At 52.6% G+C, this 55,699-nt stretch overlaps 3 protein-coding genes across 4 annotated transcripts; 1 reads left to right on the top strand and 2 right to left on the bottom strand.

The window, feature by feature from the left end:
- Positions 1 to 354: 354 nt before the first annotated feature.
- On the bottom strand, positions 355 to 10,432 carry GAS2L2 (growth arrest specific 2 like 2). 2 transcript variants are annotated; one of them, XM_047757217.1, is made up of 6 exons: positions 8,671 to 10,432; positions 6,741 to 6,982; positions 5,545 to 5,652; positions 3,911 to 4,007; positions 3,044 to 3,296; positions 355 to 2,222 (listed from the first exon to the last, which is right to left on the bottom strand). In XM_047757217.1, exons 1-6 carry the CDS (start codon positions 9,053 to 9,055, stop codon positions 677 to 679), a joined length of 2,631 nt encoding a protein of 876 aa, XP_047613173.1. In that variant the 5' UTR covers positions 9,056 to 10,432; the 3' UTR covers positions 355 to 676. The 2 variants fall into 2 exon arrangements, with proteins under 2 accessions (XP_047613173.1, XP_047613174.1); XM_047757218.1 differs by lacking the exon at positions 8,671 to 10,432 and adding an exon at positions 7,370 to 7,421.
- Positions 10,433 to 12,972: 2,540 nt separating this feature from the next.
- C14H17orf50 (chromosome 14 C17orf50 homolog) lies at positions 12,973 to 15,307 on the top strand. The gene is made up of 3 exons (XM_047756805.1): positions 12,973 to 12,985; positions 14,150 to 14,534; positions 14,636 to 15,307. The coding sequence occupies exons 1-3, from the start codon at positions 12,973 to 12,975 to the stop codon at positions 14,844 to 14,846; spliced, it is 609 nt and encodes a 202-aa protein (XP_047612761.1). The 3' UTR covers positions 14,847 to 15,307.
- Positions 15,308 to 17,018: 1,711 nt separating this feature from the next.
- Positions 17,019 to 43,041, bottom strand: MMP28 (matrix metallopeptidase 28). Its single transcript, XM_047757219.1, has 8 exons — positions 42,704 to 43,041; positions 30,014 to 30,096; positions 29,608 to 29,795; positions 23,438 to 23,662; positions 21,333 to 21,578; positions 19,871 to 20,020; positions 19,410 to 19,577; positions 17,019 to 17,554 (listed from the first exon to the last, which is right to left on the bottom strand). The coding sequence occupies exons 1-8, from the start codon at positions 42,812 to 42,814 to the stop codon at positions 17,160 to 17,162; spliced, it is 1,566 nt and encodes a 521-aa protein (XP_047613175.1). The 5' UTR covers positions 42,815 to 43,041; the 3' UTR covers positions 17,019 to 17,159.
- Between the last annotated feature and the right edge of the window lie 12,658 nt (positions 43,042 to 55,699).

Below are 55,699 nucleotides of genomic sequence, written 5' to 3'. Positions count from 1 at the left end.
TCTTTTCTCCCACTCTGCAGCCGCACCCCTGCCCCCTGGTCGTAACTCCTTGGGTGCAGAGGTGTTAAAGAACCATCCCTCTTTCCTCAGTGATGCCATTTCCCAACCTGCAAAGCAAAGTTTTTTAAAGTCCTGACAGAAGGAGCCTGTGCTGGGTGGCCTTGTCCCTGTCCATGGTGCTGATGTAACAGCTGCTTCCAGGAGAGAAGGGCTCCCTGGCCAGGTCAGCTGAGCCTGGAGTGGGGGATCCTCTCACCCCCACTCGCTCCCCTATCCCCTTCTTCCCCAGCGGGAAGGTGTCTGCACACACCTTCCTGCACCACACAGTTGGAAAGGACTCATGGCGCTGAGGGCTCAGGAACAGACCCACTGGTGTTTAATAAGTTAGAAGAGCTGCGGAAACAGTGGGCATGGCCAGAGGATAGAGTTCAGGAGTTTGGGGAGCTGCTCTGGGAGAGGGTACCCCACCACCCTGGAGCTGGAGTGGGACCGATGGGTCGCCCTTCTGCTCAGTTAAGCAGATTGAGTCTGTATTTGTCTCCGGGCCAAGGCCCTGTATTGAGGTGAGGGACCTTCCCTTCTGTTCCTGCCAATGGACGTGCGAGGGACGCGTACGTGAGCGTCTTCTCACGACCCTCCTCCCTACACCCACAGGCTTGCGAGCAGAAGCGCCTTCTCAGACCCAAGACTCCTCTTCAGGTGAGAGGGGGACTTGAAGCCGCTGCTTCCCCTGGCCTTCCAGGGGCTGGGGGCTGCTCTCCAGTGGGGCGGCTGGCTCGCTCCCCTGCTTTCCTTCTTCCTCCTCCCCTGCCAAGGCTCCCTTCCCCGGGGTTGCCACCCCTCCCTTGCTGCCCAGAGCTGCTGTCGCCAGCCTGCCCCCGGGGGGTGCCCTGGTTGGGCCCAGGCAGAAGTAGGTCAGCGGCTTAGGGATTCGAGACGGCCGCTTCTCAGGCCTGTGGTCTCTCCGGGGCCGAAGCCTGGGCCTCAGCTTCAGCTTGTAGATGGATGGGACTCGCTGGGGCTTCCGGAGTATTCTCTTGCCCTTGGCTGCCCATGACTCGCCTTTCTCAGAACTGGGGTTGGAGAGTGAAGGTGTGGGGGCCTCTGGGCTGGCAGGCACAGCAGGGGCTGAGCAGTCCTGCCCTCCTTGAGCTGAGACCGTCCTTGTCCTGGTGCCCTTGGCACTCAGGCTTGCCTTTGTCCTCAACCTGCTCTCTTCCGGGTTCCCTCTTGGGCTTCCTGAGCCTGCAGTTAGAGCCGCCTTAGGGGAGCCTCCAGGGGCGGAGTTCCAGGCTCCCAGGTCCACTCTAAGAAGGGGTGGGGGGCCCTGAGCCAGTTCCTGGATGACTTTGTCATAAGGACCCCCAGGCTCAGGCCACCGCCCACCCAGGCTGGGAACGTAGACCCCACTTCGGGGAATGACCCCAGCCCCTGTGCCGTGGGGGCGGGCACCCCCCACCTCCAGCAGCTTCATGTTGGCCGAAAGTTCCTCCTCCAGGCTGTGGTTGATGGCTTGCTCCTTGGCCCCACCCAAGGGCAGGGGCGCGTACCTCCCCTCCCGACGCTGGGGGCCCAGGCCCCAGGGCTCTCCAGCCTCTGCTGTCACCTGGACTTCCAGTTTATGGTCCTCTTGCCGCTCTTCCACAGAGCAGCCCTCATGTCTGGACCCAGACAGGTCCCCAGTGATGGCCCTTAATGGACTGGGGCCCCTCCCCAGTTCTGTCCTGGGACCTCCACCTGCAGTACCTGGAAAGCTTCTTCCTGGAGTGGGGGGGCGAGCTGGGGGCAACCGGACCGGGATCTTGGTGGGTCCTTTAGCAGGGGATGGAGGACAGACAGATGCTGGCTCCCTGAGCTGGGAGGAAGCACCCTCGGCTTCACCCTGGGGTGGTGGCCTGGGGCCCGCGGGCTTGGCTGGGCTGGAGGAACGAGGCAGGGGAGATGGTCGTCTTGCTGGTGTCCCTCTGACGGTGGCCTCGGGGGCTCGGCATCTCTGGGGGGTGGAAGTCCTGGCATGAGTTCCCCGGCTGTCTGTCTCTTCACGAACCCAAGATGTAGGAGTCCTTCCCCTGGGGAGTTCAGGGGGGTGTCTGACCCCTCTCTTCCCTGAGGAGGTGAGCTGTGGGTCTTGCTCCCAAGGGGTGGGTGACAATTGGTGGCTGGGTGCAGTGTCCCCGGCTGGCAGCTGCCTCTGAGATGGGGTGTGCGATTTCTCCTGGCACCTGACAGGGAGAATCACAGGCTGGCAGGGTCATTTAATCCAGTCCCCTGGCTCTAGAAAGGGATGGCCTTTCCCCAGCCAGAACCCTAGGGGACAGAGTTCGTGTTGAATGAAGCAGATGCTCCTTCTCCCCCTGGGCCTGCCAGAGACTCTTACAGCGGATACGGTTTAAGTCTATCCCCCCCCCCCATTCCTTGTATAGCCGATTAGAAAGCAGCCCAGAAGTTCCCACTGTGGTTCAGTGGTAATGAACCTGACTAGTACTCATGAGGATGCGGGTTCAATCCCTGGCCCCCCTCAGTGGGTTAAGGATACGGCGTTGCCATGAGCTGTAGTGTAAGTCACAGATGCAGCTCAGATCTGGTGTTGCTGTGGCTGTGATGTAGGCCGGCAGCTGCAGCTCCAGTTTGACCCCCAGCCTGGGAACTTCCATATGCTGCACTGGCCCTAAAAAGAAAAAAGGGGAAGAAAGAAAGCAGCCTGGTCTGGACCCCAGGTTGCTTCTGATCCCACAGCTGCAGGTCACGAGCCATGGGTGGGCAGCATCTTAGTTTCTGCTCTACCATGAAATGGCAGAAGGACCTTGGGAAGTCTGTTTCCTTTATGGGCCTCAGCCTCCTCATCTGTGAAATGGGAGGACATATGAAGTCGCTAGATGATTGTAATGGTACCTGGCGCTTTTTTGGTTCTGAGCATCTGAGGTCTTTCTGCGGTAGGGAAACTGCTGGGAGACCTGCTCCCCTTATCTTGGAATGGGCTGGCCTCTGAGAACGTGGACTCCAAAGCAGAAAGAGGCCCTGCCCTGTCCCTGCTCCCTTGTACCTCACGAATGGTGCTGTCTTTCGGACGATCCCCTCCCCTGCTCTCTGTTCACAGCGGGGTCTGGGGGAGGAGGCGGCGGGGGGCCTCAGCTTTCCACCCAAAGAGGTATATGTCTTCCAGTCCACAGGAGGCGGGGGGCTCTGGGAGCGGCTGATGGTCATTGTAGGCTGAGGCTGGGAGGGCCCATCCTGCACCCTCACTTCATGCTGCACCGGTGAGGCAGGGGGCTTCAGGAAGTCACCCGCCTTGTGTGCTACCAACACAGCCCCCAGAGGAAAGGAGAGGAGGGAAGGGTTACATTCCTGCTGATAGGGTCCATTGCTCCCTCCCCCAGCTGTCCCACACCCTGAATCCCCTATTAGAGACAGTGGGACCTACTGTGACAGGGACCAGAATGTCCTGATAAGAGGAGTTTAGGGGATGAAATCTGGTCAGAGGACCCAACTGGGGGACTTAATTTAAAGCTGCATTTGTATTGCAAGTCCACATCTTTTACTTAGATTTCATGCTTATTTGGGGTGGCTTGAGGTGCTGGTGGAAATTACAAGAAGACTAAAGACCCTTCCACATTATGCTGGGTGCCACCACTGTGGACATTAGAGCCAGACCTAAGCCCTGCCAATATGCACCTTGACCAAATGCTGAGTCTGTGTTTGGCGCCATCCTGTGGCTGAAAGTGGTACCGCACCATGGCGGCCCAGCTTTCCTCCCAGAGCTGAGAGGCCACACACACCTACCTGTACCTTCTATATCTTCCCTCCTCCAACCCTTGCGCACGTCTTGTCCCTAGAGACTAGGCCTACCACCCACCTCTGCTTCCAGCCTCCCAGCCCAGAGTCACAGGGAAGGGACTCTCAGAGGACTCACAGAGGGATGTGCACCGGCAGGGATCATGTTTGTCCAGATAGTGACCCAGCGTGTCCCAGCCGCCCCCGACACGCACCATCACGTGGTCCCGGAGGATCTGCAGGGGGCAGTGATGGGGAGCAGAGTGAGGATGTCCCCTCTCTCAGAACCAGCCTGTGGGCCTCCTGTGCTCGCTTCCATCCATGCACACATGCACGCAAGTGTACTTGGGAGTGCGCAGTCCCCTCTGTGACCAGCATCGGATGACACATGTGAGGGTGAAAGCTAAGCTGCCAAACCAGAAGTTGCCCCACAGCAAGACAGGATCTCATAGGCGTGTAGTCTGGCCCCAGACTCTTCTCTCCCTTCACTGTGAAGAGGCTCACACCTTGTATCAGAAACGGGGCCCTGGGGAGGGGTTCCCGTCGAGGCTCAGTGGTTAACGAATCTGACTAGGAACCATGAGGTTGCGGGTTCAACCCCTGGCCTTGCTCAGTGGGTTGAGGATCTGGCGTTGCCATGAGCTGTGGTATGGGTTGCAGACGCGGCTCAGATCTGGCGTTGCTGTGGCTCTGGCATAGGCTGGCAGCTGTAGCTGTGATTAGACCCCTAAACCGGAACCTCCATACGCCACTGGTGCAGCCCTAAAAAGCAAAAAAAAAAAAAAAAGGAAAGAAAGAAAGAAACAAGGCCCTGGCTTTGCTCTGTAATGTGTGTTAAAGACCCCACAAAGAGTTCCCATCATAGCGCAGAGGTTAACGAATCTGACTAGGAACCATGAGGTTTCAGGTTCGATCCCTGGCCTCGCTCAGTGAGTTAAGGATCCAGCATTGCTGTGGTTGTGGTGCAGGCCAGCGGCTGCAGCTCCAATTTCACCCCCAGCCTGGGAACCTCCATATGCCACAGGTGCAGTCCTAGAAAAGACAAAAAAAGACACACACACAAGACCCCACTCCCCTCCAGGTCATGTACTCTCCCCAGGACTCCACTTCCTCAGTGGAAATGTGAGGCCACGTTTCCATCCACCCTGACCTCACAGGGCTCAGGGAGCTGGCTCTGCCCTCAGGTGAGGCCTTGCCCAGGGAGAGGGCTTAGCGGTGCCCTGAGCCACCTGCCACACCCTCAGGTGCAGGCCAGCCCAGGTGAGGCCAGCCAGGTGTAGAGCAGGAGGTAGTGGGAGGCACCATTCAGGCCTGTGTCAGCAATCACTCTGCAGGATGTGCCAAGCTGGGCATGTGAGGGGTGGACTGTGGAGTTCCTTGCAGGGAATACAAACTTGGGGGTCTCAGGCCCCGGCTCTGACCAAGCCTGTGGGTGGAAAATTGGGAGTACCTTTCATCCCAACTTCTGCCTGGGGACACCCTCTAAACTATGCTAAGGTGGAGGCGGATGGCCGGGGTGTGTGTCTAGTTCTGGCTGCCCTAATGGGAGGAGGGGACATGCTTGCCAACTTTGCCAGAAATCTTCCAGAATTCATCGAGGGAAGACAAGCAAAATCCCAAGGCCTGATAACTGGGGTGGGGGTGGGGGGCCCTGAATGGTGATTTCCTGTCCTTACCTTCAGGCCTGGGCAAAGTCCCATGGAAGGAAACCCGATTCTCCTGGCCCCGGGGGGTGGGGGTGGGGGGCCCTCCACCCCATGTCCCAGGACTTACTCGGATGAAGATGAGGGTGTTGGAGTCTCCCACCTGGTACTTCCCCTCCGACACCTTGACCATGGAGAACTGCACCGGGCACGTGCAGTGGCTCACCAGGCTCTGCACCTGCAGGCAGAAGGCAATGGGCTCGGCTCTCCCCTCTGCCCAGGTACCCAAGCTCCCCTGCACGCCGGGTCAAGCCCAGTGCAGGGCCTGCCTGCCCCCAATCCCAAGGTTTCTGCTGAGTCAGGGCTGGGGGCCGAGAAGCAAGTAGAGGAGATCTTTAATGACTCAACGAGAACAAGACCTTGCAGGGTCACCTATGGCCCAGCATCCTAGTGGGTCACCTGACAGGCAGTGGAGTGTGATGGTTAAGGTGGACCTTGGAATCTGACAGGTTTGGGTTGGAGTCCTGCCTCCATGGGCCCTGGGCAAGTTAAGAAACCTCCCTGAGGAGTTCCCGTCGTGGCTCAGTGGTTGACGAGTCCAACTAGGAACCATGAGGTTGCGGGTTTGATCCCTGGCCTTGCTCAGTGGGTTAAGGATCTGGCGTTGCCGTGAGCTGTGGTGTAGGTTGCAGACGCGGCTGGGATCCCGCGTTGCTGTGGCTGTGGCGTAGACCCGCAGCTACAGCTCCGATTAGACCCCTAGCCTGGGAACCTCCATATGCTGCACATGCGGCCCTAGATAAAGACAAAAAAAAGAAACCTCCCTGATCCCAATTCCTTGGTGGTAGAAGTCAGAACTAAGCCCAACGACAGGAACCTCTCTGCAGGACACGGGCCTGAGTGCTTCATGTGCACTGGCTCATTTAATACCCACGGCGGTCGTGGAAGGCGAACACGGTTACATCCCCACAGAACAGAGAAGGGAACCGAGGCTCAGAGAGGGCAAGTAATTTGCCCAAAGTCACACAGCCGCAAAGCAGTAGAAATAAGACTTGAATCAAGCTATCAGAGAAGGTGCTGGAGTCTGGGTTCTTAACAAGCGGGCCACGGGGTTTAAATGAGCGAGGAGGAGCTTCTGGATTCATAATAAAAACGATAGGGCGAGGATCAAAGTGGACATGACTTATTAAAAGCCACACAGTGCATGTCTGGGTGGGGTCGGAGTGGAGCTCAGGAAGAGGGTGCCGCAGAGGGGGCCCGAGAGGGAGGGGGAAGGGGGCGGGGCGGAGGAAGGCGGGGCCTTGGGGGCGTGTCCGGAGCCCTCACCACGTGGTCCAGGTTGCGGAAGTGGCAGGGCCGGCGTCTAGGGGGCTCGGGCGGCGGGGGGTCGGGCGGGGGTAGGGCCATCTCCTGCCGCAGCTCCTCGTCGATCTCCTCCTCCAGCCGCACCAGGGTAGGCGCCGCGACGCCGAAGCGCCAGGCCCGGCGACCCAGCTCCAGCAGGCACAGAAGCACGTTCTTCACGTTCTTGCGCAGCACCAGGTCCTCCGTCTCGAACATCAGCACCTCTGGCCCGGGCGAGAGAGGGGAAGGGAGGCTAGGCGGCCTGAGCCCCCCGCTGACCTGCCAGGCTGCCCCAGTGCGGGGTCATCCTGGACCTGGACCCGGGTGGCAGACATGGGCGGGGCGTGGGAAGGGCAGGGGACGGGAGGTTGCATCTCATGATCTTGGAGTCTAGCCAGCCCCTGGGAGGTGTCTAGGCAGAACTGCTCTGGCAGTGCAGACAGGGTGGCCGCCTAATGGGAGAGGTGGGGGTGGGTGGGAAGAATTGGCCCAGACTGAGCGAGTGAAGGAACGAACTTACGAACCCCACCTTCCCCTCTCCCCGCTCTGTTTGTCAGGACGGGTCCAGGAGCGAGAAGCAGTTTATCCTGCTTGCCAGCCACGCCTCTCACCTGTAGTATCCACCAGGACCCCCCTGAACTCAACCCCAGCCCACGTATAACCAGGCTGGGTTGAGCACAGGCTCAGGAGCCCAACTGCCAGCGTTGGAATCCTGACACTCCGACCCAACCGGCTGGATCCCAGCCTCCATCTCCTCTTCTGTAAAATGGGAATGTAGTCTATTTCTTGGGTTGTTGTGGGGATGGTTATGTGCTTGCAGGCAGTGTCTAGCACGTGGTGTACCCTGTAAAACACCAGCTGTGATCAACCCTCCTATCCTGCTTTTTCTTGTGTTGCCACCAGCTGGTAGCTGGGGCCTGACCTTTCCCTCTGCCTCACCCCCACTGCCTTTGGCCTGGAGGACGATGGGCCATCTGGCTTCCTCCCCACTGCTGGGTCCAAGGCCTGGGAATTGAAGGAGGGATCCGGATATGTCACTCCCTGAGTCCTGAAAGCCCCCCAGCATGACTGTCCCCTCCCTAATGTCCACTTGCTTCCCCTGGCCCCTCCCCACCTCACTGTAGCCCAAACACACACACACACACACACACACACCTTCTTTCTGCCTCTGTCTGTGCTGTCACCCTGCCTAGAACTCCCTTTCCTCCCCAGCTTCTGTTTATTCCCCAAGACTCAGCTCAAATCTCTCGCCTCTATTTAGTCTTTCTCATCACGTGACCATTTCCTCCAGTCTCCCCAGCACAGATGCCTCACTTGAACTTCTATCTCATTGGGCTGTAATTTAGGCATCTTCTCAGCCATCTCTCTTCCTGGCCTGCGAACTCCTGGGCACTGGTTCTCAGTCCTCCCAACCCGCAGTGCCCAGCATATGGTGCTCAGCCCAATGGAGATAGGTGGTCATTGCTTAATCAATACACCTTTTTCTTTTTGTCTTTTTAGGGCTGCACTCTTGGCATATGGAGGTTCCCAGGCTAGGGGTCGAATTGGAGCTACAGCTGCCGGCCTACACCACAGCCAGAGCCACAGCAACATGGGATCTGAGCCAAGTCTGCGACCTCCACCACAGCTCACGGAAACGCCAGATCCTTAACCCGCTGAGCGACGTCAGGAATGGAACTTGCATCCTCCTGGGTGCTAGTCAGATTCATTTCCACTGAGCCATGATGGGAACTCCCCAACACTTTTTTTTAAATCAGGGATTTACTACGAGATGGGGAAACCAAGGCATGAAAGGGGATGAACTGGATCCAGGCAAATCTGGAAGCAGGACCTGGTTCCTGACCCCCACTGCAGCCCTCAGCTTCAAGAGGAGATGGACGCTCCACAAGGGCGGGGGGGCCCAGGTGCTTACCTTGGATGCCCATCTCCTTGCGACACCACTGGATGAAGTTGGAGATATTGTCCCGGGCCTGGAAGGTGCCGGGCTGGGCCGCCCTGTTGCAGGAAACCCCTGCCTGGGGCAGGGGGATCTTTCGGGCTCGGGCAGGTGCCTCTGTCAGGAAGGCCAGGGCGGCCTCGGTGACAGCGTTGGCATGCCGGCACAGCACCAGGCCCGTCTCCAGCACCTGCAGGAAGTTGGCCGCGTCGATGTCCAGTCCGTAGAGATCCCGAAGCCACTCGGCCAGGTCCTCCTTCATGGCTTCCAGGTACTGTTCACTGGACTTAAAGGGCCGGATGCTGCGCACCGGAGGCCTCGGGGTCCCAGGCCTCCTCCTCCGAGTCTGGGGCTGGGACATGGCTCGAGGGGGCGGGCGCCTCCTCTCTCCCCCAGCCGTGTCTTCCCTCCTGCCACCTGCTGGGTCTTGACTGGTTCTCTCTTCCTAACTCAAGGCTTCCCTTCCAGCCTCCCAGAGCCTGGGACCGCTCTGCTACTTGCTGCTGGCTTCAGCCACCGCCACTGCTGCCACCCGGCTGGGCCAGGCTGGGCCCCCGCCCCCCCACATTCCTCAGTCCCTGCCAGAACTTTCCTACTTGGTAGCCCCGCAGCGACCTCACGCCCCAGCTGCCCAGTCTTCTCCGAGGTCACCACCTCCCAGGACGGATGGATGTTTGGGCACTCCTCTCTCCCCCCAGGGCGGGACAGGCTGCGCTGGCGGCTGCCTCCCACCCCCCACCGGCCAGCCTGGAGTCTGGCTGTCGGCCTCCAGTGCTTTCCTCTCCCTGGAGACAGCGGCTGCTACAAACACTCCTTGTTAACCCTTTCCGGCATTGCCTCCCCTGCTGAGCCTGCCCTGAAGCCCGGGGAGCAGAGGAGAGGCTGAGGCTGGTTGACCCAGGTGGGGGCTTTGGGGAAATAGGTGTGAGAAGCAGGCCAGGGGGTGTTTGCTGGATCCCCTTGGTGTTTAGTGAGCACCACCGGATGGGGATGAAATAGACACAGCAGTGGAGTCCAAACAGCTGAGTCTGGTCTTGGACCCTTTCCCGAATCCCTCTGTGCCCTTCACTACAACCTAGCTTCTGTCTGCCTTAGTTGCCTCAACTGCAAAATGGGACTGATAATATGTAGGAATAGAGGAACGATACTTTCCACTGTCAGGACTGGGTGGGTCCCAGCTCACCCTGATTCTCCCAGCAGCCCTGTCCGTGCACCGGGATCCCCACTTTCTCTCAAGAACCTGCTCCATCGCCCACTCTACCCATGTGATTCCTCCAGAGCGGGCTGTCGGTCATAGCACCTCACCCCCCAGCCACAGCAATGCAGTCATTCAACAAACATGTCCTGAGTACCTACTGCATGCCACGCACCATCATAGGCCTGAAGATGGAGCTATCAACAAGGCCCCTGACCTCATGGAGGCTGCTGACATGTTGCTGAATGATGGATGACAGATAACACATGTAAACCTATAGTAAGTCAGATGGTGGGACATACCAGGGAGAAAACTCAAGGGCTAAAGGAGATGTCGTGTTGGGGGGGAGGTATTTTTATAAGGCGGTCAGGAGTCCCCGCTGATACAGTGAAACTTGAGCAGTACCCTGAGAGAAGGGAGGAAGGAAGCCCAGCAGGTATCTGCGGGAAGGGTACTTGGGCAGAGGGAACAGCCAGTGCAAAGCCTCCAGGCAGGACGATGCTTGCCATATTCCAGGAATAGCCACGATAGGTAGGATATGAGGCAGAAAGGAAATGAGGTCTCAAATTATGCAGGGCTTTTCTTTATGTTTTAGAAGATAATTTTTTTTTCTAATTACTTTCGAAAGGCATCAATGTGATGGTTGTTGTACCCATTTTACAGACGAGGAAACAAAAAAACTGAAGCTGGCAAGAAGCCTTGGTTCCTCAGTAGATGGACCTCACCATAGGGTTGATTGAGTGTCCCCATGACATGGCAGCCGGCTTTCCCCAGGGTGAGAGAACAAGAGAGAAGCCACAGGGTGTTTTATTACCTAACCTAGAAAGTCACAGGCCACCATTTCCACAATATCCTATCAATTACCTAGATCAGCTTTATTTCACTTGGGAGCGTGAAAACCAGGAAACAGGTCACTGGGAGCTAGAGGCTGTTTGCCTCAATATAGAGGAGCTATTTCTTTTCCTTTCTGGCTAACAGAATCCTATTTTGTTCAGTATTAGGTGGAACTTTCTTGAAATTAGGGAAGAGGGCCCCAGCCCCAAAGAGAGAATCTGCCTTCCAGTTGTCAAGCCTGTCAGCCATTCTGTGAGTTCTCATTATTCTTTTTCTTTTTCTTTCTCTATTTTTTGTCTTTTTTTTTTTTTAGGGCCACACCCAGGGCATATGGAGGTTCCCAGGCTAAGGGTTGAATTGGAGCCTAGCCACTGGCCGACACCCCAGCCATAGCAACACCAGATCCCAGCCACATCCACGACCCATGCCACAACTTTTGGCAATGCTGGATCCTTTAATCCACTGAGTGAGGCAGGGATGGAACCTGTATCCTCATGGATACTAGTTGGTTTCTTAACTTCTTGAGCCACAATGGGAGCTCCTCACTATTCTTTTTCTTTAAATTAGCCAGGGCGAGACTTTGAAATTTGCAATCAAGAACCAAGGTGGCTATAAGCTCTTTTAGTAAATGAAGGAGAATGGGGTTTGGGGAGGGACAGTTCTACATGGGTCTTACCCATTTTTGCATGTTTTGCAAGCAGAGCTACCACCCTTTCCAAGGGTGTTTTTTACAGTGAACACCTTTGGAAGACATAATGTCTTTTTCTGGAGCAAAGAACATGTTTGCCTACTGCCCATTATAAAAGATTAAGGCTCCCTAAACTCAGGATTCCTCTTATAACGCAAACCACTGCATATACAGGTATATCATGGCCCCCATCCTGGTGGCAGCTATGGGACAGTGGGCCAAGAGGAAGTGACATAAATATGCTGATGCTGCTGTGTCATGAGAAATGTAGTCCTTTACCTCTGATTCAGAGCCCATGAAAATACATCAAGCTAACTTGCTAGCTTGCAAATAGGGTAAAAATTTAGACTCGTCACCATTCTTGATGGGGTTGCTCCCATGAGAGTCCTGGGGATTGGTTTTCTCTCTTTGTTCAACATCCCACTAAACTTCCTCCACCAAACTGGGAGATGCCTGAAGGAAGGGATCTCATCCCCCCCCCCTTCAGCCTTGAGGGACCATATCATGTTCCCATATCAGACTGGGATCTCCTTGACTCTAGCAACTGTAGTCCATCAGACTGAGACTCTCCAGACCTGGGTTTGCACCCTCTGCTCCTCGAATACGCCTGACTCTGCCATATACCCCACTGTCAGGCCAGGAATACAAGGAATGTCCCCAAGTTTCCAGCCCTAGCTCTCGAACACACATATAGAACATTCAGGAGCCACACCTGGCTCTTGCCTGAGGGCTACTTCCTATGGCGTTTGGCGCCATGTCCTCTGCTCCTCAAAGCTAAGGTAGTGACCTGCAAGTGGGCAGGATGAGGAGCAGGGGTAAAGAAGGATGGGCATAAAGCAGGAAGGGGAGGAGAGAAAATAGTGATGCAAATAAATGTGATGCTTTAAGTGCTTTCTGTGGGCCAGGTAAAGTCTGGTACTGCAGCACCATCTCTCTCTCTCTCTCTCTCTCTTTTTTTTTTGTCTTTTTAGGGCACAACCCACGGCATATGGAGGTTCCCAGGCTAGGGGTTGAATTGGAGCTGTAGCTCCCGGCCTGCCCCACAGCCACAGCAACATCAGATCCGAGTTGTGTCTGTGACCTACACCACAGCTCATAGCAATGCCGGATCCTTAACTCACTGAGAGAGGCCAGGGATCGAACCCGCATTGTCATGGATACTAGTTGGGTTTGTTACCGCTGAGCCACAGTGGGAATGCCCCACTGTCCCTGACTTACAGATAAAGAGACTAAGGGTCAGAGAGATAATATGCAAAAGCTCAGGGAGTTTTTATATTTATGTAGCAGGGCTAGGATTTGATCCCAGGCTCTTAGGGTCCAAAGTCACCTCTATCCCTTTTAATACCCTGCCAAGAGAGTAGGCAGAATTTTGGGTGCCTTTAGAAGCTCTAGAAAAGGCAGCTATTCTGGGATGGAATCCTATGGGCAGGTGAGGTTCTACCCCCGCCCCCTTGAAACCCAACAGAGGCCCTGGAGACCAGGCCAAGTTTTATGGGGTCTGGGAAATTCCTCTCATCACAGTGCCTGATCAGGCGAAGAGGGCAGCATAGCTTTTGGAAGAATGGATAAACACAGTGAGTGGGGCTGGAGGCAGGGCAGGGCTGGCTGGTCTCTTGACTCCATGGTGGACCAACCACCCATCACCATGGCAACCCCAGAGGAGAAGTCCAGCCTTTTCTTAATTTCCCATCCAAGTACAAGCCCTCTCCTCTTTCCCAAACTTCTTTTTTTTTTTTTTTACATATTGGCCACACCTGAAGCATGTGGAAGTTCCTAAGCCAGGGATCAAACCCCTACCACAGCAGTGACCAGAGCCACAGCAGTGACAATTTCAGGTCCTTAATCTGCTGGGTCACAGAGGAACTTCTGAAACAACTTTTCTTGAAAGGTTTCAAAAGTCTTGGATGAGGAGTTCCCAGGTGGCCCAGTGGGTTAAGGACCTGCCATGCACAGGTTCATTCCCTGGCCTGGGAACTTCCCCAGAGGCAAAAGTCAAACAGGCAAACAAAACAGGCCAAGGCTGGAATTCCCATCATGACTCAGGGAGTTAAGTACCTGACTAGTATCCATGAGGATGTGGGTTTGATCCCTGGCCTCTCTCAGTGGGTTAAGGTTCTGGCAGTGCCATGAGCCATGGTGTAGGTCACAGACTCAGCTTGGATCCCAAAGTTTCTATGGCTGTGGTGTAGGCTGGCAGCAGCAGCTTGGATTTGACCTCTAGCCCATGAATTTTCATATGCCCCAGGTGTGGCCCTAAAAAGAAAAAAAAAAAAAAAAAAGACCAAGTCTTAGATGAAATTCAGAGGCCGGTCTGTTACATACCTCATCACCTACCAGAGCTAGTCGGAAAGGTGAAAGGGCTGAAGAGTTGAACGGGGTGATTACATGCCAGTGGTGCTCGATATATGTGGGCTGGAACCCTAGCTTTATTATCACCTCCTTTTGTCTCCAACCTCTTTAAACAGGATGGGTAAGGATCAATAGAAATTTTTCCTGACCTTTTTAGGGCAAGCCCCAGGAATTGTATCTTTCCTGCCCTTCTTTCCCCTTTCTTCCCTTACGAGTCTAGCTCCCCAGAACCGCGGACCACAGGGCACAGGGTGGGGCATGAACACCTCCCAGCAGAGGTGTTACTTTCCAGTTAGCCCAGCAGCGTCCCACCTGCAAGTAATCACCCCGCCGAAATCTTCATACACTGCGCCCTTTCATCTTTCCGACCAGCTCAGGTAGGTCATGAGGTGTGTTAGGGTCAGAGTGCCAGGGGACCCGGGCTCTTCGCCCACCTCCCCCGCGTCCCCCCGCAGGTGCGAAGACCCCCTTGTGGAAGAAGGAAGTAGAGGAGCCGCGGGCCTGGGAGGTCGCGGCCGAGGCCGCGGAGGAGGGGTCGGTGGAGGAGGAGGAAGACGAGGAGAGGCCGCCGGAGGAGCTCGCGGCGGAGAGCGAGGCGGAGGGCCGGCTGGCGGGGGGCGGCGAGAGCCGCGAGCGTGGCTCCGTGTCGTACAGCCCGCTGCGCCAGGAGTCCAGCACCCAACAGGTGGCGCTGCTGCGCCGCGCCGACAGCGGCTTCTGGGCCTGGTTCAGCCCCTTTGCGCTGCTCGGTAGCCTGGCCGCCCCAGCCGACAGGTGAGGGCGCGCCCCTCCTCCGGGGCGGGATGCAGCGGCGCTGGAGCCCCGGGCGGGAGCGGGCGGCGCGGTGCCCTGAGCGCCACGGCCCCTGCCCGCAGGAAGCGGAGCCCCCCGGAGGAGCGTTGCGTGTTGGAGACCCGGCGGCGGCGGCCGCGCCTCGGGGGCTGCGCGCGCTGTGAGATCCTTTTCTGCAAGAAGTGCAGGAATCTGCACAGCCTGCGGGCCTACGTGCCGCACTGCATTCTGGAGCACCCCGACCTAGGTGAGGAGCGGGCTTTGGGAGGCGCGGGGGCCGCCCGGGACCCCTGAGCGCTCCCCACTCCGGTCCTGTGCGGCCCTCCATCCTTACCTGGACCCAGACTCCCCACAACCCTCTCCTCTCCCTCTACGCCGAGCGCTCTCCAGCGCATTCCACGGACGTGCCCCTTCTCAGAGGCCCCCCCCCGAGCACCCCGCACCCTCTCTGAGCCGACCACGAACCCACTGATGAAGGCCGCAGCCCCACCTGTCATCTAGCGCCCACTCAACGGAGCGCCCGACCTCACCTGGAGCTCCATTCCTCCAACCGCGCCTCGCGAGGGCCCCGCCCCCGGGCAGCATGCAGTGCCCACCCCCCACCTGATTCGCCTCCCCTGGCCTAGCCTCACCCTCATCTCTTGGGTGTTTCAGGTCCTTCTGGCTCGGTGGGCAGAGACATGGCCTTGAGAAAATAATCTCTGGGAAACTTGCTCCTTCTCTCCAGTCATTCAATACAGCCCCTAATCAAAGTGGCAGTGCCTTGATTGTTTTTTGGCCGCCCCCGCTGGCTTACGGATCAGATCCAAGGCGCGGCAGCTGCGGCAACGTCAGATCCTTTAAGCCACTGTGCCGGGTGGGGGATTGAACCTGCTGCGTCCCAAGGGCTCCAGAGACACTGCTGATCCTGCTGTGGCACAGCAGGAACTTGAGTGCCTTGATTGGAATTCCCTGGTGGACTAGTGGGTTAAGGATAGGGCAGTTGTCACTGCTGGGGCACGATTCCATCTCTGGCTCAGGAACTTCTGGATGCTGCCCCCCCCCCACCAAAAAGTGTCATTTCCCCCCGGGTTCAAGCCATAAGGAAAAGGGCAAGGGCCAGCAGAGAGCCTTCTCCCTGAACTTCCCCCTGGACACGGCAGAACAAAGCATTTGCGGCCAAGGACAGTCAAAGGTTATTCTCCTGGCTGAACAGAGAAGAAAATGAAGGCTCTGGGCCAGGAATGCCCACTGGGAGCTGAGGGCTGAAGCTCGCCAGACCTTCCTCTCCTCTTCTGGGCAGCCTGGTCTGGTTGAGGTCAGTGTGTGTTCAGACAAGGCACTGACAAGGTGTGCAGAGGGCAGGACCAGAGCAGTCCTGAAACGCTGAGATGGGAAGATGGGGAGGCTGGGGAGCTGGGTCCTCCTCCAGGAATCCCAGCTATTTTTGGCTGGCCAGCGGGTGCTCCTGGAATGCTTCGTGTGTGGCTGGGAGAATGGGGCCATTGTGAGCGCGAAGCTCCCCCAGCCTGCGGAGCCCCCAGTGCCTGCAGCAGTGCAGACATCCAGAGAGGCCCCTGTCCTCCCCCTGCCACACAGGGGTCTCCATCCGGCCTGGGGAGTGCAGTGGGGGAAGGATAACTTGCTTTTTCAGGAGAGAGGCAGGCCCCCTCTCCCATCACAACTACATTCACACTCAGCTCACTGGTCCTGGCTTCGACCAACATCCACACTCACCTGCTCTCATTGGAAACCAGTCCAGGCTGCTTCCCCCCTCCAGGACCACCAGCTGGGGGAACCTCTTTATTCCAGCACCCCCCCCCCCCCCCCCCGCCTCCCCTGCTGCAAGAAAAAAACCCAGCAAGCCTGCATCAGTTTCCTTGTTATTCTGGTCCTGACCCCCTGAGATTGGAGATCCTTGTACCCAACACATCCAAGCTTCCTGGGGGATAGGGCCTCTGATTAAATAAGACAATTCTGAAGTTCTCATCATGGCTCAGTGGTTAACGAACCCAACTAACATGAGGTTGTGGGTTCGATCCCTGGCCTCACTCAGCAGGTTAAGGATCCGGGCGTGGCCGTGAGCTGTGGTGTAGGTCCCAGATGTGGGTCAGATCCCGCGTTGCTGTGGCTGTGGTGTAGGCCAGCAGCTGTAGCTCTGATTCGACCCCTAACCTGGGAACCTCCATATGTCGAGAGTGCGGCCCTAAAAAAAAAAAGACAATTCTTCAAGGACTGAGCCAGGAGGTCCGAGGGGAAGGGACAGTCCTGCAAAGTGATACCAGCCTCTCCGTTGAGTTTTGCATCCTTCCTGGTTGCCCTGTGCTCTGGCCTCAGGGACAGAAATTGCATCTTTAGGTGAAGAAACAAAATCCCCAAGGCCTGGGGTTGGAAACAGTCCTTGGGAAAAGGGCCATGGGTTGTGGGACCCTTTTTGGCTTCTCATTGGAGTGTCCCCACAAAGATCAGTCTTTGATCAAGACATTCTCCAGGGAACAAATGCAGAGAAACTTGCCTGCCTGGGCTTCTGCAGGGAGGCTCAGAGGCTTCCAGAGTCCACCCTTGGGGCAGGGGACACAAGTTGATGGTGAAGGCACCAGCCATTCACTTTGAGGTGGGGGGGCATCTTCAGAACAGGGCGCCCCCAGAGTTGGCGTGCCAGCAGCCCATCCAGGGCAGCTCTGTGGCCCAGCGGCCCGAGACAGTTGCCTGAAGTTTGTTCTGGTCAAGGCGCCAGTAGCGGTCGTCTCTGAAGAAGATGATGGAGCCGTCAGGCCTGGGCAGAGCGCCCGTGACCTCCTCAGGGACACCCCCCCAGTCCTTCAGGCCTCGGGGGTAGTAGGGCTCCACCTGCAGTCCGCCTGGGGCCAGCACGTAGTAGCGGGCGCCTTTGAAGAGGATGAGGCGGTTCAGAGGAGGGAAGAAGAGGGCTGTGTCAGGGTGGCGGGGCAGGCCCCCTGCCCGGCACAGCTTCGGGGAGCCCCACACTGGCTTGGGGCCCCGGAACCTCCAGCAGCGACTCCCTGTGGGACATTGGGAGAGCCAGGGTGAGTTGGCGGCTCTCACCCTTTGGTCCTGTACCCCACCTCTGTCCCCCCATGTTGCTTTTTGAGGAGAGAGGCAGGAATATTGGAGTCCAAGGTGGTTAACTGCTGTGATTAAAATGGATCAGTTATGGGGAGTTCCCGTCGTGGCGCAGCGGAAACGAATCCACTAGGGACCATGAGGTTGTGGGTTCGATCCCTGGCCTCAGCGGGTTAAGGACAGCATTGCCATGAGCTGTGGTGTAGGTTGCAGATGCGGCTTGGATCCTGCGTTGCTGTGGCTGTGGTGTAGGCTGGCAGCTGCAGCTCTGGTTTGACCTCTAGCCTGGGAACTTCCATGTGCTGCAGGTGTGGCCCTAAAAAAAGCAAAAAATAAAAATAAAATAAAATAAAACAAAATAATAAAAGGGATCAGCTATAACCAGTAGAGGCAGGACAGTTGTGGCCTCCACTTCCAGCAGGTGTCAGCAGGGGGCAGGAAGCGCTGAAGGAGCCTCCCCACCCCAGGCAGGAAGCACGCCCCCTGGCCCGTGAGTAACAAGAAAGCCAGGGGCTTGCTCCAGGACCGTTACTACCAAGAGGCCTGTGGGTGAGGATTTTTGTTTAGTTTACTACTGTATCCCAACACTTCCAACGGAGTTTGTAGAAGGGCCTCAGTATTTGTGAAATCAACGATTGAATACTATTTTCTTACGCAACATATGCTGCATATAACTCAGACATTACGTTCGTTTTTTTTTTTTTTTTAACAGCCAGCACCCCAGGCACGTGGAAGTGCCCAGGCCAGGGATCGAACCCTTAATACAGCAGCGACCCCAAGTTGCTGCAGTGACAACTGTTAGGTCCTTAACCTACTGAACCACAGGAGAACACCCTGACATTATGTTCTTTTAATCCTCCTTCCCCAACAAAACCTAAGGGATTATTTTCCCCAATTAACAAATTCAGGAGTTCCCGTCATGGCTCAGCGGTTAATGAACCTGACTAGTATCCATGAGGACGCAGGTTTGACCCCTGGCCTCGCTCAGTGGGTTGAGCATCTGGCATTGCCGTGAGCTGTGGTGTAGGTTGCACACGCAGCTTGGATCCTGCGTTGCTGTGGCTGTGGTGTAGGCCGGCAGCTACAGCTCCGGTCCGACCCCTAGTCTGGGAACCTCCATTTGCCATGGGCGCGGCCTTAAAAAGATACAAAAAACAAAAAAATGAATTCAAGTGCCCAGAGTTAAGTGACAGGCCAGCCTCACACAGCCAGGATTCCAAGGAAGGTATGTTCTTTGGTTGGACGGCAGAGCTCAGAGCCATCCCCTGCTTCCCTCCAGATTCTTCTCTGGGAGTGGCCCAGTGGTTAACGAATCCAACAAGGAACCATGAGGTTGCAGGTTCGATCCCTGGCCTTGCTCAGTGGGTTAACGATCGGGTGTTACCGTGAGCTGTGGTGTAGGTCGCAGACGCAGCTTGGATCTCAAGTTGCTGTGGCTGTGGTGTAGGCAGGCCAGCAGCTACAACTCCGATTAGACCCCTAGCCTGGGAACCTCCATATGCCACAGGAGCGGCCCTAGAAAAGGCAAAAAGACCAAAAACAACAACAACAACAACAAAAACCCAAAAACAAAACAAAACAAAAAAGCAGATTCTTTGAAACTCTCCCATCGTCTCTGCCTGGGACAACCTTGACACCATCCCCACCCCCCTAATTCCATCACTAAAGGAATCTCCCGGGAGAGTCCCTGGCACAGGTTCAGACTGGAATCAAGATTTCTCCCCTCTTTTGACCTTGGGCAGGACAGCTCCCCTCTCTAGGCTTCAATTCTCTCATCTGCCCCAGGGCTGGTACCTTTGAAGAAGTAGAAGTCTCCCTCCTCCAGGGACACCGCTGCAGCCTCAATGTGGGGCGGCAGCCCCGCCCACCTTTCCTGGAGTGGGCGGGGCTCTGAGACGTTGCCGTCGGCGGCCACCTCCCAGAACTGGTTCCCTTGAAAAACGTACAATCGCTGTTGCCGGTCTGCCCAGGAACAAGAGAGAGTTAAGGAGCGACCATCAGCCTCCCTCCTTCCTTCCAGGCAAGGTGCTTTTCTAGAACCCAGCTCCCCAAACTGGCGAGAGAGACGCAACGTGCTCATTTGGGGCAGAGAGGAAAGCGCAGGAGGAGGCAGCGTTTTGCTTGGCATGGGTTCGCTACCCTGCAGGATGCTTGTGACTCGGGCATTTCTGGATTTTATAATTCATTCCTCCCACCTTGTACTCCAGCTCTGGTGACCCCTGGGAGCGGGAAAGGTACGGGTGGCACCATCTTACCTACAGTGACGGCGTCGAAGGAAGAGTGGCAATATTTAGGACCCGGGGTTTCAGGAAGTCTTTCCTGGAGTCTGTGGGGGTCCCAGGCCTCAAAGTCAGTAAACAGCTTTCCGGGGAGCTGGGTGGCCACTGAGCCCCCCTGGGGCTTCCCTTCATGGGGATGGAGGGAAGCAGAAGAGAATACACACTGATTGATTGTGTCGAGGGCTCAAGACCTTCCCCTTGGTTCCTTTGATTGTCTGACTTGGCGGGGAAGGAGAGCAGGGGTGGGGGTTGAGTTGCCCTTGGTTGTTGGTGTTAACCACAGCACCAAACCCAGAAGTCCTCTTTCCTACCATACCGTCTGGGAAAGAGGAACCCACTAAGGTCAAATTGGAGTAGGGGTTCCAAACAAGGGTTTGGAACTAAGAAAAACAAAAGATCCTCTTCTCTGAGTCCTGGACAATGCAGATGGCATGAGGACAGAGTTCAGGGGCCCAGGTGTGATAATTACAGCAGTTATAAAAATAAAATCACTGTACTTCACTCACGAGATTGAGGCAGAGTCCAACAAGCTTAGAATTGGGCACCAGTTCCTGAATCTTGGTCTGCAACTTCCTAGCTGTGTGACCTTACACATGTTATCTGACCTCTCTTGAGCTCCATTCTCCTCATTCGTGGATAAAATGATACCTCCTTGGTGCGTTAAGTGCCTGGCCCATGGCAGTCATGCAATAGCAGCTGTTATTACTACATTTGTGTAGGTTGCTTAGGCTCCGAAGCATGTTCATACCCACTAGAACAATAGTCCTGTGACGTAAGGAGGGCTTCAATTATTCCCCACCTCCCCTTTTTTCCAGAAGGTAAAACTGAGGACTCTAAAAGAGGAAATGCTTTGCCCAAGAGCAACCGCTAATCCAGAATGGAATGGTGACTTGATCCCAGGGTTCCTGGCCCTGCCCACCGCATCACGCACTCCAAGGCACCCAGCCCTGCGACTGAGGCGCCCTCGGATCCAGGTGAGTGTCTGGGCAGCAGCACTGGCCATTTCATTCCGGGAGAGAGGACCTGGTCTAAGTCCACCGCCAGGCAGAGGCCCAGGCTTGGGGACAAAGTGGGCATTAGCATCATGGGGGGGGGGATGTTTGGGGAAGATCGATCGGACCGGGAGCAGGATGAGGACTCTGGGGTCTGGGTGGCGGCCAGGGTTGAGCAGGAATCAGGAACTGGAACGCCACGTCGGGCTGCGCGCAGGGATTGGTTGGGGTGAGAGAGGCCAGGCCTGGGAGTGGACCTGAGCAGGAAACTGAGCTTTTTCATATTTGAGATGAGCCTGAAGCTTCAGGATTAGGAAGGACCAGTGAGGGGAAGGCCAGCTTCCTGCGGTTAGGATGGAGGATGCTATGTGAAGAGCCGATGTCGGCGCATTGGGGGTTCCGCGGCACAGGGGGCGGGGGCGGGCACGCGGGGGTGGGGTGCTCACCGTACAGGTTCTGCACCGCCAGCACGTCGTCCCAGCTGAGCAGCGCGTCGCGGCCCAGCCTCTTGTAGTAGGGCGCCATGAGCGCGCGTGGCGCGGCCGAGTGGGTCAGGCCGAGCGTGTGGCCGATCTCGTGTGCCAGCACCACAAACAGGTTGCGCCCTCGGCGGCGGCTTAGGGACCAGCGCTCGTCTCGGTCGAAGTGCGCTTCGCCTCGCCGGGGCAGGAAGGCGTGCGCCAGAGCGCCCCCTGCAGGCGGCGTGGAGAGTCAGGGCGGAGCCGCCGCCGCCGCCGCCGCCGCCGCCGCCTGTGACACCCGCAAATCCCACACCTTCCTGTGCAAATGCCATTGGCGTGTGTGTGGCTGATTTCTGCAGGGTAACGTCCCTCCTAATTAAGTCTGGCAGCAGCTGAAGTGTAGAGCAATGAACAGATGACTCGACTGTGGGGTCTGGACGCCAAAGAGGCAGCGTGGTGTTCATAGAGCAGGAGGTCAAATGGCCTGGCTTCCAACGCTGGTTTTAACTATCTACTGGCTGTGTGACCTTGGGCAGATAGCTTAACCCCTCTGTGTCTTAACTTTTAGATTTTAGATCTGAAAAATGGGAATGACTGTAATGAGGTTCTTCCTCCCAGGTTTGTTCTGAGGATTAAAAAGGTGTGTGTGGGAGTTCCCCTCGCGGAGTAGCAGAAATGAATCCGACTGGGAACCATGAGGTTGAGTGTTCCATCCCTGGCCTCGCTCAGTGGGTTAAGGATCCGGCGTTGCCGTGAGCTGTGGTGTAGGTCGAATACGTGGCTCAGATCTGGTGTTGCTGTGGCTCTGGCATAGGCTGACAGCAACAGCTCCAATTTGACCCCTAGCCTGGGAACCTCCATGTGCTGCAGGTGTGGCCCTAAAAAGACAAAAAAAAAAAAAAGGCGTGTGTGTACATGTGAATGTTAGATGTAATACTTGCTGCCTACTATGTAATTACTGTTATTTTCAAAAAGATCTAGGAATCCGGATAATCTTTACCCCAGAAGGGGGCATAATTGGTAATGTTGATTTTTGATCTGGGTGCTGGGTGTATTTCTGCATAGGTATAGTTTCTTAAGAAGGATATATATAGTCTTGCCTTCGTTGGTTCTCGCCTTCTCTCTGCCAGAGCCTCTGTGGCTCTCTACTTCCCTGCTTGCATTAGGAATGAGCAGAGGGAGTTGGGCTGATCAGTGCTTCTCAAGCTTGTAGGACCATATCAATTTTGCAGTTTCCAGGGCCCCCCTTGCCACAGGGCTGGGGGCGGCAAATAGCTCTGCCACGATGCTGGCCTAGAAGCCTGTTAAAGGTCCTTCTGGCGTTGCCTTCTTGGAGCCCAGGTCAGCTGGGACTGACCAAAGTCGGGAGGCTGACATTAAGGGGAGCCTCCTGGGGCATGGAGAGCCGGCCATGTGTAGGAGGAATATATGCTTCGAATGTTGAGTATGCCTCCCCCTGTTAAAGTCATGTTAGCCCTTTCTTTTTAACCCTTACAGTAATCCTGGGAAACAGAGGGAAAGCTTTCTTTTTTTCTTCTTTTTTTGTCTTTTTGCCATTTCTTGGGCCGCTGCCTCGGCATATGAAGGTTTCCAGGCTAGGGGGTCTAATCGGAGCTGTAGCCGCCAGCCTACACCACAGCCACAGCAAAGTGGGATCCAAGCCGGGTCTGCGACCTACACCACAGCTCTCGGCAACGCCAGATCCTTAACCCACTGAGCAAGGCCCAGGATCCCAACCCTCAACCTCATGGTTTCTAGTTGGATTCGTTAACCACTGAGCCACGACGGGAACTCCCAGGAAAGCTTTCAAAGAGAGAAGATATAAACTGAGGCAAAAGACCTATCCCCACTCACAGCCCTGAGTCCCAGACAGCACTGTCTTAGCTACCAGCCTCCACCTAGGTATGGCTATCAATGTCTCAGGTGACTTCATGGGTGAAGCAGGTAACAGTCTACAGATGGGGAGACTGAGGGCTCTTTGGAGGGGGCTGCAGTGTGGCCAAGCTAAAGGGGAAGCGAATGCTCCACCGCCCTCCCCGGACTGTCAGGTTTCCCTCCCACCAGGTGGGAGAGAGGCTCTGTGTCAGCACCTGGGCCGTCGAAGGCGTTGCTCAGCCCGTCGTTGTGGTCCCCTTGGAAGAAGGTGAGGCGGATGTCAGCGGGGCCTGTGGCTGGGGCCTCCCAGAACTCCAGCGCTGAGACGTTGCTCCACAGCTGGAAGGCGGCATGCACAGCGCCCCGAACTGCTGGCTCGGGCAGGTGCTGAGGCCAGTTCACCAAGCGGTAGGAGAGATGCTGCTTGTACCACTTGGTGCCTGTCACCCAGAGAGGCTGTGTCAGTCACACCCGCTACAGAACCTGGGGCTGGTGCCTGTGGACCCTTTTGATGGGGAGCTAGGCCCTCCTCCAGGAGGTCCCTGATCTGATGGAGAAGACCCAGCCCTTGTCCTAGGAATCATGCACCCCCCCCCGCCCCCCGCCCTCAGTTTGGCTGCAGAGACACTGTTTTGAGACTGACAGAACTACCCTGGTCCTGCACAGTCCTCAGTCCAGTGGCTTGGCCTGGGGAGGTCCCACATGACAGGGTCATCTTCCCCACAGCCTGGGCTGAGCCTGAAAACCAGGCATGGCCTCTGGCTGGCAGCAAATGCCAGCCCCTGCCTACTGCGTGGGGGTAGGGAAGGTGCCTGTCCTCTCCCCCTTCCTCCTCTCCACCCCACCCCCACCTGCCGCCTTCCTTTCCTGCACTGCAGGCCTGCTGCAGACCAGAGACCACAAGACGCATTTATTCGAGGGCCTTCCCTGACCCCAGCCCTCCCCCTCACTTCCTCAGGGACTCTGCAGAGCTCTGAGGTGAAAACAAATAAGAACAAAGGGTGTGTTTTGTCACTGACCGAGAGAAATTTTTCCATCTCCACTTAGTTAAGAGTTCCTATTCCTTTGCCTAAAACTTCAGCTCCTCCCTGAGTCCTAAGACTTTGGCCTCTTGCCCGAGCCCCAGGGTCAACCCTCTGCAGCTCACCATGCCCCCAGGACCAGGGTGCCCCAAAGCCCAGATTCCAGAGTTTTCCGTGGGTTATTTCTGAGCCCTGCAAGTTCAGGGGCTGAGACTGTGCCCTCCAAGTGGGAGACTCAGAGCTCGGAGGCAGGATTCCTGGGCCCAGGGAACACAGGAGAATTATGCTGGCTTTTGGCCTCAGTTTCTCAAATGGACCAGAATCCCTGGAGCATAGGTCATGTGAGGGCAGGGAAGGTCTAGCTGTGCCAGGAGGCCTGGCCCGAAGATGCAGCCCCCACTCCCCTTGGGGGGTAGGTCAAGGTTCAGACCTCCTGCCCTTTGGTCCTAGTGACAGCCTTGCCTGAGCCAGGCAGGAGGAGTGACATCATGGACGTTTGGCCATCTTTGTTGGGCTTTAAGTCCTCTTCAAGGAGATTGAACTCAAAGCCTCTGGCCAAGACAAGAATTACCAGACCCGTATCATCACCTCACCCCTCTCATTGTAATGCCCCCTCCCCCACCTTGAACACCCTGACCCTCTCCTTCCTGCCCCCTACGAGGAAAAGTATGTGGCCCACTCCTCACCCCGCCCTATGAGGCATTATATGCTCCCAACCAACCAGCAAGTGTATCCGTAAGACCCCTCTTTTCCCAACCAATCAGCAGGTCAGCACGCGTATCGCGAGACCTCTCCTCTCCCTGGGTTATAAAAACAGACAGGACCCCGCGCTCATTATCGGTTCTCCCTGATTATCAGGAAGTTGTCCCACTGCCCTAGCAGCGTCTGTCTCTTCTCTTCACCTTGCCATGCCAGAAAATTCTTCCTTCTGACCCGTGTACGCAGACCACGACAATCTCTTTATCCATCTCTCTGCTCTATTTGGGGGGAAACTGAGTCCAGAAGGAAGGGACTCCGAATGTGTGAGCAGCAGAGGGAGGCCCGAGCCTAGGCCCTAATTTATACCACACAGAGGTGCAGGCACGTTTGCTAAGACTCAAGGCTTATAAATGTGCCTAAACATCGCTCCTGTAGGTCAAAGCAGGGACTCTGCACAAGCTGAAATTCTCCAGAATTCTCCAGAGAGCAGAAGAGCCAAGCGCCCTGTCCCTGCCCCCACCATCCATGGAAGTGGGAGAGGGGCGTGTCCCTTCTCCCACCCCTGAGCCAAGCTCCATTCAAGGCAATGCTGCCTCCCAGGGCCTGCACCTGGCAGCCACCCAACCGCTCCCAGCCAGGGACCAAGCCTCAGGGAGGGGAGAGGGAAGGATTCTAAGGAAGGGAGGGAGGTCAGGAGGACAGAGGAAGGCCTGGAGTCCAGAGGGGCTGCCTGAGGGTTCATTATGTGCCAGTAACACTTCGTTGAATTGTTAAGTCTTTAAAAAAAAAGAAAAGAAAAAGAAAAAGGGAGTTCCCTCTCTGGTGCAAGTAGATTGGCAGCATCTTGGGAGCCCTGGGATGCAGGTTTGATCCCTGGCCGGGCGTAGTGGGTTAAAGACCTGGCATTGCTGTAGCTGCAGCTTAGGCTGCAACCGTGGCTCAGCTCTGATCCCTGGCCCAGGAACTCCATATGCCCTGGGGTGGCCAAAAAAAAAGAATTGTTAAGTCTTCACCAGGCACCAGACAGCCTGGCGCTGGGCTCTTGCATACCCTGCTATGGGTGACCAACTTTCAGACTCTCCTCCCCAACTTTCAAGCTTCTAGAAAAGTGTGAGGCAGCTCCTTCTGCCTCTTTGTGGCTGGGGAGGCCCGTCTCTCCATGGGCAAGGAGTGGGGAGGCTACAGAGGACAAATAAGAACAGGTATTGAGACAAAACAACTCATGTTCCTTGGAAGGGGAGCCAGGGAGGGGGGTCATTGGTGGGCCTGCCAGGGAGGAAGGGACCAACTTGCCAGCAGCCCTGGCCCTTGTCTTTTTCTAAATTGTGTCCTTGGAGCAGAGTAGCCGATTTAGGCCATCCCAAACTCCTGGCTTGGCAGGCCAAGGTAGCACCTGGCACTGCCCTCCCCACGCCCTCACTCCAAAATCCAAAAGGGAAGAGGGAAGAAAAAGAAGATGAGGAAGGGAATTCTTGCTTTGGCTCAGGGAGTTAAGAACCCAACTAGTATCCATGAGTTGGCCTCCATCAGCAAATTAAAGAATCCGGCATTTGGGAGTTCCCGTCGTGGCTCAGTGGTTAATGAACCCGACTAGCATCCATGAGGACATGGGTTCTATCCCTGGCCTCGCTCAGTGGGTTAAGGATCCGGTGTTGCCATGAGCTGTGGTGTAGGTCACAGAGGCAGCTCAGATCCTGAATTGCGTGGCTGTGACGTAGGCCGGCAGCTACGGCTCCTATTTGACCCCTAGCCTGGGAACCTCCATATGCTGCCAGTGCAGCCCTAAAAGACAAAAAGACAAAAGAAAAGAAAAGAAAAGAATCCGGCATTGCCGTGAGCTGCGGTGTGGGTGGAGGACGGGGCTCAGATCTGGTGTTGCTGTGGCTGTGGTGTAGGTTGGCGGCTAGAGGCCCAGACCTCTAGCCTGGGAACCTCCATATACTGCAGGTGCAGCCCTAGAAAAAAAAGAAGAAGATGGGGAAGGGCAGAGAGCTAGACTCCTTGCTTGCGGGGGAGGGACAGACCCTGGAGTCCTGATTCCCATCAGGTAACTGATACTGGGCAGAAAAGATGGGTTTTGAAACCCCAGTACCTCTGCTTACAACCTCTCGTCACAAGTCATAGCCTCTCTCCAAGCCTCAGGTTCCTTACTTGCAAAGTGGGGTTGCTAAGACCTTCTGGTAAAAGTGACACAGCCAATGAAAGAGCAACATGAAGCTGGTGGCATGGGATGGGGGCTCAGTAAGTATCCCTGCTCCTTCCTTTTCCACCCCAGATACCCCCTCGTGCCCCTACCCCCCACCAGCGCTGGGAGGGAGCCAGGGCATCTGAAGATCAGCTCTGTTGGCACAGAGGGGACCTGGCGCTTGGAATGAGGTTGCCAGATTTAGCGAATGAAAATATGGCATTCCTAGGCTCAATGTGAATTTCAGATAAACAACAAGTAATTTTTTGAGTATGTGAAAACAAAACAATGATTTGTTCATCTGAAATTCAAATATAACTGGGCCTCCTGTATTTTATCTGGCAACCCTGGAGCTCAACTTCATCAGCAGAGCACTCCGCCACATAATGGAAAGTCACTGGCCCAGGAATCCACATCATTTTTTTAAAAGCATCTGCCCATGTCCTGGGGTTTTTCACATCTGGCAATCACTTAATCCTCCCAGTAACAAGAAGCCTTGGCCATGTGGCCCTGGAAAAGTTGCCCAAGCCCTTTGTCCCTCATTTTCCGCATCTGTAAAACGAGGATAATAATGGTACCTGTCTCATAGGGTTGTCATCAGATTAAATGAGTTAATCCACTTAGAACCATGCTTGGTACATCATAACGGCTCAGTATGCATTCTATTTTCTTTCTAAGACGTAGGAAATGCTCAGTGCCTGTCAGCTCCTTTCTAGGGAATGTCCTCCCACCCAGGAGGTAAAGTCAAGCTGCTGTGGTTCATGTTGTGAACAAGAGGGAAATTCTGTCTAGCCTGGCCACTGCTGTCTGGACCAGGGATCAGCGTCAGACAATGAGATGGGGGGGAGGAGCCTTGGCAGGAGCTTCTAAGTGCAAAAGGGATGTTCCAATTCTATAGTCACAAATGGACTCCAGGAGTTCCCTTTGTAGCTCAGCGGTTAAAGAACCTGACTAGCATCCATGAGGACTCCGGTTTGATCCTTCGCCTTGCCCAGTGGTTAACTATCCAGCGTTGTTGTGAGCTGTGGTGTAGGTCGCAGACAGGCTCAGATCTCGAATTGCTGTGGCTGTGGCCTAGGACGGCAGGTACAGCTCCAATTCAACCCCTAGTCTGGGAAATTCCACATGCCACGGGTACAGCCCTAAAAAGGACAGAAGACAAAAAAAAAAAAAAAGAAAAAAAAGAAATCTTGAAAACTGGGAAAATTGATCAGAGAATATTAGACTTCGTGCAAACAAGATGTTAAAATGACACACTGTAAACCTTGTTATTGACGAAGATTTAACAAATCTCCTTTGTAAATCTTAACATTTGACCCTAGATGATTGGATTTGGACAAAGAAAACTGTAGAGGAGGAAGAGAAAGGAAGGAAAAAAACGCAAATTACACAAGGAGAATCATGACGGCAGAAACTGCAATGTGCGAAATGTCTTGAACAGACACATCAGAGAAGAGACTGATTAGTGGCTGCCAGAGGCCAGGGGCTGGAGAATGGGAGTGACTGGTTCTTTTGGGGCCATAGGGTTTCTTTTCAAGGTGATGAAAATGTTCTGGAATTAGATTGTGGCGATGGTTACACAATGCTGTGAATGTACGAAAATCCACCAAATTGTACATTTTGAGTGGGTAAATTGTATATGTGGACTCTTTTTTTTATATTTTGCTTTTTTTTAGGGCTGCACCTGTGGCATATGGAGGTTCCCAGGCTAGGGGTCAAATTGAAGCTACAGCTGCTGGCCTATACCACAGTCACAGCAATGCAGGATCCGAGCCACGTCTGCGAGCTACACCACAGCTCAGGGCAATGCCAGATTTTTAACCCACTGAGTGAGGCCAGGGATCGAACCTGCAACCTCATGGTTCCTAGTTGGATTCATTTCCACTGCGCCATGATGGCAACTCCTGTATATGTGAATTCTATTTCCATAAAGTAAAAAATGTGCTGTAGACAAAATAAAGCTGATAGATGAATTGCATCTTTTTTTTTGGCTGTGCCCACAGCAAATGAAAGTTCTCAGAACAGGCATTGCACTTGTGCCACAGCAGTGACCCAGCTGCTGTAGTGACACCGCTGGATCCTTAATCCACTGCGCCATAAGAGAACTCCAACGGCATCTTTGTCAAATAATTGTTATGCAAAAAGAATTGATTCTGATGAAAATGACTTCAAACAGAATGGGAAATGTTGGCACTGGTTTAACTTCCCTACAAAGCAAATTGATCAAGGGATTAAGTGGGCTTGATGGGCTTTGCTCTGGAGAATATTTGCGCAATGAAAATTCATCATTGTAGGCATAATTCTGATTTCAATGTCTGTGTTCTCAAATGTGACCCTTGAGTTGAGAGGTCCTATTTGCCTGCCCTAGAGAAGGGAGGTTCCTGGTAGAGCCCAGTCTGGGGCTGAAATGTGTTTTTCTGGCCACGGGACTTGAGGATGCTGGGGAATCCCACCCTAGCTAGGTTTTAACAGTGCTCACCTTGCCTCGCAAAGCGTTTCTTACGCCTCATTTTGGCCTGGTGTCCAGCAAATAGGGCACTGGCTCTCTCGGTCCAGGGTGACTGGCTGTTGGTATCTGCCACCCCGCAGCGGGGCCGCATCATCTGGCGCAGGGTGGCTGGGTCCAGCACGCCGCTGATGGGCAGCTGGGACACCCACTGGAACTCCCTGTTCGGAGGAATTGAGATAAAGGACCATGGTGGGAGGCTGGCTGGTGGTGGGTAAGGGCAGGGGGAGCTTCCCTGGAGACTGGAGGACACTGGGTGCAAGAGAGGGAGAAATGGAGCACGACCCCCTGCAGACATGTGGGAGACCAGCCTTCTAGGAGGAAGAGGGAGGTGACCCAAGCTTTGCCCTCCAGCCCCGCCAACAGCCCTCCATCCTACCTGATGGCCTTGCTGAATCGCAAGGAGGAGGTGGGACTTTGGGGGCCCTGTTCATTGAGATATCCATACTTCTCCAGAAACGCCTGGGGGAGAGAGAAACGTCAGCCTTTCCCACGGGATGGCACTCTTTCCCCTCCCTGGGTCTCCAAGGATCCGCAGCACATATATCACGCTCAGTCTCACCCTTTGTCCCAACAGGGTCTATGAGCTGTAACAGGAGGACTCCTGGGGTAACCAAGCAGGACCCTATGAGGTCTTCCCAGAGTGGACCCCCACTCATGTCCTCCACCTGCCTTTTTTTTTTTTTTTTTTTTTTTCCGGGCCGCACCTGCAGCATATGGAGGTTCCCAGGCTAGGGGTCGAATTGGAGCTGCATCTGCTGGCCACAGCCACAGCCACAGCCACAGCAATGCAGGATCCCAGCCGTGTCTGCAACCTACATCACAGCTCATGGCAGCACCGGATCCCCAACCCACTGAGCAAGGCCAGGGATTGAACCCGCATCCTCAGGGATCCTAGTCATGTTCATGAACCACTGAGCCACAAAAGGAACTTCTCTACCTGCCTTTTTATCTATAGAAAAACTTTAGTCAGAGAATCAATTTAATCAGAGAAGGGAGGAAATACAGAGAAAAAGGAAAACAGTCAAGCAAGACAGAATAATGACCGTTCAGCCCTTCAGCAAAGACCTTTAAGTTAGTTTTTCAAAGACACTGGGAACTAGAAGGTTGATGATGCTGACTCCCAGTCACCTCACCACCCACCAATCAGGAAAATGTCCATGAGCTCCTCAAGCTCTGCTCTTTAAAAACTCTAAGACTCCTCACTACCCACCCTGGGCGGGGGGTGGGGGTGAGGGAGTGGGTGGTGTAGCAGCAAGGCCTTGAGGCACTAGCCTGCTGTGTTCCTCCCTTAGCTGGGCAGAGCCACAGCAACACCAGCTCTGAGCCACGTCTGCAACCTACACCACAGCTCACAGCAATGCCGGATCCTTAACCCACTGAGCAAGGCCAGGGATCAAACCCGCAAGCTCATGGTTCCTAGTCGGATTCGTTAACCACTGAGCCACAACAGGAACTCCTTAGCTGGGCAATTAAATCTACTTTTTCTGTTTCCTCCAACTCTAGCTCTGAGTTTCTATTTGGCATTGGGGTAGAGAAGCAGCTGATATTTTAGCAACACTGGCATCAAAGTCAGAACCCGGACTCGATGCCAGGCTGCCAGTGACAAACTGGATATAGTTCTTGGAGGCCAGTAGAGAGAAGTGTGTGACTTATCGTCCATACCTATCACCGGTCCCGCCCTCGAGAGAAATTATGCACTTGGCTTGCTCCTCTCACTGGTAAGGCCCCATCCATGGATTAAAAAAATGTCCTTTGGGAGTTCCCGTCGTGGCGCAGTGGTTAACGAATCCGACTAGGAACCATGAGGTTGTGGGTTCGGTCCCTGCCCTTGCTCAGTGGGTTAACGATCCAGCGTTGCCGTGAGCTGTGGTGTAGGTTGCAGACGCGGCTCGGATCCCGCGTTGCTGTGGCTCTGGCGTAGGCCGGTGGCTACAGCTCCGATTCAACCCCTAGCCTGGGAACCTCCATATGCCGTGGGAGCGCCCAAGAAATAGCAACAACAACAACAACAACAAAAAGACAAAAGACAAAAAAAAAAAGTCCTTTGGCTGCTTAATTCTTACACAGACTCTTCATTTTTTACGCCTTCTTGCTATGTTACCTATCCAGATTAATTTTCTTTTCTGTCTTTCTTGTTCTCTTCCTTTTCTTTCCTTCCTTCCTTCCTTCTTCTCTTTTTTGGCCGCCCCACAGCATATGGAGATTCCAGGCAAGAGATCAGAGCGGAGCCACAGTTGCAACCTAAGCCGAAGCTATGGCAACACCTGATCCTTAACCCACTGAACAAGGCCAGGGATGGAACCTGCACCCTCATGGATGCTAGTAGTCAGATTTTTTTCGGCTGAGCCACGACAGGAACTCCTCCTGCTGTATTTCTTAACTCAGATCAACTCCAATCATAGCTGCTGCTCAAGGAAAAGGCAAGTTGGGAATGAAGCCAGACACAGAGCGGGGATGGACAAGCACCTAAGCCTTTGCAAGCAGCCCTGCCTCCTTTTCGTGGATTGCATTACATATACGTCTCCAGCAACCTCCGCATCCTTTTCTCAAGAAAGCCACGGGAGTTCCTGTCGTGACACAGTGGTTAGCGAATCTGACTAGGAACCATGAGGTTGGGGGTTCGGTCCCTGCCCTTGCTCAGTGGGTTGACGATCCGGCGTTGCCGTGACCTGTGGTGTAGGTTGCAGATGCGGCTCGGATCCTGCGTTGCTGTGGCTCTGGCGTAGGCCGGGGGCTGCAGCTCCGATTCGACCCCTAGCCTGGGAACCTCCATATGCTGGGGGAGCGGCCCAAAGAAATAGCAAAAAGACAAAAAAAAAAAAAAAGAAAGCCACTATCAGAGTTCCCATTGTGGCTCAGTGGTTAACGAATCCGACTGGGAACCATGACGTTGTGGGTTCGATCCCTGGCCTTGCTCAGTGGGTTGAGGATCCGGTGTTGCCATGAGCTGTGGTGTAGGTTGCAGATGCGGCTGTGGCTCGGATCCCGCGTTGCTGTGGCTCTGGCGTAGGCTGGTGGCTACAGCTCCAATTGGAACCTCCATGTGCCGCGGGAGTGGCTCTAGAAAAGGCAAAAAGACAAAAAAAAAAAGAAAGCCATCTGGGCTCAGATCCTGCATTGCTGTGGCTGTGGCATAGGCAGGCAGCTACAGCTCTGATGAGACCCCCTAGCCTGGGAACCTCCATATGCCATGAGTGCGGCCCTGAAGAAAAGAAAGCCACTTATTCTAGACAAACTCTTTCCAAGTTCATTTTTACAGTTTTTCTGAGCTAATTTGTTAGTATTTCAGCACTATTGTTTTCTTCATTCCCTTTGCAAATGTACACTGTTTGGGGATGCATAATGGATTAAAGGCGTTCTAGGGGTTGAATCTGGAAGACTCTTTACTGCTCGAAGTAGTGCAACGTCATGGAATAGCCACTGGGCTTGGAATCAAAAATCTGTTCCCAACCACGACTCTACTGGGTGGTCAGGGACCAATTACATAACCTCTCCCAGTCTCTGTTTCTTCACACACAGTGTGAGAACGGGAAGAACCCCATAGGATCCTCAGAAGGATTAAAGAAAGCAATGGGCATCTAACGGTTGTTGTCTGCATACAGTAAATGCTCAATAAACAGTTGATCTGGTTGATTTACCTTAGAGGGGAAACTAACAAAAGACTTTTGGAATGCAAACCATTTATAAGGGAAGTGCTGGAGTTCCTGCCTTGGAGCACCGGGTTCAGGATCCAGCTTTGGCGGTGTGGGTTCAATCCCTGGCCTGGTGCAGGGGGTTAAAGGATTTGGCACTGCCTGCAGCTGCAGCGTAGGTCCAGCTCTGGATCGGATTCGATTCCTGGCCTGGGAACTTCCATATGCCTCAGGTGCAGCCTAAAAATAAAAAGTATAAATTAAAAAAATAAAAATATAGGTGTTCCCTTCATGGCTCAGCGGAAGTGATGCTGACTAGCATCCATGAGGACGCAGGTTTGATTTCTGGCCTTGCTCAGTGGGGTGAGGATCCGGCGTTGCCGTGAGCTGGGGTGTAGGTCACAGATGTGGCTGGGATCCTGAGTTGCTGTGGCTGTGGTGTAGGCCTATAGCTGTCGCTCCGGTTCAACCCTTAGCCTGGGAACCTCCATATGTCTCGAGTGTGGCCCTAAAAAGATAAATAAATAAAAAATATATAAGGGAAGTGCTCCAAACAAGGCAGTTGCACCTCTGTTCTCAATTCAGGTGTTCTGTCTCAGACGTGCCTCATCCCAGCCAGGTGCCTGGTTCTCTCCCGTGGTTCCCTCCTGCTCAGTGAGGCTGGACAGAGAGGCTTTCTAAAGGAAGTCAGGGAGTTCCCATCGTGGCTCCAGCGGAAACAAATCTGACTAGTGTCCGTGAGGATGCAGGTTCGATCCCCGGCCTTGCTCAGTGGGTTAAGGATCTGGCGTTGCTGTGGCTGTGGTGTAGGCCAGAAGCTATAGCTCTGATTTGACTCCTAGCCTGGGAATTTCCATATGCCGTGGGTGCAGCCCTAAAAAGACAAAACTAACTGAATAACTAAATGAAGTCCGGGAATTAATGTTTCCTTAGAAGCAGTTTTGCTGAGGGAGTGACTTTGGAGACACTGGGTCACAGGCCAATAGACTGGCACTCCCTGTGCTCCTCCCCCCAAACCCACCCAGCCCTTATCAGGGAGTTGGCCCTGCTTCTGGAACTATGAAGCCTTGGTCAGAGGGGGAGGTGAGAGGGGAAGCTCACTAGCTGACTAGCGGCGTCTCCTGTTTCCTGGCTGGGCTGCCGTGCCTTGTACTTTGGCAGGCATGGTGGGTGGAGGGCAGGATAGGGGCGGAGGCTTTTTTTCAGGGGTCCTTGAGTGGGGAAGTCCTGGGCTGACTCGTCCCTGGGACCCTGTGGGTTTCAAGGTGGAGCTGAATTTCCAGGAGGCAAAATGAGCAAGAGTCCAGGACACCAGCCAAGAGACACCAAAAGAATAAGAAAAAGAAATTTTAAGAATTTGACACTTTAAATTTCCATAAAAGCACTGAGGTGTCATAGTGGAGATTATTAAGACCTAACTCTCTTATACTTATTTTATATTTCACATGCACATGTTTTGTTTCATTTTATTTTATTTTACTTTTTAGGGCCTCACCTGCAGCATATGGAAGTTAACAGGATAGGGGTCAAATTAGAGCTGCAGCTGCCGGCCTATGCCACAGCCACAGCAACGCCAGAGCCAAGCCACCTCTGTGACATACACTGCAGCTCCAGCAACGCTGGATTCTTAACCCACTAAACAAGGTCGGGGATCAAACCCTCATCCTCCTGAATACTAGTCGGATTCGTAACCTGCTGAACCACAACAGGAATTCCAATGTGCACATATTTTTAAACTTTTTTTGGTAATGGCCAAACCCGTGGCATATGGAAGTTCCCTGGCCAGGGATTGAATCTGAGCTGCCAGATTCAATTGAATCCAAAACTGGATCCTCTAACCCACCGCACTGGTCGGGGATTGAACCCATACCTCTGCAGCGACCTGAGCCATTGCAATTGGATTCTTAACCTGCTGAGCCACAAGAGAACAAATGTGCATGTATTTTATTTATTTTTCTCTCTCTCTCTCTTTTCTTTTTTGTCTTTTTGCCTTTTCTAGGGCTGCACCTGTGGCCTATGGAGGTTCCCAGGCTAGGGGTCTACTTGGAACTACAGCTGCCGGCCTACACCACAGCCACAGCAATGCCAGATCTGAGTCATGCCTGCGACCTACACCACAGCTCACGGCAACGCCAGATCCTTAACCCACTGAGCGAGGCCAGGGCTCGAACCCGCAACCTCACGGTTCCTAGTCAGATTCGTTTCCACTGTGCCACGACAGGAACTCCTACATGTATTTTTAAATGGTTTTAATTACAAGGAAGGGGCCCCTTAATACTGTCAGTGCTGAGCACCCTAAAGTTCCTTTGCGTGGAGGCAGACCCTCATCCCAGGGTGAGGTGGAGCAGGATTGAGGTGCCCTCCACTCCTGAAGCTGTCCCTAACCCTTTCTACGTGCCCATCTGCCTTGCCTCTGTTTCCCCAGCAAAGGCGAGAGAGATGCCTGGGAGGAAGGGCAGGAGGAAGGGCAGGAGTGTGGGGGAGGTGACAGTGTATCAGAGGGATCCCAGGGCCAAAGAACCCAGAGGATCGGGATGTCTTGGGGACTCTCCAAGTTCCAGCTGGGATCACCCCTGTCCCTCTTCATGGAGGCCTCACCCAGCCTGCTCCTCTCTGCCTGGCATCAGGTTCTCTCTCCTCCCTCTCCTCCACCCATCCTCTCTCCCGGGGAGCCCAGGGCTGGAGCCGCAGGGAGGGGAAGCTGGAGGGCCGGGCCGCATCCAGTGACTCACCCTGCTCAGGTCTGAAAGCTTGTGCCAACCTGCCTCACCCACTTGGTCAGGGCTGGGGCCACCTTCCTGAGGAGCTGCCTCTGCAAAAGCCCTGGGAGTGGCTGTGCTGCCTGCAGGAAATGCAAATGGTTCTCCCCGGACCCTGACAGTTGAGAGGGATCAGAATTCTGGGGGTTCTAGGAGTTTCCTTTGTGGCTCAGTGGTTAACAAATCTGACTAGGATCTGTGAGGATGTAGGTTCGATCCCTGGCTTGGCTCAGCGGGTTAAGGATCCGGTGTTACTGTGAGCTGTGGTATAGGTCACAGACGTGGCTTGGATCCTGAGTTGCTTGTGGCTGTGGTGTAGGCCGGTGGCTACAACTCCAATTCGATCCCTAGCCTGGGAACCTCCATATGCCACAGGTGCAGCCCTAAAATAGGAGGAAAAAAAAAAAAATTCCGGAGCTTCTGGTACTTTATCCACCCTGACTTGTTCTGGGAGGGCGTGTAGAGCCCGGCCCATCCAGGGCCTGAAGGAAGGAGAAATTCTGGCCATTTCTGAGCAGGGCAAGATTAGCGATGAGGTGTAGCAAAGTGGATCCCAGAACTCTGAGTCATTGGCCCGGCAGCGCAAGGACTCTAGACTGAGTGTCTTGAGTTTTATTCCTGGTGCTGCTGCGCACTGCGTGTCCTTAGGCAGGTCCTGGGCCTCTCTGGGCCTTGGCTTCTTCTTCTATAAAATGAGGGGTTTGGATTAGAGCTAAGATCTACTCCAACTCCTTCTAGTATTGTAGCCTTGCTTCTGCAACTGATTGGCTGTGTGAACTCTGACAAAGTGACTTAACCCTTCTGTGCCCCAAAGTATAAAACGAGGGTAGGAACACTGGTCTATATTTCTCAGGAATGTAGTGAAAATCCAGTAAGAAGGAACTTGGGGAATGCTTTATGATATTTTTCCCTTCCTGGTCATAGAACTTTATTGCTGGAAGGGACTTCTGGCAGCTGAGTTTAGGAGGGGTGTCCACGCAGTGGATGTGACATCCTCCATATCAAAGAGTTGCAGCAGAAAAAACAAAACCAAGAACAAACAATTGCAAAATGGCAAGCTCATGCAGAAACCAAGTTGATTTCCTTATGATTTATTCCAGCTCATGTTTCATTATGATTTTAGTCTTTCCATAGTGACTCTGTATCTCATATGTTTCATCCAATACATCTGTAGCATTATTAGCCAAGTCAAGATGCAGGGGGCTGATAGATGGCTTTCTGCCTTGGCATGTTCTAGAAACACAAATGTTTTCTAATCAGGTAATCAGGAGCACAGTGAGTTCTTGCCTATTGTGGAGCTTTTCAGGGTATCTTACTTTGAGCTTCTTAATTACCTTGCAAGAACATAGGCAGGACAGGTGTTGTTATTCCTATTTTATTTTGTTTTATTTTATTTCCTTTTTCATACCCATATGAAAGTTCCTGGGCCAGGGATCAAATCCAAGCTGCGGCTGTGACCCAGGCCACAGTTGCAGCAACGCCGGATCCTCAACTCACTGTCCCAGGCCAGGGACTGACCCTAGTGCCTCCGCAGGGACCTGAGCCGCTGCAGTCGGATCCTTAACCCACTGCACTACAGTGGGAACTCCTGTTATTCCTATTTAAAAGATGAGGAAAGCGAGTCTCCAGGGAGTGCAGTGTCTCATACTTGAATCTAAATTCCCTGACACTTACCCCAGATGTTTTATTTCCCTTTTAAGCAAGTAACTCAGAGGCTTTAAAACTCAAAAAGCAGGGTCCAAGCTGCTCTCTCCATGGGGACATGGTCCTCAAATATAAAAAAGGTAAAACTGGGGGGTGTTTCTAGCTGGATTCTTTCTGTCTCCTCTGCCAACAGGACTTAGGGTGGAACAGAGGGAGGCTGCTGGGACAGGGGACTCCAGCTTTCAACACAGGCTGGGGTCATGACTCCTATGACACCCCAAGGGGCCCTCTGACAGGCCACCGGTATTCAGCAGGACTCAAGTATGTTCTTCACCAAGACAAACATTGGCTTCCAGGCTGCATTGTTGTTGCTCTCTGACTGCTGGAACCTCCTGAAGGCCTCAGAGCAGTGGGACCAGCTCGGCCCCTTTCCTTTATTTGGGCAAGGACCTCCCCTTCCCTTCTGTCTGGCTCCCTTCCTCTTCTCCTTTCGCCATATTCACAAAAGTCTGTCTGGGTGTAACCTAGATACCTCTTACTGTAATCTCTGTGCCTTCTTTTCTTTTCCAGCCTTAAGGAACTTGGAAAACATTGCTGGCTAATCTCCATCCAGACTCCATGTCATATTTTTTCTAATGCCAAATAACCATAGCGTATGGCCTCGTGGTCCTCCCTAGGTGTGGGGCGAAGTTTAAGGCACAAAATGATGCCGTAACCAAGACCGGGTTTAGGGAACATTGTCCAATGGTCTCTCCTACGTTCGTGCTTCTACCACCCAGCTTTTACTAAACTTCTTGGTTTTTCAGACTGGCTTGACAACTGCTTTTCCATCAACTTGTGGTCCTCAGAGACCCTTCAGAACCTCTCCTGCACTTCTATTCACTCTGTACCCATGAGTCACTGAGCTGAGTTCTTGGGAATGGCTTTCACACCCTGGCTTCTGGGTTTCTGACTCACAAAAAGTCAAATGAATGGCTCTGGGGTATGAGAAACAGACGCTGTATCTGGGGGCGGATACTCCACAGACGCTCCAGTGTCTCTCCAGAGAGACAGACTTCCCAGCTTTCTGCTGCACTGGCACCCTGGGAGTAGCTATGCATATATGCATAGACCACCGAGTGGAAGGCAGGTCCTGGACCCACTGCCTGGCTGTTCTAAATAAAGTCCAAGCGATGCAGGGTAGATCAGTCCCTTGGGACAGTCTGTGGTGCCCAAGAATAGGACAGGGTCTGGCTGAGAATGGGAGGGGGGCCAAGGTGATGACATCAGTTATTAACTCTCAGTCTTGCAACTCAGCATCGGAGGCTCTTCCTACTCACTCATGTTGTGGGCAGCCCTAGTTTTCCTAAGTGGCAGCAAGGATCTTGTTCACAAAGCTGCTTTGTAAGCAGTTAGTCCCTCCCAGGCAAAGCCCACTCCAGAAAGCCCTCAATCTTACTCCTTTGTGCACACACAGGGGACACATAAATCCGTGTGCACAGGGCCCAGGGATACATATAGACATTCGGATGGGTAGACATGGACTTAGGTAGACAAAATGTACACACCCACACACACAGACATAGGCATACAACCATACCAGAAAAGCCAAAGAAGGTTAGCACTAGAGAGGATCTTAAAAGTCACTTAACTGTGGGATGGAACTCCTGTGAAATTAGATTATTATGATCATGATACAGCTACAGAGGTGATAAATTCATTTGAGTAATAAAAAAAAAAAACAATGGCCAAAAAAAATTAAAAAAATAAAATTAGTTAAAAAAAAAAGTCACTTGAGAAATTTAACTCCCTTATTTTACAGAGGAGGAAGCTGCAGCCTGGAGAAGGGAAGGGACACGTTTAAGATCACATGGCTTGTTTTTACTATTTCTTTCCTTCCATCTCCTGAACTCTGACCTGGGCTTAGGAGCTCAGCAGGACTGCAGTGCTTTGCTTGGGGTCTGGCTCCCTGCACTGCACTTAGGGAACTGAATCTGAGCACAGAGCTGGGCCGATGAGGGGGCTCACGTTGGGCGGGTTCCCTTGTACGGATGGTTGTATTTCCCTAAATGATCCCAACATCTCCCATTCGCATGCTCTCCTTACTGTGTGACTTCAACATTCCTCCCACCAATTGTGGGGTCTGTGTTCCCTCCCCTTGACCTAGTGCTTGTGATTCCAGCCAACAGAGTAGAGCAGAAGTGGTGCCATGCAACTTCCTTGTCTAGGTCACAAAGAGGATTCTACTTCTGCTTCTCTTACTCTCCTCTCTTTCCCTGCCTCTCTCTCAACCCTCAGCCTGGAGACGCAACCACCATGTTTAGAGGCAGCTCAGGCAGAGACCACATGTAGAAGAACTGAGGCCCCCAGCTGACAGTCGGCATCAACTGGCAGACAGGTGAGTCCAGACAGGTGAGTAAACAGTCCTCAGAGGGTTCTAATCCCAGACACTGTACAGCAGAGGCAACCTGCCCTGATATGCCCTGTTTGAAATTCTGACCCATAGTATCTATGAGCACAATGAATGCTGATTTTACTTCACTGAATTTTTTTTTTTTTTTTTTTTGCTTTTTTAGGGCTATACCTGCGGCATATGGAGGTTCCCAGGCTAGGCATCAAATAGGAGCTACAGCTGCCGGCCTACCCACAGCCACAGCAACATCGGATCCAAGCTTCGTCTGAGACCTATACCACAGCTCACAGCAACTCCAGATCCCCAACACACTGAGCAAGGCCAGGGATTGAACCCGCATCCTCATGGATCCTAGTCGGGTTCATTAACCACTGAGCCAGGAAGGGAACTCCACCTCCTTGAATTTTGAAGAAATTTGTAATGTAGCCATGGTTACTGCAACACCATCTCTTAGGAATTACAGCCCTGGTGTCAAATGCTGAAAATAGTTGCCGTACATATTTTGTCCTGTGTTATTGTTCTAGGAGAGCCAGTTACCAGGCCAGGACTTTAATCTGAAGCTCTGTTTTCTAAAATAACAACATTGAGAGCGACTTCCTTTTATAGACAGCTTTCCGCCTACTAGGTACCACGCTGATCCTGGAATGTACTTCAGACACATTATCTTATGAAACTACACTATAAGCTTGTAAAATAGGCATGACTGGCTCCCACTATACAGAGAAGAAAACTGAGGCTCCGAGGTTAAATAATTTATCTCTGGTTTGCACACAGGGCTCTCCGACACTGAAGCCCATGCAATTGATCATATACAGAAACACTTAGACCTACTGACACACACACACACACACACACACACACAAACAATTTGCACGTTTATTTATGCACATGGAGGCACATATACACCCATTACACATGTCCAGAGTTCTTTAAAATATTTCTTGTTCTCAGAGGTTAAAAAAAAAATCCCCTTTTCCCAGGTATGTTAAATAGACTGACAGAGACTCAGTCTGCTAGATATTACGTTTCTCAAGCACACCCCAAGATGAAACTCCCCATCTGGGGCCACCACAGGCACCGGTGGCAGAGCTATGGTCTCTGTTCTCCCGTCAAGGATTGTCTGGGATGGGAACTTGTGGGGGAAGTTGGGTGGACTCTTAACAAGACTTGGCTTGGTCCACAGAAGCCTTCTCCTGGGGCCAGGACCCTGCACTCCATGTTGTAAGACTTTAAATGCAGAGAAACCAAGTGATTTTGATTCCTGAATGCGCAAAAGCAGTCACACAGACCAAGAAACCAGTGCTTGGAAGGGGAGGGAGTGAAGGAGTCGAGAGAGGACTCCCCTGTGGCAGCAGGGTCATGTCCCAGTATTCCAGAGCAGTGATGGGAGCTGGCTGGTGGAAGGAAGAGTGGTTCAGAGGTGGCCCTCCTCATTCTGCAGGGGTCTTAGATTCAGTAAGCCTCTTCTAGGAGAGGGGAGTGAGGGGAGGATACTGAGAAGCTCGTAACGGGAAGTTTTAGAGTAGGAAGGATGCTCTTAGAGGAGTAAGAGTCTCAGGGCTGGGCCCTGGGCTCAGTAATTTAAAACACACGGGCATCCCTTCTCCTTAAACTAGTGCAGAGCCCCAGTTCTAGCATTTTTTTAGGGCCACACCTGTGGCATATGGAAGTTCCCAGGCTAGGGGTCGAATCAGAGCTGTAGCCGCTGGCCTACACCACAGCCACAGCAACAGCCAGATCTGAGCTGCATCTGTGACCTATGCTGCAGCTCACGGCAACACAGTTCTAATCTTGCGAAGAGATAGGAACACAGAGGTACTTCTTTAGGAAAGAAAGAAATGATACTGGTATATTATTACAATCACACTTACCTAGAAAATAGCTGCCCCAAGTTCAGCCCTACTCCCACCTGGCAGAAAGTTCCCCTTGTGCAACCTACACCAAGCAGCTGAGTCTTGGAAGGAGGAAAATGACACGGAAATCTTTAAGGTTCATCTGCACCTCCCAGCCCCCTCTTTTCCAGACTGAAGCACTGTTTAAAGCTCCTTACAAGCAATTCAAGAGTCTGCTACTTTTACTGCTTCTATAGATGAAGACGCTCAGGCGCTCACTAGCCCCAGCTGGTCAGTGGCAGCACCAGCCCAGAAAGCCCAGAGCTGGTTCCTGTGTTCCAGGCCAGGGCAGACCAGCAGCACCCTCTCCCTACCAATCTGAGCGTCTCCACAGCGTCTGGCATTCAGGGAGGGCTCTCGGCATTGGATGAATGAACTGCCAAGTCTCCCCCAGCCTAAGCGGTACGGGACAGGGACAGTGACTCGCGCTGGGGTATGGGGGTTCCCCATCCTTCAATTGTTGCCTGTCTGTCTCATCTTGTCGCTATCCCCTTCCCTTTGTCCTGGGAAATCAAAGCAGATCCGCGTGCTTGTGAGGTTCCAGCCCTGGCTTGGGGCTCCGTCTGGGGTGGGATGGGAGGGGAGAGACTGTTGCCCCAGGCTATTTGTGTGCAAGCGTGAAGGGTTCGGGGGACAGGGGAGGGTCACGTCGATGGTCAATTAGATGGGACTCCTGGGTGGCCTGACTGCAAAGTACAGGCAGGTCTCCAGCACGCGGACCCTCTCCACCCCGCATGCACCGCGTACCTCCGCCTCCCTGCGCAGCTCCTGTCCAACGCGCTGGGCGAGCTGGGCGTCCAGGCCGCCCCACAGCAGCAGCGGCAGGGTGCGCAGCAGGAGGCCGACACGCGCTGCCATGTCGCCTCCTCCCCTGCCCCGGACGCTGGGCGCGGGGCAGCTGGCCGTCGGAGCCCCGCGGATGCGCCAGGTCTGCGCCAGCCCCGCGCCGAGGGGAAGGTCGCAGGGCCTCGCCCGTGCGCGGAGCAACTTCTCCGCAGAGCTGTGCCGGGAGCAGGCACGGCGTCGCCCAGCCGGGTAGTGCCTGCTGGTGGGTTCGCCGGCCGGTGACCTGGAGGCGAGGGAGGGAGGGTGAGAGGAGTGGGCGGGACCCTGGCACTCCGGCTCCACCCACCCGACTCGGCCACTGGAACCGAGAGCTGGAGCCTCTTCCGCAGGCGTTGTGGCGTCGCCTGGCGCCCGGCGCCGCCCCACCGACCTGTCCTCTCACCCGCCACCTCCAGTGGATCCAGATCTCTCTGAGAAGGGTAGGGGAAGGAAACATTTTCTCCTGGCGGTTGTGGCTACCTAAGAGTTCGATAAAGAGAGGTTCTGACCTACCCGACTCTCATTGATTGTTTCAGACAGGTTGGCAGGGATCGAGGCCCTAGGGTATGAGAGAAGGAGCCTTGGCCTGGGTTCAGAAGCACTGAGTCTGAGCTCCAGATCTGCCTCTTTGCTAGCTGTATGAATCTTGCCTCAGCCACCTGCTGGCTGTGTGGTCTCAGGCAAGTCACTCACCCTCTCTGAACTAAGCTATTTTTCTTAGCTGTAAACGGGGATAATAAGAATACCGGTGTCATGTGATAATGCGGAGCAATAAATGAGAGAATAATGCCTGTAAATAACTGAGCACTGTGCCTGGCATCATGCGGTGGACATTTTATCAATGATAGGCTGCAGGAGTTCCTGCTGTGGCCCAGCAGGTTAGAGATCTAGTGTTATCTCTGCAACAGCTCTGGTCACTGCTGAGGGGTGGGTTGGACCCCCGCCCGCACAATGGGTTAAGGATCCAGCTTTGCTGCAGCTGTAGTGTAGGTCACAGCTGCGGCTTGGGGGTTGATCCCTGGCCAGGGAACTTCCCTATGCTGCAGGTGTTAAACAAAAGAAAATAAAAGACAAAAAAGGTAGACTGCAGCTGTGGGACTTTGGCAAAGAATTTAACTGCTTCGAGAGTCAGCGTTCTCATCAGTAAAATGACAGTGAATGATATTTAGTTCCCAGAGTTCCATGAAGATTGAGGAAATGAGTGTACAGCATCTGGCTTTATATGTGTGCCACACTATTGTAGTAAGGGTAGAAAGAGATGATTTACGTGAAAACCTTAGTTAAAATCAACTCATACTGGAGTTCCCGTCATGGCTCAGTGGTTAGCGAACCCGACTAGCAACCATGAGGTTGCCGGTTCGATCCCTGGCCTCGCTCAGCGGGTTAAGGATCCGACGTTGCCATGAGCTGTGGTGTATGTCGCAGACGGGGCTTGGATCCCGCGTTGCTGTTCAGGTTGGATGCCTAGCCTGCAGTTGTGGCCCTAAAAAGCAAAGAAAAAAATCAACTTATACTGAGCAAAAGTACACCATTTTCATCATCTGCCTTAGTGACAACAGTGTAGAATCTAGAAGGGTTGCTAAATCTAGCAGGGTACCTTGAATATCAGATTAACCATGAATAGTTTTTAAGTATATGCCAAAGCAATATTTGGGACATATTTATACTAAAAATTATTCGTGGTTAATCTGAAATTCAGGTTTTCCTGAGCATCCTCGATTTTATCTAGCAACCCGTATGTGCGTGTGTGCGTGTGTGTGTGTGTGTGTGTGTGTGTGTGTAGGAGGAATGTTAGAAGTTTGTAATTATGACATGGTATTTGGTGCCCTTGACCAATACATGAATTTGATAGGCCAAATACGGCTGTGCTTTGGGGCAAGGAGCACCGAAGAGCACCAGTTGGTAAGGACATTGTAGGCCAAGCTGGAGTCAAACCCAGGTCTGCCACTTCTTTCTCCAGGCAAAATCTCACCATCCTTTTCTTCATCACATCCCAAGGTGGGGTTGGGGTGGGGTTTCTCCATTTCAGCTGCGTTGGGAGGAGAGGGGAAGGCAGGAAGCAGTGGTTCTCTAGAGGGGTGTGTGTCTTGGAGGAGACAGGCTCAGAGACCCTGTTGCCTTTCTCTGCATCCCACATTAGCCCTGGTCCAGGGACTAGCATCACTACTATGTTTGAAAGTTGACTTCCTTCTGCTTTACCTTTGTGTCCTTAGTTGGATTATTCTGTAAAAAAAAATTTTTTTAAAGTACAGTTGATTAACAATGTTGTGTCAATTTCTGTTGTACAGCAAAGTGACCCGGTCGTACATGTATATATATATTCTTTTTCTTGTATTATCTCCATCGTGTTCTCTCACAAGAGATTGGATATAGTTCCCTGTGCTCTACAGTAGGATCTCATGGCTTATCTCTTCCGAATGTGATAGTTTGCATCTACTAACCCCAAACTCCCAGCCCATCCCACTGCCTCCCCCTCCCCTTTGGCAACCACAAGTCTGCTCTCCATGTCCACGAATCTGTTTCTGTTTTGCAGATAGGTTCGTTTGTGCCACATTCTAGATTCCACATATAAGTAGTAACATATGGTATTTGTCTTTCTCTTTCTGACTTACTTCACTTAGTATGAAAATCTCTAGTTGCCTTTTTTTTTTTTTTTGGCTTTTTGGCTTTTCTAGGGCTGCTCCCTCGGCATATGGAGGTTCCCAGGCTAGGGGTCTAATCGGAGCCGTTGCTGCCGACCTACACCACAGCCACAGCAACGCCAGATCTGAGCCTCATCTGCGACCTACACCACAGCTCACAGCAACGCCGGATCCTTAACCCACTGAGCAAGGCCAGGGATCGAATCCGCAACCTCATGGTTCCTAGTCGGATTCGTTAACCACTGAGCCATGACGGGAACTCCTCTGTTTGCATTCTTAGTTGGATTATTTCATCTCACCCTCACCTCTCCCTATTCCACTTCTGCTTGTGGTCACTTGGAGATGTCATTAGACTCAGGGTGTGTGGGGGGACCATGCCTGCAAGAGTTTATGCAGAACAGAGCTTCCTTTGCCCACACACTCACCCAGGGCTTTAACCATGACTTTGTACAGGATATCTCTGTTTCCCAGGAAGACAGCATCTTTCCATGGTTAGAACCTGGGTGGCAGAAGGATTAAGTTCCCATCCGCCTCTGAAGTTTAGTCGTAAATCCCAGAGCACTGAGTTCCTGTCTGGCTCAGTAACGAACCTGACTAGTATCCATGAGGATGCAGGTTTGATCCCTTGCCTTCCTCAGTGGGTTAAGGATCCAGCGTTGCCGTGAGCTGTGGTGTAAGTCTCAGACGTGGCTCGGATCTGGTGTTACTGTGGCTGTTGTGTAGGCTGGCAGCTGTAGCTCTCATTTGACTCCTAGCCTGGGAACTTCCATATGCTGTGGGTATGGCCCTAAAAAGCAAAAAAAAAAAAAAAAAAAATCCACATTCTGTGATCTTCAGGAATCCTGGGGCATATGCAGCCCCACAACTGACTTACTGTATGTTTTTACTTCCTTTCCTTTTTTTTTTTTTTAGGGCCGCACCCACGGCCTATGGAGGTTCCCAGGCTAGGGGTCTAATCAGAGCTGTAGCTGCTGACCTACACCACAGCCACAGCAATGCCAGATCCGAGCCGTGTCTGTCGCCTACACCACAGCTCACAGCAACGCCGGATCCTTAACCCACTGAGCAGGGCCAGAGATTGAACCTGCAACCTCATGGTTCCTAGTCGGATTCATTTCCACTGCACCAAGATAGGAACTCCTGTTCTTACTTTCTAGGACACATCCTGAGCCAAATCACTTTGGATGGTGTGAAGGAGGGCGGTCTGCCATGTAAGAGGGAGATGGTGTGTGTGGCGTGGAGGAAGATGAGAAAGGCAGAGCAGTTTATTGGAAAGAAAATATTCCCAGCAAGAGTATCAGAAAAGTGATGGGAGAAGAATGGCTCTGGAGCAGGGATCCTCAAAGGTCATCCACACCCCAAAAATATTGTGGTGTCAAGTATCTATATTAACCCAGTACCATTATTTCTTCCTCTGATGGGAGTTGGGATGGAGGTGGGAATGAGGAGTTAGAACAAATAATAATGGTTAATTCTTGTTGAGAAATTAACAGGTACCGCATATGTGCTATGTGCTTTATAAAAATCATGGTATTGTATCTTTGCAGCTTCCTTATGACAAAGCTACTATTATAATTATCCTTATTTTATTTTATTTTATTTTATTTTTGTGTCATTTTAGGGCTGTACCCGTGGCATATGGAGGTTCCCAGGCTAGGGACTGAATCGGACCTGTAGCTGCTGGCCTAAGCCACAGCCACAGCAATGCCAGATCCGAGCTACATCTGCGACCTACACCACAGCTCATGGCAAACACCGGATCCTTAACCCACTGAGTGAGGCCAGGAATCGAAACTGTGTCCTCATGGATACTAGTCAGAATCGTTTCCACTAAGCCATTACGGGAACTCCGATAAGTATCCTAATTTTAAAGATGAGGAATTTGGACTGGGAGTGTGGGGTTAGGAGATGCAAACTATTACATTTAGAATGGATAAGCAATGAGGTCCTGCTGTATAACACAGGGAACTATATCCAATCCCTTGTGATAGAATGTGATAGAAGATAATATGAGAAAAAGAATGCATATAGAAGTATGACAGGGTCACTTTGCTGTACAGCAGAAATTGACAGAACAATGTCAGAACAACTCTACTAAAATTTTTTTTAAAAGATGAGGAAACAGACACAGAGAGATTATATCACTTGTCCAACGTCACAAATCTAATCACTGTGCCAGGTTTCAAACCTGGATAGTATAACCCCAGATCTTGAGCCTTAACTACCTCACTAGCTCACCCCAAGTCAAATTTATAAAATGTGATTCTTGGAGTTCCTGTTGTGGCTCAATGGTAATGAACCCAATCAGTTTGGGTTTGATCCCTGGCCTCGCTCAGTGGGTTAAGGATCTGGCGTTGCTCTGGCTGTGGCATAAGCTGGCAGCTGTAGCTCCGATTTGATCACTACCCTGGGAACTTCCATATGCCAGAGGTGAGGCCCTAAAAAGAAAAAAGAAAAAAGCGTGTGATTATTGGATTACCTGCCTTGAATCACCCGGAGCACTTGTTAAGAATTCAGATTGCTCAAATTCCCTTGCGGTACAGCAGATTAAGTATCCGGTGTTGTCACTGCAGCAGCTGAGGTCATTGCTTTGGTGCAGGTTCGATTCTTGGCCTGGGAACTTTCACAGGCCGAGGGTGTAGCCAAAAAAAAAAAAAAAAGTTCAGATTTCTGGGTCCTGCTCCAGACCTACCAAATCGCTAAACACTAGATCCCAGTGTTTAAGAAGAAAATAGCTCTAGGTTTTCCCAGGCTCTAGCTCTCTCCTTCCCTTTCTCCCCATCTTGGCTAAGCAGGTTCCTGACCCAGCTCCCCTTCAAAGAGAGCTGCTCCCTCTCCCTCCCTCCCCATGGATGGGGGCTCGGGTTCCGATCCACAGTGCCTCCCAGCCCTCCCAGAGGGGACAGGACTTCTGAGGAACGCATGTCAGGGCCTGGGCAAGTTGCCTGCTGCGGGGGGACTAGCTGGCAGCTGCCCGGCCATTCCTTTCCTCCCTGACAAAAGGTGACAGCTGGCCAGTGTGTCCTCTTCCTGACCAGCACCCCTTTGGTCAGTCAGGATGTGTGGACTTGGACAAGGCCTCTCTGGGCCTCAGTTTCTCTTTTTATACTATGAGAAACAATCAGCTTTGTCGCTGCCCCTTCCTCCTCCCCAGGAAGCAGGCAGAATACAAAGCAGATATCATCAGAAGGAATTCTGGGCTCCGGAGAAAAGCGCTGGTGGAAGGATCAACCTCCGAAAACCGCAGGCATGGGAATCAGCAGAGGGAGAATAAGGATGTGAGGTTAGCCTGGGAGAGCTGGATGGGAGGCATTCCCCAGAGTTGTGGGGACTTTAGCTGAGATCTTTGGGATTCATTATTGATAACCTCTGCATTTTTCTCTTTTTTTTTTTTTTTTGTCTTTTTAGGGCTGCTCCCGCGGCATACGGAGGTTCCCAGGCTAGGGGTCCCATCAGAGCTGTTGCTGCCCCAGCCTATGCCACAGCCACAGCAACGCCAGATCTGAGCCGAGTCTGCGACCTACGCCACAGCTCATAGCAATGCCAGATCCTTAACCCGATGAGCGAGGGCAAGGGTAGAACCCTTGACCTCATGGTTCCTAGTCGGATTCGTTTCCTCTGTGCCATGGCGGGAACTCCCCAATAACCCCTGCATTTTAAGCTGTGATTCAATTTTAGAAGCCCTGATGTTCTAGCCACCACCTCTGCCTCTATTTATTTATTTATTGGCTGAACCGGTAACATGCGGAAGTTCCCAGGCTAGGGATTGAACCTGCACCACAGCAGCAACCCAAGATGCTGCATTGACAATGCTGGATCCTTAATCTGCTACACCACAGGGCGACTCCCTACCTCTGCCTCTGGAGGAGAGGTTGCCCCTCTCTAGCACAGGTGGATGTGGTCTGGTCTCATCAGCCTGGGTCACATTCACAAGTGTACCTACTTTTCTACCTCCCTGTACATACACACAGTTGCTATGCCTCTAGGGCACTGGAAAAAAGCAAGAAATTTGGAGCAAGACAGACCTCGGTTTGAATCTTGACTTTTTTTTTTTTTTTTTCTTTTTACGGCTGCATCCATGGCATATGGAAGTTCCTAGGCTAGGGGTCCAGTCTGAGCTACAGCTGCCGGTCTATGCCACAGCAATGCAGGATCCGAGCCATGTCTGTGACCTACACCACAACTCCTGGCCACAGTGAATCCTTAACCCACTGAGCGATGTCAGGGATCGAATCCACACCCTCATGGGTACTAGTCAGGTTCATTTTCACTGAGTCACAACAGGAACTCCTAATCTTGACTTTTTGGCACCTCTCCTGATGTCTGCCATTTAAAAACGGGACAGGAGTTCCTGTTGTGGCCCAGTGGTTAACGAATCCGACTAGGAACCACGAGGTTGCAGGTTCGATCCCTGGCCTTGCTCAGTGGGTTAAGGATCTGGCGTTGCTGTGAGCTGTGGTGTAGGTTGCAGACGTGGCTCAAGATCTGGCGTTGCTGTGGCTATGGTGTAGGCTGGCATCTACAGCTCTGATTAGACCCCTAGCCTTGGAATCTCCGTGTGCCACGGGAGCAGCCCTAGAAATGGCAAAAAGTAAAATAAAATAAAAACAGGACAATAATAATTCCTGCTTTTTCTATTATCCCAGTTTGCTGCAGAGAGCAAGCTAGATAGTTAACAGCTATTCAGTCCTATCAAGTGTTGGGATTGGGTGCACAGACAGAAGTGGACAGGATGTATTCTTCACAGGGGTTCACACACAAATACACTCACATCCACACGACATACACATACACACACACAAGCGTGTCTGTCCTGCCCCAGCACAATTTCATCCACACCTCCTCTCAGCCAATGCTTTTTGGCTCAGAGCCGCCCCATCAAGCCTAACCCTCATCAAGGTTTGCAGGGCATCAGCCTCTTCTAGTTTGTTTTTCACTCACATCAGGACCCAGGGGACTTGCCAGGAGCACAATAAAAGGCTGGCCAATCTGGCACTCTGTCCCACTTCCTTTCCACATAAAGGCTGTCTAATCGCCAGGCATCTGGCCTGAAAGTCCGGGCCAGGACCTGTTCAGCATCTGCGGCTTTGCTTAAAAGACCTGCTAACAGGAAAGTGTCTGCTTCCTTTCCACCCCAAACAGGAAGTGCCTGCCTCTGTTCAGAGGATAGGGCAGCTGGTCATTCACAAGGACCCCTTCCCGCCCGCCCCCACCGCAGTGGAATGTGAAGCTCATCTTGGTGGGAGGCTTGCTCTCTAGGAAGCCTGGAGGTGTGGGGCTCCCGGGATGCTTCTGCAGGGTGAGGGGTGGGTGAGGAAGGCGACTCCTGCCTGTGGCACCTGGCGCAGAGCAGGCCCAGTGTTCAGCAAACACTCACTCCACACTCACTCTGTACCTTGTAGAGGCACAGGAAAGTCCTGGACAAAGATTTTGTTTTTGAGGAGTTTGTGGACAAATAAAAAAGATGTCATGCCGTTGTTTTCACCTTTTTTTTTTCCTATTTTTTTTAGGGTTGTACCTGTGGCATATGGAGGTTCCCAGGCTAGGGGTTGAATCGGAGCCATAGCTGCTGGCCTGCACCACAGCCACAGCAATGCAGGATCTGAGCCGCATCTGCGACCTACACCACAGCTCATGGCAACACCAGATCCTTAACCCACTGAGCGAGGCCAGGGATTGAACCTGCAACCTTATGTTTCCTAGTCGGATTCATTTCCGCTGCGCCACGACAGGAACTCCCGCCTTTTTTTTTTTTTTTTTTTTTTTTAAGAGCTGCACCATGACATATGGAAGTTCCCAGGCTAGGGGTCCAGTCAGAGCTACAGCTGCCGGCCTACACCACAGCCACAGCAACTGCCAGATCTGAGCCTTGTCTGTGACCCACACCACAGCTCCTGGCAACGTCAGATCCTTAACCCACTGATGAAAGCCAGGGGTTGAACTGGCAACCTCATGGATACTAGTCGGTTCCTTACTGCTGAGCCACCATGGGAACTCCTTTTTTCACCATTTATTCATTCATTCATTCAATACAAGATTTCTTCCCGCATCCCCCCTGCCCCACCCTTTTTTGGGCATTTACTGTTTCAGGCATTGTATGAGGCGCTGGGGGGTTCAGAGATGAATGATGCAACCCAACTAGAGAACAAATCGGCCTCTAAGCAAGTAAGAAAGCCTTGAATTATGTGGTACCATTGTGAGTTCCACAAGATTTCAGAAGAGGCCAAAGATCAGTGTGGTTCTGTGTTTCCTCTGGTGGGAGTAATAACCTCGCCCTGCTTTTGCTCTCTCGCCCCCTACAGTCTGTTCTCAAAACAGCAGCCAGAGTAATCCTGGTAAAATCGGGCCGATGGTCTGGGTGCGCTGCTTACTGGCTCCCTCTCATGGCTTCTCTTCTCATTCTGAGTAAATTCACAGTCCTTGCAGGGTCTGACAAGGCCCTACACCAGTGGTGGAAGGGGTGGGAAGCCAAATGGGATGGAAGCAACTCAGAAATGATCAACAGCAAGGAGACTCTACCAGCCATAGGCTGGGAGGATGAAAGAATGAGTAGGGTTATGGAGCCTAGGAGCCAGAGGCACCAAGGGAAACTGAGTCTCTGGAGAAGGAGGTGCTGCTTGAGACACCCCCTGTGGCCAACAGAGAGAGGGTACATGGGGGAGGAGAAATAACCTTCCATCATCCTTTTTCTTCTACCCCCACCCAGGATGCTCTATGGCTAATTCTAGCTGGAGGCTTCCTATTAAGGGAATCTCCGAAACTGAAACCAGCCTGCAGGGAGGACTCCAGGAATGGATCAGGAGCAAAGAGACCCAGTACTAAGACCTTCCATGATACATTCTGCTAAAGCTGATGTGTGAAAACTACCTGCTGTCTTGGAGTTCCCTAGTGCCCTAGTGGTTAAGGATCTGGAGTTGTCACTGCTGTGGTGCAAGTTGGATCCCTAGCCTGGGAATTTTCCCATGCCTCCGGCAATGCCAAAAAAAAACCCCCCCCCAAAAAAAACACAAAAACAAACCTATCTTCCCTTAATACCAGAGAGAGGATTAAAGTTTATTGCAGATAATCATCCTGGAATGAAAAAGCCTGGAAGGCAGGAGGGCACAAGGGTCAATCTGTGAGTCGTTTGTGGTAGAGAAGGACCCTTGGAAAGAAGCCCCAGAGTAATTCTTTGGGAGGAGTCCAGAGACTCTGTAAAAAGAATACGGGGCTTGGCCCAAAGGCCTGGGTGTGAGCTCCACTTCTTTTTTTTTTTTTTTTGTCTTTTTGCTATTTCTTGGGCCGCTCCCGCGGCATATGGAGGTTCCCAGGCTAGGGGTCTAATCAGAGCTGCAGCCACCGGCCTACGCCAGAGCCACAGCAACACGGGATCCGAGCCGCATCTGTGACCTACACCACAGCTCACGGCAATGCCGGATCGTTAACCCACTGAGCAAGGGCAGGGATCGAACCCGCGACCTCATGGTTCCTAGTCGGATTCGTTAACCATTGCGCCACGATGGGAACTCCTCCACTTCTATTCCTAATTGTCTACGAGAACTTGGTAAAGAATTTCACCTCCCCAAGTTTTAGTGTTAATCTACAAAATGTGGATAACAGCAATTTCTTTTCCTTTTTTCCTCTTTAGGGGTCACACCCGAGACATATGGAGGTTCCCAGGCTAAGGGTCGAATTGGAGCTACACCACAGCCACAGAAACTTGGGATCCGAGCCGCATCTGTGACCTACATCACAGCTCACGGCAATGCCGGATCCTTAACCCACTGAGTGAAGGCAGGGTTCGCACCTGCACCCTCATGGATACTAGTCGGGTTCGTTGCTGCTGAGCCACAATGATGGGAACTCTGGATAACAGCACTTTCTGTTTTGCAGAGCTGTCCAGAAGATGAAAAGAAATAATGGATATGTGAAACTAAATGTCACTCCTTTGATTAGATTCTTCAGAAGTTCCCTCTTAATTTTAATTAAACATTCAAATTCCTCCACAAGGCACACTAGCATCTTCAAGATATGGCTCCGGTCTACTTCTTTTACTTATCACCATTCTCCACCCCAGCAACTTCAAAGAACAGCCAGAAGGAACCACTTAGAATTTCCAGAACTTTACTTTCTCCTAGCCTTTGCAAATACAGCCTTTTCTGCCTGGAGCTTGTTGTTCCTGATATAACACGCCCCCAACCCACAGGCGAATTCCTATTCTTTCTTCAGAGATCAGCATTAGGAGGCATCTCCTCAAGTTAGGAGGCGGGATGCTCTTCCTCTCTGTTTTCAGAGCACCCTCTGCATCCTCTGATTCTAGCATATTCAGTAGTTGATTGGAATCCTAGGTTTGTACTGTCCCTGTCGAACTGGAGTACCTAGAGGTCAGGAGCCACCCTGCTTCTTATTTTTCTACCTCTAGGCCTTCCAGGTGATGCCTGCTGAGTGAGGAATGCATGAATGAACGAATGGTGGTACAAACTTAAGGGGATGATGATGAACAGAACTTTTTGTATTTCCACCTTAAAAAAAAAAACTTCATGGAATTCCTGCTGTTGTGTAGTGAGTTAATGATCTGGCTTGTCTCTGTGGAGGTGTTGGTTCGATTCCCAGCCCTATTCAGTGGGTTAAGGATATGTTAGCTATGGCATAGATCTCGTGGCAGCTCAAGCTTGGATTCGATTCCTGGCCCCAGGAATTTCCATATAGCACAGGTGTGGCCGAAAAAGAAAAGAAAAAAAAACCTCTAATTCTAAAAAAATTAAAAAGAGAAATAAAGAGAGTTCCCTTGTGGCTCAGCAGTAAGGAACCTGATTGTTATCCATGAGGATGCGGGTTTGATCCCTGGCCTCACTCAGTGGGTTAAGGATCCGCCGATGCCATGAGCTGTGGTTTAGGTTGCAGATGCGGCTCAGATCTGGTGTTGCTGTGGCTGTGTCAGAGGCCAGCCCCTGAAGCTCTGATTTGACCCCTAGCCTAGGAACTTCCATATGCCAAGAGTGTTGCCCTAAAAAGCAAAAATGGTAATAATAATAAACTTTTGTTAAAAAGAGGAAGAAAAATCTAGAAGTCATGTCCCCCACTGGCAATAACCCACTTCTCTCCTGCCCATCTCCTCGTCTGTGTTGCCTTCCTCAACATGTATACGGAAAGGCTAAATTGTTTTTAGTCATGAAAGAGTTTTTAATTCCTTTAACCTTGCTTATCGGGACCTGCTTAGAGAGCTCTGCGACCTTCCACATCTAGGGTTGAGCTCACATTTACTGCTGGTGTAATTGAAGAGAGGTGACCTCATGCCTCTTTTTCTGACCTGAAGGCATTAATTCTGAACTTGCTGCTGCACCTCCAGCCTAACCTGCTCTTCCTCCTGTTCCTTATCGCAGTGAATGACACCACCGCCTGCCCACTTGTTCAGGTGGGAAACTCAGGATTCATCCCAAGACTGCTCACTTCTTTTTCCCACCCAAATTAATCACCAGATCTTGCCCAGTATCTACTTAATCATGTCAGGGATCTTTTACCTACATCCCTACAGCCACAACCTAAGTCTAGTCCACTATGATCCCTTACCAGACTTACTGCTTTGGTCACCTAATTGGCCTCCCTGCTTGTAGGCACCTCTTATCTGAACACATTCCTTTTTTTTTTTGGTTGCACACACAGCATATGGAAGTTCCCAGGTCAGAGATCAAATCCAAGTCAGAACTTCGGCTAACTTCACAGCTGTGGCAATGGCTGGATCCTAATCCTTAATCTGCAGAGACAACTTGGGAGCCTTCACCCTCTGCTCAGTGGGGTTAAGGATCCAGCGTTGCCATGAGCTTTGGTGTAGGTCACCAATGTGGCTCAGATCTGGTGAGTCTGTGGTGTGGGTCAGCAGCTGAAGCTTCAATTTGACCCCTAGCCTGAGAACCTATGCCACGGGTGTGGCCTTAAATCAAAAATAAATAAATAGGGTTCCCTTTGTGGCTCAGTGGTTAACGAATCTGACTAGCATGGATGAGGACACAGGTTCGATCCCTGGCCTTGCTCAGTGGGTTAAGGCATTGCCGTGAGCTGTGGTCTAGGTTGTAGACTCGGCTTGGATCCCAAGTGGCTGTGGCTGTGGCTGTGGCTGTGGCTGTGGCAGGCAGCTATAGATGCGATTGGACCCCTAGCCTGGGAACCTTCATGTGCCATGGGTGCGGCCCTATAACTAGCAAAAAAAAAAAAAAAAAAAAAAAGGAGTTCCCATTGTGGCGCAGCGGAAACGAATCCAACTAGGAACCATGAGGTTGCAGGTTTGATCCCTGGCCTT

Source organism: Phacochoerus africanus, chromosome 14 (assembly GCF_016906955.1).
Source record: "Phacochoerus africanus isolate WHEZ1 chromosome 14, ROS_Pafr_v1, whole genome shotgun sequence".
Taxonomy (NCBI): Eukaryota; Metazoa; Chordata; class Mammalia; order Artiodactyla; family Suidae; genus Phacochoerus; species Phacochoerus africanus.
The sequence above is the reverse complement of the archived record's forward strand: the minus strand, read 5'-3'. Positions and strand labels throughout refer to the sequence as shown.

What these genes read in the sequence shown, in the direction of transcription:
- GAS2L2 (XM_047757217.1), bottom strand. Translation starts at nt 9,055, where the DNA reads ATGTCCCAGCCCCAGACTCGGAGGAGGAGGCCTGGGACCCCGAGGCCT. An exon ending in TCCGCAACCTGGACCACGTG is followed by an intron (nt 5,653 to 6,740) that starts GTGAGGGCTCCG and finishes TTCTGCCTGCAG; the next exon opens with GTGCAGAGCCTGGTGAGCCA. An exon ending in CTGCCGGTGCACATCCCTCT is followed by an intron (nt 3,297 to 3,910) that starts GTGAGTCCTCTG and finishes CTGTGTTGGTAG; the next exon opens with CACACAAGGCGGGTGACTTC.
- C14H17orf50 (XM_047756805.1), top strand. An exon ending in CTGGCCGCCCCAGCCGACAG is followed by an intron (nt 14,535 to 14,635) that starts GTGAGGGCGCGC and finishes CCCTGCCCGCAG; the next exon opens with GAAGCGGAGCCCCCCGGAGG.
- MMP28 (XM_047757219.1), bottom strand. Translation starts at nt 42,814, where the DNA reads ATGGCAGCGCGTGTCGGCCTCCTGCTGCGCACCCTGCCGCTGCTGCTG. An exon ending in AGCTGCGCAGGGAGGCGGAG is followed by an intron (nt 30,097 to 42,703) that starts GTACGCGGTGCA and finishes TCTCTCCCCCAG; the next exon opens with GCGTTTCTGGAGAAGTATGG. An exon ending in GAAACGCTTTGCGAGGCAAG is followed by an intron (nt 23,663 to 29,607) that starts GTGAGCACTGTT and finishes TCTGGGTGACAG; the next exon opens with GCACCAAGTGGTACAAGCAG.